This window comes from Styela clava, chromosome 4, assembly GCF_964204865.1.
Source record: "Styela clava chromosome 4, kaStyClav1.hap1.2, whole genome shotgun sequence".
Lineage (NCBI taxonomy): Eukaryota > Metazoa > Chordata > Ascidiacea > Stolidobranchia > Styelidae > Styela > Styela clava.
In genome coordinates, this window is record NC_135253.1 from 6,995,944 (window position 1) to 7,054,458 (window position 58,515).

A 58,515-nucleotide genomic window follows, 5' to 3' on the forward strand; every position below is an offset into this window, starting at 1 on the left:
TAGACCAAGTTGCGTTTTTTGCAATGATTTATTTGTTATTTTTGGCAATTAGTATTGCCCTTCGCAAGAAATTTCGACATTGACACTATTAATTAAACCTTTTCTTTGGATTGAATGATTAAGGTTTAATCATACCAAGATCCCACAGTTTGCTAAACTATTTGTCAACGCTTCAGAATCTACATAGATATAAGAGAATTGAATGAATGAAATGATAAACAGATGGCTATTGTACATTTTATTTCATCTACTCTATTCACCCCATATAGTCTAATTACAATCGAAAGATTTCTAAAATTGCACGTCAAAAGCGGTGGGTGTCGTTTTAAATAATAATGAAAAGATCCGCTGTGTGAATAGAGTTGGTATTTCCTTGTATGAATAAATATACGATTTATACCTGTATGCAATTAGAACTCTTGTATTCACTTCATTCATTTAACATAGTCATTGAGTTTTTCAGATTGCGTGAGTTTTCAAGTGTTTTATTTGAACAAATAAATTCAATTCAACTGAACTCTCCAATTTCCATATTACAACACGAATTTTTTTAATGTGACATCACAATATAATATTTAAAACCCTAGTTTAGGTCAACAAAGGAATTATAAATGATTATAAATTATATTAAATTCTTACATGTACTAATATTGTTTATTTCATGCAAGCCTGAAGTCATGTCAAGCAATAAATATATATTCGTATTTGTGAGGTTTCTATTTCCAAAATCTACGTCATTGATTGACGCAATCGAACAGCATAAAGCGTTTGTAGGATAAGAAAGTGAGAATGTAAAATTGGTCCGTTTGTATGCACGCATCACATGATATAAACAAGGTAAGATAATCAGTGACATAATTGGGACAAAATTAGGCATTTGATTAGAAAGAGAATCTGCTTCCACACTTGTATCAATAGAGAGGGTGCTTCCACAGACTTTCAAGGAGACTCGTAATTACGATCAATTTCATGCATAGTTACAAGGTTATCAAAATACAAGGTTGCTGCACTTCTTTTTTTTAGAGAAAAGAGCTGACTTTTTTTGAGCAAATTAATAGTTTTTCTGACATTGGTAACTTACCCTTGTGGTGGTACAAATAACAAATTAAAGAAAAGTAGATCGTAAAACGACTCCCCTCCTCGTCTCGATTTGCTCACACTTTATATATGTGTGTTTATTTGTTTCAAAATCCAACATCGTCTGTATATTAAATAAGCAGCGAAATGTAGATGATTTATACATGTTCAAGACCTTATTTGACTAAGACACAGTTGTGCGCTATATGCCCATTTGAATCGTACAAAGCGACTATAACTGTTACGTATAAATAGGACAATACATGTGAATAGAATACCGCATATGACGCTGTTGTATCATTATAGAATAAGTATAAATAAACGCAAGTTTTCGCATTCTTATCAACATTTTCTAATTGCGTAATGGATCAATACAATAAACCCAAATTTAAGAAATGAACACTCTCCTGTAATGATATTTTAGACCCGTGGTTTGCAACATTTTTGTCGGTGGGTCATATAACCAACTTGAGCGCTCTGCAATTATTCAAGCCAAGATGACGCACAGCCTGAATAATTCTAACTTGGTACACATACTATGTTCAGGTTGTGCGCCATCTTGATACGAATACTTCTGGAGCACCAAATATTGTTTATTTTTTCTCACAATTTACACAATGCAGAGTTTTATTTTCTAACATTTTAGTGGGACAATTGAAATTTTGAGTTCTTACATAGTTGTTAACATCAGCTTTGACAGAAGTTGTAGCAACCATTTGCTGACTGGCCAAATTGTCATCAGTCAGCTGCCAAGTGAAGAGAATGTGATATCGCTTTGCCTTATAGCAATAAAAAAAAACGGGCAGAATGGCAAAAGATTTAACAAGCGACAAGGGAAGAAGTAATATTATGTATTTTTTGCTCATTTGAGCAGCGCCTTTTTAAACATAATGAATCAGCTTGGGATTTTATGCTTGGTGGGGAAAATATGTGTGTTGACAAGGGCCACACTAAATGCCTTGGCTGGCCGGGTTGCGGCCCGTGGCCCGCCTGTTGCAAATCCCTGATTTAAAAAAAATAATATATCAAGCTTATCAGCAAAACTAATAGATTTATGTAACGTTTGGTGAGTTATGTATTAAAAATACTATACGTAAATTAACTTCACGCAATTAAACGCTCTGTTGTGCAAAGAATATCTAAAAATTGATAACCATGAGGTTACAGCAAATATGTCCAACATTTTATCGGGCGCGACAAGGCACGGCGTTGTTCTTATTTCCTGGTTTTAGAATATTATTTCAAATCTAGCTTAAAATTGTATCTATAAATACCCAAGATCATTATCAACTCGATTTGATTTTTCGTGGTTCTGGATAGTGGAGTAAATTAATTTTTCTAAGACAAATCGGGCCCCTAGTGTTGCGTTTGCGCATTGTTGTATATAGGTGCTATTGCTAATTACATATATATATCAATACTTAACAGAGCTATTATAGTGCAATGGATAAAAATATCTTTAACCAGATCTTATTCCACCTTGAATTTATGCCCGTATAGCAAATAAAAACAAGGCCACATGGAAATACATTGCCTTTTGCCTATTTAATAAGATAATAAAAGATCAGAAGAATTCGTGTTTATTGAAACACACAATTTTGGTGCTATTTTTTTTTTCGATGACACAAATTAAGTTTAATGCTATCTAAATTTAGATTTACCGGAATTTTTTAGATTTTATCCCCTATTATTCATTAAAAACACACGTTTGAACGTAGTTATGTCGTTTTGGTTATATACGATACTTCTCATGTATCGCGATTATTTTCCTCCAATATAGCGTTGTAGTTTTTACAGGAGAATTTACTAGTCGTGTATTACAAATCCACCATGTAATTAATCCAGTTTTGATAATTCATTTGCAATTTAAAATCCCTTCAGCATATCGCAAATGGGAAATTTCCATGTTTTTTGTTTGATATGCGTTTGTACCTAATCCAAGTCACGTTTATTGTGATTGATGTGAGATAGCAATGGCTCAAATTTTAATTACAGTTTGTGTTACATAGCGATGTATATCATATCGTGCATTCAACAAATTAGGTTTATATATCAATCTTGTTCGACAGCTATCTCAATTTATCGTCATCGAATGCCAACAAATCTTTTGCTAAGCTGCCAATCTGTAAGTTTGTGCCGTCCCACTTTCTATTTTTATATTTAAAATTCTAAACTGTCATTGCAGCTCATTATTGAAATTCTATAATGAGCAATTACGATAGGCCAAAACATAATATTTCAGTTTTTTCGTACTGTCAGTCGACATACATTACTTAGGATTTATATGACCAATGACTGCGATGTGATTAAATTTAAATTAAACACATTCAAGATAGCTTAGCAAATGCTAACGCATCGTCAAGCTTCCATTTGTCACATTGAACCAACAATCGACCAGACTAGATGTCAGATTACTCCAAAACTTTTACGTTATACCAAAGTATAAACAATGTTTTGATAATAATATTTTTCAAATATTCGTGATAGGGTATATTGACACTTTGAAGGCGAATAATTTCATTCTACGTTTCATTATTGAAAAATAACTACCGAATTTTTATATGAATTGAGACGAATTAGTCCTTTTACAATTTTATATTCATCTTACTTCATCTATCCCATAAAATATTTCTAACTTCGTAAAAATTGCTCTTCAGTCTCATTTAGTCAAATTGTATTTTGAGCATGAGTACTATTTAATCAGAGGAGTCGTAATTTGATATAAAGTCTTGTGAACTTTTAATAAACATTCCATATTTTTGCTATGCACAATTCTCTTATATAAGTAAATAACGAAGTATATTAAAAAAGACTTTTCAGCAGGTAATAATTATTCTTGTTTTTATCTTCACTTTATCTGAAATCACTCCTTTAACACCAGAACCACCAGTGTCCACCTAGTGTAAAATAAAATATTAATTCATAAGTAAGTAATTACAATAACAAAGGCACAAATTCTCGTCAAATGACTGGTTGAGTTACCAACGATAAAAAATTACTTTTATGTAGTACTATGATACCTATTTGTAATCCATATATAACTAGTCAAAATATATTGAACCAATGCCGCTAATTCGAGAATGTTTATTTTTTTTATTCTATACTGTTTCTTTTGGTCAAGTTTTGAATTAAACTTTTTCTGTAAGCATGAATGATATTATCGAATGCTTTGGTCTTTAGGTGTATTCTTTTAAGCAAATCGAGATTAGAACTGCATTTTTATTGATGGATAATTTAATGCTGTTTTTTGTAAAAACTAATTTATTTACTGACAATTTACTACCAAAGGAGTCAGGCAGTACATATATTTATCTGTTTTAATCTATATATCTATATATACTTACAAGTTGCGTAGCATTCATGGTAGTTGTCAAATCTGTTATCATTTCCTTGGCAGCCACCATAGATGAATAATTCACACCTACCAGTGCGTATGTTATAGTAGTACTTTCGAAAGAAGGCTCTACAAGGACCGGTTTCGGATTCCGAGTAGCAATCTAAATTCAAAAATTGTTATTAAAATCAATACTTTAAAATCAATCTAATTATACTTTGTTCAAAATTTGATAAAGCTAAATTAAAATAAGAGCGGGATTCCATTTAAAGATTTGTGGGTAGATGGATTCATTATATTAGCGGCGACTTGAAACTTTTTTAGGGTGTGGTCTTGTTCCAGTCATAAATTAGACTTATTATCATATTATCATAAAAATCGTATTGTTACTGTAAAAACTATATAGTTTTTAAATCAGGTATTCTTTCGTTGTTTGTTTTTAAGGTTTGTCGTTGGACGAACTCGTCAGATTTATTTGTATCAATGACTATTCTCATATTTTGACCGATTAAAACTTAATTATGGAAAGCACAAAAATATCTTTTATATTACAAAGAAATAACATAAAAACAAAAAGAAATAAAAATTAAAAATACGATTACACGTACAGTATGGACGTGGACATATGCGGGCTCTTCCTCTGCGTTTTGCCAAGGTATTCGACGTAAGTAGAACCACAAGAAGAAATATTAAATGACAACGGAGAGCCATTGTATACTTGTAGCAAATACTTGCAGAATAACAAAAATGAAATTTTCTTTCCCTTTATAGCAGTCGTTATCTATTTCCAGCGAATTTTGCCTTTTTCATTGTTGCATAAAATGTCCTGCTATACGAAATTTCAGAACTATTAGTAACTAGTCCAAATTTTATGAGATTGCGTTTGTCTCGTGACGTAAACCATATGTATTTGTAATAATACAAATTATATCGGGGGAAATTCACGAATTTTGAGGATCGCCTAAATATTCACTTAAAGTTTTATCATGAGACATGACATTTTTTTTCTGTATAAGAAATTGCGTGCGTTACATTAAAGTTAAATTGAATGCACATTTTAGGAATTGCAAAGAAATCAATGTCTACGTATATATGTTTTCTCCGAATAGATGATTAATTAAGATAATATTCAGACAATGATTAAGCGTTATGAAATAAATTGCAGGATGGAATAGTATTTGACTACTTGGTGTGTTATTATAATGATACAGGTTTTGCGATAGCGGTGATATGAGTATCAAATGGATGATAATAACACTTAGTTTGATTTATAAAGCAAAAAATGTTGCAAAATCACTCCTCGTATTTGTTTGATAAGTTAAATTTGTAGAAGTAAATACAATTTTCGCTAAGATAATAAACATAATTTAATAAATTTGAGTTATAAAGAGCATATTTTTTAAAAACTCAAAATATATTTTTCACAACCTTAGATTTCGAATTCATAGTAATGACAAATTTGAGAAAACATCACAATGCAAACACTACCATTGACAATTCAGATCGCAGATCAACATTCTTAGACGAATCTACTATTATATTGGTTGCAATCATAACCAAATGTATGATGTCGTTCATTTCTTATTTGACACATTATATAATATGTAACTATTTATGTTTTATTTTGCATATTCTAAAACTGTACATATTAAAAGTCATTTTTGTTGTTGCTGCAAATATTCCTACCACCAACCACCGTAGCCATTTGTCAATGGTATTTTAAAACTAATAAGAGTTTTCACGAAATTTTATATTCTGTTTGTGCTTTTCACGAGATAGACATGGAAAGATTAAATTATTTTATTAATTGTTATATATTATAGCCAGGTTTGTCCATGGGACATATTTTTCTGTCCCATTCCATAGTAATTTATGCCTGTCCCATCCCATCCCATGAGATTCCCATTGGAATACAATTGTTCAATTTAGTTTAAGCGTCTACTAAATAAGACTCCATGTACAAAGAGACATGCAAAACGACAAAATTTATTGACTTTGTTAACTTTAAAAATTTAGAACTAATATATAACTAATAAGAGAGCTATTCTCAAATATATGGACGGTAATGGTACGCCGACCGTCTTGACTTTTCCAGGTCCTGTAAAGGTGATCTATGCTACATGATTCATGATCTATGTTCATGAGTAAATAATAATACAGCAGAATTTTAGACGAAATATCAGATGTCATAGGTTTCATAGAAAATTTAGGAATAAAATTAAAGTAATAGCATTCTGGTGTAAAATACAATCTTTAACCACTGAAAATTTCAAAGCAATTGGTTCAGTATGTGAAGACACAAGCAAGAAATTATTTTCATAACGATAAGAAAAAAAATTCCAACAATAACAACAACATACTTCAGCCAAGCAGTAGTCTGTCTTACCTTAATCACTACCGGTAACGTGAAAAAACTTCGAACTTTTGCGTAACAAAATTTTGCCTAATCAAACGCTAGACCACAGCGAAGTTACACAGCAAAATTTTGGATGAAATATCAGATCTCATAGTATTTATAAAATTCGGGAATAAATAAAAGTAATAGCCTTTCAGCAAAAAATACAATTCATAACCACTGAAAATTTCAAAGAAATTGGTCGAGTAATTAAAGAGAAAAGAAATTTTTTCATAACGATCTTCTTCTTCAAACACATAGTCTCAAACCACTAAAAGCAAAGTTGTGACGTAACAATAGTTCCTTCACACATAATGTACCATCCAACTTAGACTTTCGTTTTTTCAGCCCACTCAAGCGCACTAACGTGATACCGCGTTACCTGACCATCATGTTAAAACCGCACCGGTAAAGACATAATAATAATTTTGTTGACGCACAAAACGTAATATTACATAAAAAAGGGTGTCTCAAAACATTTCGAGTCTCATGTGTTCCATGGGAAATACAAATGTGTGCTGTCCCATTTCATTTTCACGAACAAGCCTGAGTATAATAGCTCGGCCTAATCCTTTAAAATTGTGTTTTATGTTCATTCAAAACATTAACTTTATGAATTTTTATTGAAATTTTTCATTAGAATTATTTAAAAATATAGTTTTTATGGAAGTTCAAATCTTTCCAACCGATATATTTACTATTCTTTCAGGAATATTGTTATGTGTTTCAATCACCTATTATTTTAAGTTCAAACTAGTTCCAACGAATTTTGTCCTTAAATTTTAAAAGCACAATTGATAATAATTTTTTTTTCAATTAGAAACTATTATGATGTAATTTCGATGTTCCTCTATCATGCTGTCAATTGGCTCATACTCGTATTTTATTTGTTACGTTTAAGTACATTCATTCAGGGGAATACAGACAAATTAATCTATGTGTTTTGTGTTAACATATTATATTAAATTAACCAGAAAATGTCGATATATGAACTTTCACGTTAACGATGAAAACGTGTTGAACCAACGTACAAAACCTGCAATTATTCAAGTTTGGAGCATTTAAAAAAAAATTGAAATCAAAAAGTAAAAAGACAAAAATACTCATCAAATGTCACGTAATTATGAAAACAAATCAAAGCATTTTCTGTGGATCAAGAAACCCTAATTATCAATCCATCAAAATGACATTATACTCTATACTTTTGTCAACTACGTTATTAATTTAATAAACTATAAAACTAATTGTTTCGTTAACTTTGAACAAATGCAGACAGATGCGTGCTTTACATCAGAATAGGAGTTCGTAATAATAATTACTTTATATTATACATGCGTTGAGCAATATCGAATAATGTCTCACTCAATTCTTAAACTTTGTTTTAAGTACTCTTTTCCGATTACGATTAATTGCTGTCGGTCGTTGTCTCAAAAATGTCGTGTCCCACTTGTCCCACATGTGTCACGTATCATACTTGTCCTACTTGTCCCACATGTCCACTACATTTTTGAGACACCCCAGATTCTGTAGATATTTATTACACACATAATCAAAATATTTTTAGAATGAATATATGTACTTATGAACATTGTACTTATATTGGGCAGTTTTGCGGGTCTAATGTGAGGCGCTTTTACAGTTAAACTGACGCCTGATCATTACCTAATAAAGATATTCCAAATAGAAATAGTTTTATGGAACTCTTTGATAACGAGTAGAAAATTCAATCAGAATGATTCCAAGTTAAGTAGAAAGTAGAATCGCATTATAGAAATGGAGAAAAATCAGTAAAAAGTTAGGACTGCATTGCTATCTCCCAGGTCGAATTTTATCGGGTATTACACACGTCGTTGATTGGTATACGGGTTCCGGAAAATAATGTACCGAGCGATTATTTTAAACCAGGCGTCGGCAATCAAATTTATTTGCCACCGCCCTTCAAAAACACTTTTTTCATTCAACTTGGAAGTTCAACTCAACTGTATAACGCGAGCGAGTTCTAATGTTAGATATTGATTAACGATCAGTTTTTTTTTTTGACTATTATTTTACGTAAGCTTATATCATTTCATCATACCGTGTTCAAGTTAAGACAAGCAAATACTGAAACATGGTCATATTGCCTCATGCGGTTTGACATTGCACTGCTTCCCGATGGTTGGCGACCCCTGTTTCAAACTACGTACAACACTTGAAATACTTTTTAACTGAATTTCCATCTTATTGTTATTAGTATCTTGAAAGATTATGAAATTAGAATTTGATGCATTACGCCAGTATGCCTGAACATCGATATTCTTCGACTGAGATATTATAAAACGATTATTAAAATTTTTGATATGAACAAATATGAAAACGGTCGATAACAAGAATCCCTTATTATATGGATATAAATTTGTATAAGAGAACAGGCTTTCTATGCCACCCTTATGCACGCAGGATACAGGAGGCTTCTCCGATTTTCTGTATTTTTTTACACCATAAGAATAAAAATTGGCAAAAACAAAACATTTGATTTAAATAGCGTTAACGAATAGATTCATTATTTACGATGATAAAATAATATTATCTCATCAACGCCAATCAGTCAGGTCTAAATTTATTTGATACAAAAAGCAAAAGCAAACCGCCTGGTACTGGATTATTAGTACGTTCTATAATCTATTTCGATCCAAATGTATCTCAAGCAGCGGTTCCCAAACTATGAATCGCGACCCACTGGTGGGTCGCAAAAGAAATCTTAGTGGGTCGGGAAAAGATGTAGAAAGCTTTGATTAATTATACGAATCGGTGGCGACTCGAATACGTAAATCTTGAAAAAAAAATTAAACTGAATTTGAATTCTAATCTTTCAAAGTTTCCTTTTTACGATCTTCTCAAAGAAACAAAAATTTGCTACACCAAGAATGATCATGTGACTTTTTTACGCATAGCAGTTTTGTACACTGTACAGCACTTCTTACCGTGTTTTCCCGAAATTTAGACAGGATTTAGATTCATATTCTCTTGCAGAATAACACTATGGTTTTTTTGGAAGAGGTCTTTTGAATTCATCTATCAAGAATAAAATTACATTGTAGAAAATCACGAGATTTTTTAATAAACATTATATAAAAACCGACATCCATTGTTTTTATTTGTATTTCCTATACAAAAATCAAGTGACAAATATCATAATTGTGATTGTGACATCACACAATCTTGAATAGTGGTGTGATCTTCAACTTATCTCTGGTCATTGAAACTGTCCTCTCCCACACATTTTAAATATATTTTAAGGGTAGGGTTTAATTGAAATCATTTTTAAAATTCAAATTAGGTCTTATTTTCAGGTCAGGTCTTATTTTCGAGGAAACACGGTAGTTTTACGATGATCAGCCATTGCTGTATTCTGTGTTATGTCATAAAAAGTTAAATGGGTTGCCATAAGCTGTGGTGATAAATAGTGGGTCGCAACTCTAAAAAGTTTGGGAACCACTGATCTAAAGTCAAAGCATGGTTTTTGATAAAACTAAAGGCTGGCGAAAATTCCAGGGCATGCAAAATTACTCATGATAAACATTTTTTGACTTCGAAACGAAAGCACGTCTATAATAACGATAAAATGAAAACAAGTAGAACAAGTGGGACATGTTTGGCAATTGGGACACGTAAGACAGGCGGGACACGACATTTTTGAAACACTCGCCTTCGGTCTAAATTTGAAAACACATGTATTTTCTAAATATCTTTCCAGTCCATACACGTAACTTCTGGCATACTTCTGGAGCCCCAAATATTTTCTATAGAAGTTACTCTTCAACTCTATCCAACCGATGTTTTTACTGCTCTTTCAGAAAAATTTTCATGCATTTTAAGTACCTGTTACAAGCTCCAACCCATTATTCAAAGCAAGACTAAAAAAACTTTTTCTGTTTGTGTGAAATATATTTTTATTATTACTGGGTATTGTAAAACATTGTGTGAAATACTAAGCAATTCCAAATGATGTATTTTATACAAATAGTTCACTTCTTGAGTAGGTGTTTTTTCGTAATGACCCATCGTAATTGCAGTAATCAGCATCTTTCTGAAAATGATAAATTGAAAAAATATAAAGTAATCTTTATTTTATTAGCACTTCAGATAGTATGAATACATTTCATGTTTTTTTTTTTTTTTATATATTCCAAAACAAACAAATATTCAGTATATATGACTGTTAAACGAAAGCCTCAACACCAGACGATTATTTAAGTATATTGGAGTAAAATACTCGTTCAATCCTATTCAAACAGAAGAAACTTACTGCAGGCTTTTCTACATTTTCTTCTATTACTGAATCGATTATCATTTCCCTGACAGCCACCGTAGATGAATTTCTTACATCTGCCTGAAGTGCTGTCGAAATAATAACTGGGAATGTAGGCTCTGCATGGTCCGGATTCAAAAGGTTGATGGCAAACTGCAAATTAAAGTGACTGATAAGAAATAGGAAATAATTTATACTCCAATAAGCGTGCTTTAGAAATGAACAATAAGGAGCATTTCGAATTTGTAACAAAAAGTGCTAAGTTTTGAAAACAATTTGCAAAAATACCAAGATCCAACCAAATATTTTCATAGTGATGTAGTGCTAATAAATGTAAACCACAAAATCACTTATTCAATGTTGTAAGTATTTAAACGTTTTTATCAACTCTGATTTATTTAGAATGCAGAAATATTTGCCATTAAGGTTAGGAATCGCACATGAACGATAGATTCATTTAGACAAAAAAAGAAACAATGAAGCGGGATTATTTACTTAACTTTATTGTGTTATGTATTCGCCACATAGTGAGAATGTCAATACTTACTGGAGCAATCATTCGCTTTCGAGGGCTCGATCGAACTTGATAGTAGCAAAATTACAACAGAAATTGCAGTACACCAATGGACATCCATCGTTTCGCTAGTTAATCACTTTTAAAATGTTGAAAGATATTCAAAGTCCAGGTTTTTAAAGGGCAGATTTCAACGCATTTTTTCATAAATTTTAAAAGCACAATTGATAATATTTTTTTTTTCCTATCAACTATAATATGTAATTTCGATGTTCGATCACGCTGTCCATTGGTGCATTCCCGTATTTTAATTGTTACTTTTACATGCATTCATTCAAGTTAATACAGACAAATTAATTCATGTGTTTAGTGTCAACATATATTAAATTATCAAAAAAGTGTCGATATATGAACTTTCACGTTAACGAGGAAAACGTGATGAACTTTAACGTACAAAACCGACAATTGTTAAAGTCAATTTATCAGCTAGAACTATTATGAAAAACGATATCATAAAAGTAAAAAGACACAGTAAGTGTTTAAGCTATACTGTGTTTAAAAATACTCATCAAATGCCACGTTATTATAAAACAAATCGGGGCAGTTTCTGTGGATCAAGAAACGCCAATTATCAATTCATCAGAATGACATTATACTCGGTACTTTTCTCGATAAACTTATTAATTTAATAAACTGCAAAACTAATTGTTTCGTTAAATTTGAACAAATGCAGACAGATGCATGCTTTACATCATATTTCTTCTGTATGAGACGGATCAAGCCATAAATAAAATACCGGATGCAGAATAGAAGTTCAAAATAATCTTTTTTAATAATATACATGCGTTGAGCAATAGCGAATGATGTCTCACTCAATTCTCAAACTTTGATTAGAGTACGCTTTTCCGATTACGATTTATTGTCGTCGGGCCTAACTTTATAACACATCTGTTTTATGAATATTTTTTCATCCCAACAGATGAAACTGTATGTTATACCTGTCTCACATACTAACATTGATGCGGACAAACTACGCAAATCATTGCAAGATGGTATTTATGACGTCAATATTAATGCGCTATATTATGTCGCTTGATATCACTGCTGAGCTCTCTATTACTTGATGTACTGCACGCTGTGCTAGGATTTATAATGTAGAATCTACATTGTAGATGATATACTCGTGCATCCTAAAGAGTTGTGAGTTTACTAACAAACACAAATGCCATATCGTTAGAGGCAATATGATCATGATATTTGCTCATCTTAAATTTGAACACGGTATGATGAAATGATATAAGTTTAAGCAAAATAATAGGCAACAAAGAAAATTTATCGTTAAATAAATATCGAACATTAGAATTCGCTTGCGTTATACAGTTAACTTAGACCTTCAAGTTAAGTAAAAGAAGTGTTTTTGAAGGGCAGTGCGAAAACAAATTTAAATTCAAACTAGCCCGTCGATTGGCGACTAAAAAGAATCGATCGGTACATTACTTTCTGCAACCGGCTTTAACCCGTATACTTATCAACGACGTGTGTATTACCCGATAAAAACTCGGCTTGATAGCAATGTAGTCCTAACATTTCTATATTGGAAATAACAACAAAAGTTTCAACACATCTAACTGCAAAAGTGATTAAAAAATAGCAAACCGCTCACATCTAAAATATATTCCATGACGAATTTTTTTTGACGTATTTTCAGGGTACTTTCAACAAATTTTTTACGATTTTCATAATGCCATTGTACTTTCTCGAAGTTGGAATCATCTAGATCAGGGGTGTCAAACTCGTGGGTTTTCAAGGGCCGCATTGCATTTTGGGATTTGTGCAAAGGCCCGCAAACAGTTTTTGATATATTTTGATAATGCATGCTTGAAGCATATTTTTAGATAAGTGTAGTTTGTGACATAAATTGTGATGCATTTAAACAGCCGAATGAAGTTTTGGTATTTTTTTAAATTTTAAATGCCATTTACATATTAATTTTTGCATTTCAGTATTGTTTCAATTTAATGTATTTATTACAAAAAATCATAAATTTTTATGTACAACTATCCAAAACATTTTTGAACAAAGTTTTGATAAGGAAAGAATATTACATACACTAAAAATGACTTAATCAAAATATATAGGCCTAAAGTACTACAGAATAAAATCAATGTTTTTTTACTACATATGCCCTGACGCTTGGCATCTCTTTTGTGCCACCAGCTTACTAATATCAGGCAGAAATTATTTTACAGTACCAACTCTAATTAACGAGGTCACATGATCAACGGTTAAGCTGGATCATTGAGAATGTTTGATTAATTTCAGTAATGCAAAAATATTATTTTTATCATTTCATGTATAGATCAGTAAACAAACAAATGACTGACTTTTCGGACCAGACATTTCTCGCCACATTTCTTACCATTACGTGGCATGGGACCGCTTGAGTTATGATTGATATTAATTTTTAGTAACTAGGCAATCTTATAATTATGACAATATACAAACACGTATAATAATATACAAACACATAAAAAAAATTTGTTTGAAGTTGATCTTTAAAATAGTCATATTGACTGCTGAGCTTATTCTAATAATGTCTACTTATATTGTATTCTTTCTCTGTACTGATGAAAAGGTGACAAATTAAACAATGTGCTTTAGAATTTTGAGAAAAGTAGAAATATTGCAACTCCCATTTTTCTTCAAAAATGCCTCATTCGTCATGTACTTTGCGTTTTATTTTATCCTGAAATTTTTTTTCAAGTATTCTTTTGCTAGCTTGGGGTGTATTCATAATTGGGTCAAATTGCAAACAAAAAAATTTTAATTTTCCAAAACTACTTTCAGTAATTATTTGGTTTCTGCGAGACTAACTACTTATCCTTCTTCTATGCTTTGTGCGGGTGGATCCGTATGCATATATTGCAAGGATGCTGTAGCAAGAGTAGAGATAACAATCCTAAGTGATTCAAGAGTCTTGCTGCACACTACACAAATATATTTCTGTAACGTTTCGTCTGACCAAGGTCTGACTTCTTCATACATACATAGTTCAACTATGTTGAACTATGTATGTCTGAAGAAGTTTGAACTTATCGAAGCTCCTATCGAAGTTTGAACTTATCGAAGCTCCTTCAATCGACGTTTTTACTACTCTTCGGGAAAATTGGTATTTGTTTCAAGTACCTATTTCAAGTTCCAACCAGCCATTATCCAAAGCAAGATCGAAAAAAACCTTTTCTGTTTGTGTGAACTATATTTTTTATTACTGGATATTGTAAAACATTGTGTTTAATACTAAACAATTTCAAATGATGTATCTTATACAATAAGTTCACTTTCTGAATAATACTTTTCTGATATTTTTCTTCGTAATGATTCGTCATGATGCATTATCAGCAGTTTCCTGAAAATGACAAATTGAAGGAATATAAAAGAATCGGACCTCCCGAAGTATGCGCACCAAGATGGCGCACAACCTGAACTCAGGTTGTGTGTACCAGGTTAGGGTTCAGGTTATGCGACATCTTGGTGCGCATACTTCAGGAGTACCAAATAATCTTTATTTTATTAGCCCTTTAAAAAGTATGAATGCATTTTATTGTTTTCTATGTATTCTATGTAAAAAAGTGTTCAACTATCTATGGTTGTTAAACAGTTATCAAAAGCTCCAACAGTAGATGACTTTTAGGTATATTAAAGTTAAATAGTTTCGCTATCCTATTCAAAATAGATAGATAAACTTACCGCACGCTATTTCACATTCTTCACTAGTACTGAATCGATTAGCATTTCCCAGACAGCCGCCGTAGATAAATGTCTTACAAGTGTTTTCAAAATAATAGCTTAGCATGTAGCCAGTGCATGGTCCGGTATCAGCAGATAAAGAGCAAACTGCAAATTAAAGTGACAAATAAAAACTGGAAAACAATTTATACTCTTATAAGCTTTAAAATTAACATAAATGGCATTTTGAATCTGTTACAAAAACAGCCGAGTTTTCGAAATAATATCCAAAAATCAAATATGTTCATATTGATATAGCACTATTGAATGTAGACTATTAAACTATTTATTTGTTGATATAAAATTTTAAACGTTTTTACAACCATTACTAATATCTCTGATTTATTTAGAATACAGAAATATTTGTTTATGAGGTCCGGAAAGGCGCATGAGCATTTACGATAGATTTAGTTGGACAAAACAGGGAACAATAAAGCGGATCGTTTATCTTAAAGTTGTTGTATTATTAATTCGATACATAGTGAGAATATTAATACTTACTGGAGCAATCACTCGCTTTTGTCCACTCAATCGAAACAAATAGTAGCAGAATTGTAAACAAACGAACATACATCGTTTCGATAGTTTATCACTTGTAAAATATTTTTATACACTTTAAAAGATCAAAAGGGTAAATTTTTAACGCATTTTAGTCTTAAATTTTAAACGTACAATCGACAATAATTTTTTTTCAATTATAAACTATAATATGTAATTTCGACGTTTCTCTATTATGCTGTCGATTGATTCAAAGCCGCATTTAAATTGCAAAATTCAGAAACATTTATTCAAGGGAATACACACAAATTAATCTTGTGTTTTGCGTCAACATCTCCTAAATTTTCCAGACAATGTCGATATGAACCTTCACGTTCACGACGAGAACGTGATGAACTTGAACGTGCGAAATCTACAATTGTTCAAGTTCATTCATTAGCTAGATCAGTATTTTTCAGGGGGTCGTGGGACAAAATAACTTTATGTACGGCTTTTTGTTGTAACATCTTTCCTAATCAGTGGCGGAAAAATAATTTTTTTTGTAGGGGAAAAAATTAAAAACGAGAAACAATGGAAACGATTTTAGAGCTTAGGATTGAACAATCCTAGAATCAAACTAAGGTCTCCCGTATCGGAACACTCACTTTAATATAAACTACTCACTTTAATATAAAAAACTAAATTGATATTTGTGCTGTTCAATATGTACTCAAATCGAGGTACTTCTGATATAAAAAAGTAAAATTCCTCTCTTGTGCGGAATCCTGCCCCGATTGGGAAGCGTTATCATTAGTGTATAATTTTACCACTGATGTGTTGGATATTTATTTGACGAGAAACTTGCGGTCGCGGCAATAAATTTTTGTAGCCGTGGCAGCTTCAAAATGTCATCTAATATGTTCTTGGATTTTCCTTTCTGATTTCGAGTGTTGTCTGTAAATTTCGAGACTTCAGAGGCCCGCGTGTTCATCTTCTAATGTCGAACTAATTGGTAATCTGGATATTTAAAGTCTACAAAAAACAAACTTATTTTGAAATGAGTAACATGAAAGTACGAGTTATGCATTTCCATTACCGTATATTCCGATACCGGCCAGACCGATTTTGACCAATACCGGTACCAAATAAATGGTAGTGATGGTGCACTCAAAGATAATTACCTGTATAGAAAATTTCATTTGGGGATAACGGGATAATTGATAGTATTTGCCTTGATTCAAGATAACTATTCAGAAGAAAACACGTTAAAGCTTAACTACAATAATATCCTTTCTTATGTAGGATATGCTGATCCAAATTCTACATATATATATCCTGAAGGGGGTCGCGCATGTTGGACAATATCCAAGGGGGTCGCGAGGGGAAAAGGTTGATAACCACTGAGCAAGATCCTCCTAAAAAAAAACTATCTTAAAAAGTAGAAAGACATATTATACTAAAAGTTTAAGCTACTTTATATTTTAAAACGCATATCAAATGCCTTGTAATTGTAAAACAACTCCAAGCATTTTCTGTTGATCAAGAAAACTCTAACTATCATTTCTTCAAAACGACATTATACTCTGTATTTTTCTCGATTATATCAATATTTTAATAAACCGTAAAACCAATTGTTTCGTTGAACTTGTGCAAACGAATGCAAACAGATTTTTGTTTCACACCATATTTTAGCACAAGTCGTATGAAGCTATAAACTAAATAACAGATGTATACAAAAAAAGATCGTAATAATCACTATTAAAAATAGATGTTGAGCGATATCGAATGATGTCTAACCCAATTCTTAAACTCTGATAAAATTATGCCTTTCTGATTTCTATTTATTGTCGTCGGGCCTAATTTTATAACACATATGTTTGATAAATATATTCCCAGCAAATATAGATAACTTTATGTGATACCTGTTTCACGTACAAACATTTATGCTGAAAAACAGTCCTAGTCATTGTAAGATGGTACTTATGCTCTCATTATTGATGCTTTATTTATGTCGCTTGAAGTTCTTGCTGAGCTCTCTCTATTGCTTGCTGTACTGCTATGATTTATGATTTCTATGTTATATTCATAATGAACTTTGTGTGTTCACCCACAAACAACCAACCATACCCCATGTCACGATTTACTAAACAAAAATTGTGCATTGTGCATAATCAAATTTCCTTCTTAGTTTCAAAATTGATATTATCCTGAAAAGATCAAAAAGATCTGATTTTGGAAGGGTAGAGTGCAACACTTTTTTTTATTAAATATCGAAAGTACAATTAATAATGATTTTTTTTTTTCAATTAAGAACTGTACTATGTAATTTCGATGTTCATCTATTAGGCTGCCGATTGATGCAAAGCCCTATTCAAAATGCTACATTTTGAAACATTTATTCGAAAGAATACAATCAAATCAATCTTTTGTTTTGTGTCAACATCTTCTAAATTATCCAGACAGTGTCGACATATGAACCTTCACGTTCACGTCGAGAACGTGATGACCTTTAACTTGCAAAACCTACAATTGTTCAAGTTCATTCCTAAGCTATAGATCCTTCTAAAAAAACTATATCACAAAATCAAAAGACATACCAAGTGTTTGAGCTATAATTTTTTTAAAACACCTATCAAATGTCTTGTAATTGTAAAAAAAAAAAATTATCATTCCACCAAATGTCATTATAGTATGTACTTTTCTTGATTACATCAATAATTTGATAAACTGTAGAACCATTTTTTTTTTCAATTAGGTACTGTACTATGTAATTTCGATGTTCCTCTATTATGCCGTCGATTGGTGCAAAGCCGTATTCACAGGCTTTCCCATGGAAAACGTACCATATGTGGTGGGATGGGAGGGGACAGCACACATTTTATTTCCCATGTGACACGTGGGACACGAAAACCGTATGATTTTCGATGAAATGATAGTAAAACATTTCGTTATGAATTTCGTGTCCATATTTTGAGCATAGCTCTCTTGTTAGTTATGAGGAGCAAAATATATTAAGCATTAACAATATAGTTCGTGAAGGGACTGATGAACACATATATAATATAGTCCCATTTAGTAGGCGCTAAACCTAAATTTAACAATTTTTATTGAATTGTATTTAAATGGAAATCTCATGGGATGGGATGGGACAGGCAGAACTGCTTTGGGTTGGGATGGGAATGGGACAAAAAAGTATGTCTCATGGACAAACCTGCGTATTTAAATAGCTACGTTTAGAAACATTTATTCAAGGGAATACAAAAAAAATCAATCTTGTGTTTTGCGTCAACATCTCCCAAATGATCCAGACAATGTCTACATATGAATATTCACGTTCACGACGAGATCGTGATGAACTTGAACGTGCGAAATCTGCAATTGTTCAAGTTCATTCATTAGCTAGATCAGCACTTTTCAGGGGGTCGCGGAACAAAATAATTTTATGTACGGCTTTTTGCTGTCAGATCTAATGCTAATCAGCGGTGAAAAAATGAATTTGTTTATATGAGAAAACATTAAAAACAAGAAACAATGGGAACGATTTTAGGGCTTAGGATTGACCAATCCTAGAACCAAACTAAGGTCTCTCGTATCAGAACACTCTTACCACCATGACGTCTTATCTGTTGACAGCACCCAATTTAATTTGACAATAAGTATGAGATTCCTCCTCTTGTTTATTGTTTCCCCCCTCTAAACCCTTCCCTTCCCTCTCTTAATAAAACTTCTTGAATTTTTCAAGTTTTAATGAACTACTTGGACTTTGCTGATGTAATGCGCAAGCCGCATTTCTGTTTCTATACAGTTTAATATAAAAAACTAAATTAATATTTGTGCTGTTCAATATGTACTCAAATCGAGGTACTTCTGATATAAAAAAGCAAAATTCCTCTCCTGTGCGGAATCCTGCCCCGATTGGGAAGCGTTATCATTAGTGTATAATTTTACCACTGATGTGTTGGATATTTATTTGACGAGAAACTTGCGGTCGCGGCAATAAATTTTTGTAGCCGTGGCAGCTTCAAAATGTCATCTAATATGTTCTTGGATTTTCCTTTCTGATTTCGAGTGTTGTCTGTAAATTTCGAGACTTCAGAGGCCCGCGTGTTCAACTTCTAATGTCGAATTAATTGGTAATCTGGATATTTAAAGTCTACAAAAAACAAACTTATTTTGAAATGAGTAACATGAAAGTACGAGTTATGCATTTCCATTACCGTATATTCCGATACCGGCCAGACCGATTTTGACCAATACCGGTACCAAATAAATGGTAGTGATGGTGCACTCAAAGATAATTACCTGTATAGAAAATTTCATTTGGGGATAACGGGATAATAAAATAATTGATAGTATTTGACTTGATTCAAGATAACTTTTCAGAAGAAAACACGTTAAAGCTTATCCTTATGTAGGATATACTGATCTAAATTCTACATATATCATGAAGGGGGTCGCGCATGTTGGAAAATATCCAAGGGGGTCGCGAGGGGAAAAGGTTGATAACCACTGAGCTAGATCCTCCTAAAAAAAACTATCTTAAAAAAGTAGAAAGACATATTATATTAAAAGTTTAAAACACATATCAAATGCCTTGTAATTGTAAAACAACTCTAAGCATTTTCTGTGGATCAAGAAACTCTAACTATCATTCCTTCAAAACGACATTATACTCTGTACTTTTCTCGATTATATCAATATTTTAATAAATCGTAAAACCAATTGTTTTGTTGAACTTGAACAAATGCAAACCGATTCTTGTTTCACACCATATTTTTTCATAAGTCGCATGAAGCTATAAATTAAATAACAGATGTATACAAACAAAGATCGTAATAATCACTATTAAAAATAGGTGTTGAGCGATATCGAATGATGTCTAACCCAATTCTTAAACTATGATAAAATTATGCCTTTCTTATTTCTATTTATTGTCGTCGGGTCTAATTTTAAAACACATATGTTTGATTAATATATTCCCAGCAAATATAGATAACTATATGTGATACCTGTTTCACGTACAAACATTTATGCTGAAAAACAGTCCTAGTCATCGTAAGATGGTACTTATGCCGTCATTATTGATGCTTTATTTATGTCGCTTGAAGTCCTTGCTGAGCTCTCTCTATTGCTTGCTGTACTGCATGATCCCCACTGCTATGATTTATGATTTCTATGTTATATTCATAATGAACTTTGTGTGTTCAGCCACAAACAAACAACCATACCCCCTGTCACGATTTACTAAACTAAAATTGTGCATAACCAAATTTCCTTCTTAGTTTCAAAATTGATATTATCCTGGAAAGATCAAAAAGATCTGATTTTGGAAGGGTAGAGTGCAACACTTTTTTTTTATTAAATATTGAAAGTACAATTGATAATGATTTTTTTTTTCCATTAAGAACTGTACTATGTAATTTGGATGTTCATCTATTAGGCTGCCGATTGATGCAAAGCCGTATTCAAAATTCTACATTTTGAAATTTTTTTCAAAGGAATACAGACAAATCAATTTTTTGTTTCGTGTCAACATCTTCTAAATTATCCAGACAGTGTCAACATATGAACCCTTACGTTCACGTCGAGAACGTGATGAACTTTAACGTGCAAGACCTACAATTGTTCAAGTTCAGTCCTTAGCTATAGATCCCTCTAAAAGACTATATCACAAAATCAAAAGACATACCAAGTGTTTAAGCTATACTATGTTATATGTTATAAAAAAACCTATCAAATGTCTTGTAATTGTAAAAAAATCCAAGTATCATTCCATCAAAATGACATTTTAATCTGTACTTTTCTCGATTACATCAATAATTTGATAAACTGTTAAACCAATTTTTTTTCATTAATAACTGTACTATGTAATTTTGATGTTCCTCTATTATGCCGCCGATTGATGTAAAGCCGTATTCACAGGCTTGCCCGCATGGAAAACGTACCATATGGGGTGGGATGGGAGGAATCAGCACACATTTGTATTTCCCATGGGACACGTAGGACACGAAACCCGTATGATTTTCAGGGAAATGATGGTAAAACATTTCGTTATGAATTTTGTGTCCATATTTTGAGCATAGCTCTCTTGTTAGTTATGAGGAGCAAAATATATTCAGCATTAACAATATACTCCGTGAAGGGGCTGATGGACAGACACATATATAATATAGTCCTATTTAGTAGACGCTAAACTTAAATTTAACAATTTTTATTGAATTGTATTAAATGGAAATCCCATGGGATGGGATGGGACAGGCAAAATTGCTATGGCATGGGATGGTAATGAGACAGAAAAATATGTCCCATGGACAAGCCTGCGTATTCTAATTGCTACCTTTAGAAACATTTATTCAAGGGCATACAGACAAATCAATCTTGTGTTTTGCGTCAACATACGAGTTATCCAGACAATGTCGACATATGAACCTTCACGTTCACGACGAGAACGTGATGAACTTGAACGTGCAAAATCTGCAATTGTTGAAGTTCATTCATTAGCTAGGTCAGTATTTTTCAGGGGGTCGCGAGACAAAATTACTTTATGTACGGCTTTTTGTTGTAACATCTTTCCTAATCAGTGGCGGAAAAATCGTCACCCATTCCACTGTTTTCCATAAAAAACTTCTCATAGAGCTCATTGAAATATTTGAAATAAGTAAAAGTAAATCATTCTAACAAAAAATTCAATATTTAACCACTGGAAATTTCAAAGCAATTGATCCAGTAATCAAAGAGAAAAACAACATAATAACAAAACGACCCATAAGTCCACTATGTGTCCAATAACGGATGTAGAAAGGAATATCGTAATAATCATTATTGAAAATATATACATGTGATGACCAATATCGTATGATGCCTCTCCCAATTCTTAAACTTTAGGTAAGTGATTTAAGTACGTCTTTCTGATCACAATTCATTGTTGTCGGGCTTAATTTTATGACACATCTTTCTTATAAATATCTTATCAGCACATATATTTATAGAATACCGTCATACATACCATAGATATACATAGATATACCGTCTCACATACAAATATTTATGCTGAAAAACTGCGCTAATCATTGTAAGATGGCATTTATGACGTCATTATCAATGCTTTATTTATGTCGCTTGATGTCCCTGCTGAGCTCTCTATTTCTTGCTGTAGGTATTTTTGGTTATATCCATAATATACCTTATCATCCTGAATAGTTGTGTATTCACACACAAACGAACAACCAACCACTGTTTCCAAGATTTACTAAAAAAATCGTGCAGAACTAAATTTCCTTTTTAGTTTCAATATTGATATAAGTCCCCGATAACCTACAAAAATTTCCAACGCTACATTATTATTATTTCAATGGGGCTTATCACTGGCTTAGTATTGTGCACCAGCTATCGCCACATGGATATCGCGTATGAAGCACCCGGTATAACCATAATGTTTGATTAATCTCAAAAACCCAATATTACAATAGTTATTATATAATATTATCAATATTATTATAGTTTACCAATGAACTAAACCATAAATAAGCATTGTACTCTGGTATTCGGAAGTTTCCTGTGAAGACCAATGTTTACGCAAATATCGTGGTGATGAAGTACATGATGTCCAAAGTGTATATTTATAATTTATTACTAAATTTTTTAAATTTTATTCCCAAGCGATATTTTTTATATTTCAAAATTGTAAATTATCAGAACAAATGTCAAATATTGCTTATGAAAACTATTTCGAGTAATATATCGAGAAAAATTGCGGAAATTTAGGTTCATCAAAAAATTTTTTATATGCGGATATATTATAGTATGCGGAGACTAGTTATGCTTCTGATTTCAGGTAAGCTGAAAGTTGTATATAATAGTATTTGTTAACATTTTTTTAATTAAGAATTTTTTAAACAAAGACTTTTGTAATACCAAATTAATGAAAATAAAATTTTAATTCAATAATAGCTGATTGCAATTATTCAATTATTTTCGGGTCGTACAAGAAGACACGAACAAGACTTGCATTTAAATCCGAATTCAATGATTCTTTTACATGTTTTATAAAACGGTATTTATCAAATATATAGAACGATGAGATGGAATTTGCTTTGTGTCATGGCGCCTTCATTGTTTTGGTCAAAGATAGTAATGAAATTAGTAATTACCAGTCAGTCATCTTTCGTGCGCTAGTATTTCGCGTTATCTCTTTCCTGTCCTTAAATAAATTAATATAAAAGGGTATTTTATTTGACGGTTACTAATATCATTCATTGGATTGATGTATGCTTCGTGTATGTGTTCATATGCATGTTTATATATTTTCTTATTAGTTTTTCATGACGTAGAATATGACCAAATCCAAAAGAAGTATTGTGACGAAAAATATATCCTGGATGTGAAAATATAGTTATGCAGAACGTTGATGTGCTCATGTACTATTAGATTAAAGTAGCAACTTGATTTTTATAGGTAATGTTCCATTTTTAATGAAATATTCCCTTTCAGATATTTTTAAATCGAAAAATGCTTAAGACGAAAGTGGTGCATTCTGAAGATATAGACCCTTATAAATCATTAAAGGTCATAGTATATTTATACGCTGTAATCCTATTCTATATTTAAGTTAAAACTTTTATTAGACTTTTCTTCATTTCCTTTTTTGTCTTTGCGTTAACTAGTCGTTTCCCAGTTAATTGAATTTTTGTATTTATACGGCGAATGCAAGAAGCATAGCAGTTACTTGATCCCGTGCAACGAGTTACTTCCTGATTTCTTATATATACGAATCACGGTTAAATATCATATGTGGTATTTAATTACTTAATTACTCCTTTCTATTCCACATTGTTTTAGTAAGCGTGCTTCCGCCGTGTACTATTTTAATAACATCCGGTAAGTAACAAAATTAGTAAACAAAATTGAATTGTCGAGTTAATCTGAATCTAGATAACAACGATATTGAAACTGCGCCAGAAACCGAAATTTTTGTTCTGTATCATTTAATAGAGCTTATTTTTGCCAAAATCCCCATTCAGTTTCGCTGAAGTCAAAGAAATTTAAACGAGAATAACAAATGACAACAGATCCTACGTAACTATATATTATAACTACGTAACCATATTCATTTTTAAAATAATTAAATAAGAAGTAAACGTCACTCGGTAAACTAGAAGACAATTTTATAAAATAGAGATAACTCGTACTACATAGTTACATCATGCGTAATTGCATCATCGTTTCTAGCATCCGTTCGAATATTATTCAAGCGCCCCAGAGATTTCGTTTTGTCCAAGAATACTTTGAATAAATTATAATATTTCCCAATATATTTTACACTTCCGTTATACTCATGTGTCACTTCCTTGTGCTTTCGTCCTATTTCTGATTTTTATAATTAAAAATAACTTCCAAATATAGATTCGATACGTCATTGGTGTGGGGGAAACTTCTTTGTTCCGCTATAAAAGGGTCAAACAGTGCAGCTAAATCAAATATAATTTGTGCAATTGAGAAATAGAAAATATTGAACAAAACACTACAACGACAATGACTATGATGTTCTCTTCGCCTGTTGCTGTTTTAAGAAAACTAAAAATTTCTGTTGTATATTTGATGCTGTATGGATTTTTGTTAAATGGAATTGTTTGCCATCCCACTGAAGAATTTGATTATAATTTATCAGATGATATGATTGTCGCTTTAAATGAATATACAGAATGTGGAGTGCAAAATGAAGGTATGTATGAGATCGAAATAATACAATGAATTGTCACTGAGAAAATACATTCGATGGAGACAAAATCAATTGTAGGATAGCCCTCTTCCTGTTTTACCAATTTTAAAAAAGTTTATAAATTGGATCCAGACACGACTAATGACAACTTAAGGTCAAAATTTCAAAACCAACAAATGTTAATTGTGAATTAAATTGGTTTGAGTAAGGTATGTTGTAATATTCACCTAATATAACGATTATGACTTGTTTTAATTCAAAGTTTTATTTTTAGATTTTTTTTCTGCAAAGTTCCGCTCCACAGAACCATCAGGTAAAGTATAACAACATTATAAATTTATATAACGGGTCATAATGATTCAAATCTAATAATTTTTAATTTAAATTAGATAACAAAAGTGTGGGAAGATGGCCATGGATGGCGTATGTATATGAAAAACGTGACGATAAAATGTCTACGCAAATTTGTGGAGGGACTTTGATTGATTCTCAACACATTGTTACGGCAGCGCATTGCGTTGAATAGTAAGTTTAACACGTTAATTATTGTAAATTCATTCAAATCAAGTATTTTTGAGAATAAGTCTAGAACAAGATTTGTTGTGCAAAATAGCACCTTAAATTAAAGATAGAAAGTGAAATTTCACAGCAAAATGTTTTTATTTTTAATTTCAAATTTATAGGTTTTTCATGAATTAACTAACATATATATATGTATTTCGATTTTTAAAGCTACAATGAACCAGACAAGTACGGATTGATCTTGGGCGACAATACCACGATTATCTACTCTGAAAGTGAAAAATTGCTCGGAGTTTCTAGTGTTTTGCGACACGACAACTACAATGAAACAACACTTGACAATGACATTGCTTTATTACAGGTAAAAGCTTTATTACGTGATCAATAAAAATAAAATGGATTTATAACCCTTTTTTTTCCAAATTGTTAATGAAATATGGGCAGGAACTCGTGATAATTTATTCAATGACAAATAATATAAAAACAATTTTGTACTCATTACGTTTCCGAAAAAAAAATAAATGAAATACTACCGAACGTTGTATAAAAGTTGATAATACACCAAAGATAATTAAAATATTTATTGTATATTTATTCTATAACAAACTTCTTGAATATCTAATATTTTTCACATTTGTATACAGCTAAAAAACCGTGTCATTTTCTCCGAGAACGTCCGACCAGCTTGTTTACCGCCTCAAGGACTTCAAATTGATGAAACAGATTTGGCATTTTATTCTGAATCTCAAGCAGGAAAACAGTGCACTGTACTTGCTATGAAACAATCAGGTATTTTAGTGATTGTGTAAAGCACATGTTTCGTCATTAATCACAAATTCCTCACCTATTAATAAAATCTAAGCAAAATATTACGTTTAATACTATTCAATTAAACAACAGGTGATGACGAGTTCATTCATATCCGACTTATTTTATTATTTTGGTAGTTGCTATAATATTTGTATCCAAATGGTTTTACTGTTTACTTACCAAATACTTTAATTTTTATTAAATTTACTGTTTAATTAGATATTTTAATACATGGCCTACGCTGTGGTCGTGCGCATGCAAAAATTTCGTACTTTTATCTGGCAATTTTATTTATGATTGGGTGTGACTCTAAAATTAAAGTAAAGTGGTTGATTCTGTCATCTATCGTTTAACTAAATACGAATGAAATGCCGTGCAGCATTATGCATTGATTCATTGTGATAAAGTTTGTTTATTTATTTTTATAGAACAAATCTGGCCGGAAACCAACATCATTCATGAATTGCAAGTTCCTATTTTACCGCGTTTGCTTTGCACTTCGATTACTGGCGGGAAGAACGCCAGTGAGTACGCAAACAGAATGATTCATGAAAATTCGCGTAAATTTTGTGCTGGAGGAATCGCCGGCGAAGATTCTTGTTACGTAAGTGCAAGATTTTGGATTGTGTTTTGACAACCTGTTTTGATGATTTTTATTGAATATAGGCAATAAAAATTGCCACCAAAAAGCAATTTTACCAGCTTTCCAGCAAATACCACTAATTGCGTATTGATTCAAATACGTCATACTCCTGATGCTAAAATCATTTTTGAATATTTCCATTGTAATATCTATTCAGGGTGACGGCGGTGCGCCACTTTTATGTCGTGATGATACTGGAAAATATATTCTACACGGAATAACCTCATATGGACCAAGTCCATGTGGACAAGAAAATCTACCTGGTGTATACACTCAGGTAAATAAGAACCTCAAGTTATTTCATAGTACCAAATACGTTGAATAAATTAACAAAATGATAAGTTTGAGAGATATAAATTCATTTTTTACTTGCATATAATTCAATTTTCCTTTTTTACTATAGGTTTCTGAGTACCGGGAATGGATTGAAATGCATAGAAAATAATGATAATCACTTCACTGTTTTTTGGAAAATAATATTTATATCAACTGAATCGTGATTTGTTTTATATTTATTTAAATTAAATTTGTATAAAAATTAGTATTTATGATATCGTATTAACAAACCAGTACATGTATTTATTTATTTATTTATTTATTCAACTATTTAATATTTACCAATGATTTTAATATTTACCATATACTTTTACTTTTCTTTTGTACTGTAATATATTATTAGCTTCAAAATGTAATTATTGGTATATCATTTGAGATTCAATCATTTCAAATAAAAATTCACTGTTTTAAAACGGCACAAATGGTTTTTGACGAACGTGCCCACTGTTTTGCAATATTATCAGGTGTTATACTTAACATTATTGTAATTCTCTGTACTAATATTTATATATCATCTACATTTGAGATATTTGTATTATAAAGAATAAAATTCATTCACAAGCTATTCTTTTGTGTTATTATTTAAGATGGGGCAATAAATAAAAAGTTTTCAATGCAAGTTCGTGTTTTTAACCACTCAGATTTAATATGCTGTAAAATTATTTGACTACATGATAAATATAGATACATATATAATGTAGAATCAGATAATTTGTAATAACATGTAATAAGTATGAAATTAAAGTTTATATATGCATTGAAGATATTTTAATATACAAAGAAAAAGATGATATTTTAATTTAATCGAAAAATACCATTCAGATAGGTAGCAAAGCTCTCAATATTCCAGTTCCCACTTGGGGGAATTTGATCATACATTTAGCAGCAGGAAAGCAGTTTAAAATAGTTTAAGGTAAATTATGGGACCCTCAAGTACAAATTATTTCAGCGATGCTGATTAAAAGTATAACCCTCGAAATTACCCTAAAAGTGAAACCCTCGTAAATTACCGGTATGTTTATAACAAATAACACATTATGTCAGTTCAGACCGTTTCAAATATAAGTCAAATATTTATACAAACAAGAGAGCGATGCTCAAATATATTGACACGAAGTCCAAAACGCTGTAGTATGCGTATGCAATCTGTCACAGTAGACCTGTTTTTCCCAACCTAACCAGCCGTGACGATGTCGTAAAAATGTGGAAGACGACCGTCACGATGGCATAAAACGTGTTCCCCTAATTAAAAAAATGGAACAGTGCATTTTAGATGAAATATCAGATATCACAGAAAATTTAGAAACAAATAAAAGTAAGAGCCTTCTAGCGAAACAATTTTTAACCAGTGAAAATAGAAGGAAGTTGGACAATTCGATGGTACTATTATAATAGCAGTTCGATAATTATTGAATAGATTTAAAAATATAATGATTGACATTATCAATACCGGCATACTGCGCTTTTAGTCAAAATATGCCATATTTGCCAGAAATTGACAATTACTGAATTAGCCAGTTTCAAATCTTTGTTCGAAGTTAAGCAATTCGATGGTACTTCTTAATGAAACAAATTTCACGACCAAGAATTTGATATGCTCGGCACTTACGGTATGCTATAGCTTTATCAGGTCCTGTGACAATGATTGGCAACGTGGATTGCTAAATCATTCGACTCACAAATGTAGTATCAATTAATTTAACGTACTTTACCTTTTACAGTAACTTACCTACAGCCTGATATAGGCTTACTGGGCGTCACTGGTACCGAAACAGGATTTTGCGCAACCAAAGCCCAAGAAAGCTGTCACGCTTGTCGGATTAAAAACCGTGTTCCCAAGAATAAGAATAATACGCGAAATTTTGTATGAAATATCAGATCTCGTGGTATTATTAGAAAATTTAGAAATAAATAAAAGTAATAGTCTTCTAGCGAAAAATATAGTCTTTAACCACTGAATAATTTAAAGCAATGGACCTTTCCCCGAGCATCGACTTCCTTGTTTACTTTGTGACATTGGTCAATCAGCAAATTGCAAAAAGTGACGTAACAATACTCCCTTTTCGCATCCGCTCAGACACTTTTCTCACTCAGACAGATTTTCAAGCGTGCTCGTAAACATTACCTCGTTTTCGCATTTTTGAACTCTATTCGTTAGTTTTCAGTTGTGTTTTGGAAACTTAAATGTAAATCAGATAATTCAATGGTCACCCTGTCTTCCTAGGAGTTCTAATTTAATTGCAGTAATAAAAATTAGTGTAGAAATAGCTGTGATAGACTAGGCTAAAATTCTTTAACGGTACTTTTAAAAAACAGTTTGTTGTATGCGATGAATCATAATGATGGTTTGAAACACATACCCCATTTCACAGGCGCCAACTCGCAAAAGTGCACTTAAAATAGACCCGAAAATTTTGCAATGGTAAGTATAGAAGGAATTTTTCGGGGGTCAAAGGTCGGGGAAAGGTCCATTGGTCTAGTGCAGTGGTTCCCAAACTAGGGTCCGCGGACCTTTTGGGGTCCGTGAAGTACTTTCCGCGGGTCCGCGAGAGAAATCTGTTGGATGGCTCAAAGTTTGATAATGCAAAAATTAACTGCTTAAATTTGGAAAGACACATTTATCGCATTATGATGCTTTACAATCTCTGCTGAGGACACTGATTCTTCACTTTCTGTTTCGATTAGGCTTTCCCAATTGTGACGTCACAAAGCTATGACAGCTCCTGCCACGAACAAACCGCGGCGTCTCATGCCATGGTTTAATGGCGCTATAATTTAGTAATCAGTATTATCGGCATATTAACAAAGTCATGTGCCGTGTTTTTGTTTAATATACAGAATTATATCTACTTAAATCTGGAACCAAACCTCAAATCCATTAAAACTGTATTGATAAAAAAAGTACTAACCTACTCATTGTTTGTCACCAGCAGGGGCAGCCCTGCCAATACATCCGACATGCCTCGGTTACGGCATCAAAATTTTATCCGACATGATTTTTTAATTTGCTGCCGTGGTACCGGTTTGGGACAGCTAAAAAGTCAGTCGCCGTGGTTTGACCGGAGCTCCAGAAGTAATCTATGTGCACCAAGATGGCGCACAACCTGAACATGGTATTGTGTACCGGTTTGGGTTCAGGTCGTGCGACATCTTGGTACATATGCTTCCGGAGCGCCGTTTAGCCATAGCGGCCATTGTTTGAAAATCCTGCTAAATACTTAAAACTGCACTTGGAGGTGTAGATTGCGCTGCCTTTTTGCATGCTTGTTGTTATAGGAGAGAATTACAGTAGGTAGTTGATAAAGTATGCCACTCCGTTTCTAAATGCTGTTTTACGCTTTTGTTTTGAAAGGTAGATAGCGTTAAATATAGCGCAGTCAAAAAAGCACTACGTTTTAGTTTTTAGATGTCAAATTTAGTCTTTGACGGTAGGCATATATTTTTACGTTTTCAACTCTGTATTATCGGTTTCAAAATGTCTTCTAAAATTAAAATTGAGATAATCGTATGTAATTTTATCGTGATAAACGCAGGTGAAGATGTGTTTTGCACTACACCGTGTGGAGCATTTATTTTTGTTGTGATCTTGTTTTATGTGATATCTTTCTGTCTTTCTTTGATAATGTTTTATTTTAGTCAATTAGTGCACAGGGCCGCGAAACAAAAACAAAATTGCAAGGGGTCCGTCAGACAATTTTTTTGAAAAAGTTTGGGAACCACTGGTCTAGTGTTAATGAAAAAGTGATTATCAAACCCAACACAATGAGAAGAAAGGGTATATTAATTAACAAAATGATCAACAGCAACAACAACATAATTGCAAAACGATCCATACTTCTATTTCGTGTCCAATAATTCTATCAGCCCATGGAAGGATTAGAGTCGGTTACGTGTCGTAGCTACGTATACAGATAAAAGACGCATACATAACCAACTCATTTGTATATAGACAGTCACTGTGATGATTTACATGCATAGGCAATCGATTTTGTATATGTATGTATGATTGTGTGTCATGTATGGGGAAAATACCAATAACACAAGTTAAAGCTTCCAAGCTTTCAAACGAAAAGTAATCAAGTTGGCTGAGTATATTCATTTTTGGCATGTCGTTACAACAAACATGTACAGCTCATATTGACGTACTCATCATGTCACCTGCGGCGATACGTGGACATTGACATTAGATGTTTTCGATTTGTTGTATAATATTGCTGAAATTAAATTTGTATGTCATATGTTGTTTATCTGGTTGTTTTACAACTTGTATGAGCTATATATCCCAAAATTTCTAAGGCGCCATTAATTGTCATCTATATAGAAAGTATTTCAGAGTGTTCATTTCTATATCAAGCAAGTACATACATTTAATTACTTTATTAACCAGAACTTTCGTAAAAGAATAAACTTCAAGCTAAAAAAATCCAACATTCAAAAAAGTGCCGATGCCGATATCTTTGTTGTCATCAGATTCTTGGCTGAAATATAATATTACAAAATGAAAGCGAAGTGAAAACGTATATATTTAATGATCTCTATATATAGTATGTATTTATTAATACTTTTTTGCATTTTATCATAAATTTTATGTGAATGAAAACGCTTATCTGGCATAGCCTGGTAAGAAACTATATTGGCTAAACACTTCCTGAGGTTTAATTTGGGCAAAAGTACGATGTTGAATATCGTTTATATGAAAAGTTGAAAATATCATTTGCTAATAATTTAGGTACTCACCGATTAAGAGGATAGTAGCATTGATTCAAACAGTCAGATTCTGTTAGGAAATTATTTTCACTTGGAACGCATTCGGTCCACCACCAAGCTCGTTTGCATTTGCACTCTTCTGCGTCATAGTACCATCTGTTTCTAATGTATGAGCATGGCCTGGATGGTTTAGGTTGGAAACATTTTGCTGAATAGAAAATTGCATGAACTTATCGAAGCTATTGAAATTCAGTAATTGCAAAACAAATCTGCAATATAAAACTGTCGCTATCGCGGTGTTTTATTGATTTATTCTGTAAATATTTTTTTAAAAATATATATTTCAATCGTAATGAATATGCCTATGACAATACAATAAAAAATCTATATAAAAATCACCTCATCCTGGACGGTTACGTCTTGATCAACAATTTGATATTTTGGAATATATGTATAGGATTTTTATGTCGATCTGCAGGAATTTTACTAAACTTTTTCCCATGTGAAATACCCCGAAATCAGGATCAGTTTCACCAACGCTGTCGTCTGATGAAGCTGGGTAGTCGGCAGCAAAACGACGTTCCGATTTTCTAGTAGCTGTGATTTTTTATTATAATTTTAAGGTAAAATTGGCAAAATAAATTCGATATTTTTTCAGATTTCTACCTCTTTTAGTCGTACAAATTACTCTTAACAAACTTGACCCCAAGTTTCCGCGTCACTTTTCTGTGGGCCTATAAAATACGTATTATTCCAGTCTTGAAATATTTATTACGTTTACTAAATTCAGTTTTCTTCGAGTCTAACAGTGAATCGCCTAATGTAACACTTACCCCACATTTCGTTTGCAAATGGACCTTCGTTGGATTTATGTAATAATACTGTTCCTAAATCCGGTAAAGTTTTTAGAGCTGATTTCATATCTTGTTCGCTAAGGGATGTAAATTTCATTCTTCCATCCATAGCATTTGCAAAACTTGTCATTAGTTGCATTACGTCCAGCCTAAAATAATGAAAAATCGATTAGTGTCATATCCTTATGGCCCGGAACATATTCATATATATAATTCTTTAGACGGATGTTAATAGCACACTATCCATTCAACGAGAAATTAACTATATTTTGTGCAGAAATGTGATTACTAATAACAGGTGCATAAAATTTAATTAACAATGGTAAATAAACACCATACCCTCGCCTCAACATGCCTAAAGAAATATGCTAGATAGTGGAATGTATATAATTGTTCAGATAAAGGTCAGATAAAATATTTTCAATATTAACTATATAGACTAGATTGTATAAATTTGCAATGAATTGACACAATCGAAATTTTCTACTACCTTAACTTCGTAATGATGCTAACCTGGTTGACAATAGATTGTAACTTCTGCTGTCTAAATTGGTCTCTGATTGAGCGAATTAGATAAGTATCTGACTCCAAAAACAGAATATATAGTAGGTTACGTGTTCAATTTGAGATATCTGTTAATTTTATATAACAGTAAGGATCTGACCCATTTGCCTGTAAAGATTTTTATTTCCACAGATAATATATCACAATAAATTGACTTACAATAAAACACACTCACAATCGTGAAAACCAAGTCGGTGATGAATTAGCATTGTTGCATCGAAATTGAAATAGAAAAGCCGGTTGCTGTATCGAACGAATAGAAAAGCCGGTTGCTGTATCGAACGAATAGAAAAGCCGGTTGCTGTATCGAACGAATTGAAATAGAAAAGCCGGGCAAACCACGATCAAAATGTCTATTTAAACGGTAACATCTTTTTCATCTCGCTCGCCAAAAACGGTACCTTTCTTTATTATCCAAAAATCTCGTTTCCCACGGAGCAATTTTTGCTCATATCTAGAATGTTCGGTACCCTTCTTACAATAATTACACTTGTTTATAGGTTACCTGACATGGGAAATATCCATTTTCTCATACACGAGAAAGATCTAGACTCAATATTTCGAATGATCTAGAAAGATCTCTTCAATATTTCGGTTGTTTATGGGTCACCCGACATGGGAAAATATCCATTTTCTCATACACGAGAAAGACTAGAAAGATCTCTTCAATATTTCGATTACGTCAATTATTATATAGAATTTGACTTCCATTATCCAAATTATTGGTTAATTTGTTACACATTCCTGGCACCACAAGTGAAATATTTTAAAAGCACATATTAAAAATTAACCGATAATTGTAGAAATATAAGAATGAAATCGAAATTATCATGACAGTAATCAAATCTCGTAACTTTTGAAGATGGCAATTGAAAGATTTATATACAAGAAGAAAAACATGAAATTTGAGCACTAATTATACATGCAAGAATTAAAAACATACAACTTAAGAACTCATTGTAGCCCCATTTATTATGATTCTGACTTGGGGTCTTTTTAAATTATACGGATGAGACATTTGTATTGTGAAAGGCATTTGAATTGTGCAATTCAGTGAAACAGTAATGGTATTATTATACCTTCTTCTCACCTACACGACTTTCAAAATTGTGAGCACTTGTTTAATGTACGATTTACTATTAGATAAATTAGGCGATAATGACTTTAAAAAATGAAGAAAAGATGGTTTATTGATTCCCAAAAACAAAAAAAATCTTACAATATGACTGTATTGTAGGTCTTTACGTTATCAGTGTTAAACCTTATTAAACATAAGGCTTTTTGGTAGGTCGTTACGTTTCAGTGATTGCAACTAGGTAGGTCTTTACGTTTCAGTGATTGCAACTAGGTAGGTCTTTACGTTTCAGTGATTGCAACTAGTATTGTTACTACTCATTCTACATTTAATTGTCTGTACCATTTGCAATAAAAATGGGGGGGGGGGGAAGATTTAGATGTAAAACACAATAATTTGTCATGAAATTTGAAAAATACAACAAATAGACGAGCGTTGTAAAACCAATAAAAGAATGCAACAATAAAATTAATTTTGAGACATCGGTACCGTGATATTTCCTATTAATCTCATAAATTCAATAAACTGCAGAAAGAATTAAGATAACTTTTGTGAAAACTTTGTGCACTTTATTTGGAGATAAAACTTGGTGGAGAAAACAAAAAAAATGATTGGAGTACTCCATTTGGGGAATCATTGGTTGAAAAAAAATGATTGAGGGAAAAAAAATAAGGCTTAAAAAACTTGTGAGCCTTTGGATCCAAAAAAAAAAAAATGTTAAAAAAAGGTATTTATTTCTTGATTATAATTTCTTGATTATGTAACCTGTCATTGTCTTTTATCAGGTCATAAGTTTTGTTTATCGCCGCGAGCGCTATAAATTTTTATTTATTCGCTTCCGCTATCCGACACGAGATTTAAGACCTCGACATTTCCACCATTGCTTCTGAGGTGTTGCATAGCATTGGCCCTCTCGTTTGCTGGGGGAGCTCTTTGCACCGGTGCCATAGGACGAGCTGTGGATGATTGGCCGATGGGGGTTCGGCTTCTGGCTCCGCCACGGGACGACCAGAGACGGTCCCATCTATCCCTTACTGGGGTACGCGTGACTCTCGGTTGGTGGTGGACATGCGTACCTCTGGAATGATTTCCGTTCGGTTCACGGGAGCGGGTACGTCGATATCTGGGGCCTTCCTGTTCTCTCGGAGTGCTTGTACGTCTGTCGGGAGGAGAGGGACGCCCCCCAAAGATTCTATCCCTTATTCTTCTCCCGACAGAACTTCGGATTCCACTTCCAGCCAAAGTTACAGTCCTGCCGTAAGCAAAAATAATAGACAGAATTAGCCCGATCAGTATTACAATGGCAAGGAATTTATTGCCTATTCCACTAAGAAAGGATATCAATATTTTTTTTATATGTTTAGCTAGTATTTTCAGGGGAAGTGCAGGATTAGCACTAGTTGTTTCCTGTTCGTCATTAAAAGAATTGGCATAGTCAATTAGACTTTTAGTAAATATGGAATTCTGGCTTATGGACATTAGCATTGAATCTATGTCGTTAGAACGCGGTACGTCGTTCTTGAAGAATTTTGACAATGAAGTAAGATAATTTGTATTGTAAGGATTTATTTTCTTAGTTGTTAGGTAAGGGTGAATTTTCTTTGGGTTTGTGGTTTTGTTTTGTAGAATTCCCTTTTGATAGCTATAATAAGTGTTATTCATTTTAAAGGTAACGAACTCCTGTGGTTCGGTACTATAAAAATTTATACCTGGAAGAATTCTTCCCGAAGACAAGTATTGGGCGATAACTGTAGTGTTAGTGTTATCAGTATAGTTAACTAAGGGACGAGTAGAACATAACTCGTTAGGTAATATTAGACTATTTAAGAGACTCGCTTTTATGGGTTGACACAAAAGGGTGCCCAGCACGTCGCCTCTGTTAACCGCAAAGAGATTATTTGTTCCCAAAATTTCGTTCAACACATCCGACGGGTACGTTTTCGCTAAAACTCTATAAATTTTAGATAATATTCGTTCGGTCTCACATTCCAATTTAAAGATTTGGCTCTGTAATTTCGCGGACAGAGCGGTTTGTGAGTCTGCGACATTTTGTATCATCAACGTTAATGCCGTCGAAATGTCTGCGTGATCAGCAAACTCACGTAACACGTTGACTTTCTTTAATAAACTACAATTCTTGACTTGAACCAAAAGTTCGTTTTCAAGGCAGAAAATACTGCCAAAGCAATCAGTCGTTAATTCGTTACACACTGAAAAGGAATGAAAGGTCATATGTAAATCGTTTAGTTCTACAGCATATATGTCATTAGTGTTGTTTACATGTGCAGTTAGCGAAGAGTTTATTTCCTCCGCTTTGTTTGGACATTTTTCGAATTTTGCATCGTCAAATAAAAGTGTATAACTACCAATTTGGCAGGAAGATTGATTTACAGAGCAATTTGCGCTGTCAGCTAGAGGAAAAATAATTTTTGAGTTTAGATGGTCATACATTACATAGGATGTTAATAGGGCAATATTTTCAGTTGTTCCGGAATCAGTTGTGGGCCATTTATAGTTGATAACCGGTTTATTCTCGGTTACCCATAGATCATTGGTTTTCTGAACAAACTTACCGAATTGATTCGATTCGTGAGTCTTAAACCAGTTTCTGCAATTTTGTTCGGACGAAGGTACTCCTGATTTTATTTTGGTAAAGTGAGTCTTAGCTCCAAAGAAATAAAAGTGACTTTTCCATTCAGTTATACTAGTTTGGCAAGCTCTAATTGGAATTTTAGTATGCAATTTAGGTGCGTGATAGACTTTAGCTTGACATTTCACTATGTGTTCGGATTTGTGTTGTTTGCAAGACTTATCATCCGATATGTCGTACTCTTGATTGATTTTGTCATTTTGGCAGATATAGCCATGAACCTCTGGATTTCCAAAACATAGCCATGGTAATTGCATAAAAACTAGAAGTAATAGTATAATGGATAAATACCTGAATTCTTGATAAAATTCTTGTCCCACCATCCTGCCACGTTTCAAATAAATGATTTCTCTATCGGATTTGTCGGTCCGGGTTATTTCGTCATTGTCCGAATTTTCTTCTTCCTTTTCCTCTAGACTTCCGTCTCTGCCTGTCCATACCGGTCTGGCGGACGTACTGTCCGGCCGTATCTGGTCTTGGGCTGGTTCTCCTTCTTCCATAGGATGTCCTCTGTCGTTGGACTCGTGAATTCTGAAATAAAAGGTTCATTGTTATTCTTGGGAGTAATTACTGTTTTTATTGGTGGTTTTTCAATTTCAGTGAGAAAATTTTGGTTTTCCACGTCATGTTTTTGTTCAGGACGTTCTTCCTTATCTGTTTCAAAAATAGTAATTTCAGCAGGTTTTAATTGGTTAATAGAAACTCGTTCTATACCCTTATTTTTTTTTATAGTGAAAGCAGTCTTATTTCGAAATATCACTTCATATGGCCCCTGATAGTTGGGTTGCAAAGACTTTTTTACGTGATCTATTCGTTGAAACACATGACTACAAGTGAACAACTTTGGTGGAATATATACATTAGACCTTAATTTCTTTCTTGTTGGAAGAGCTTTAAAATTTCCAAAAAAACGTTTTAATTTAGAAACATAACTGTAAGGGTCAAAATCTTGGGTTATGTCAGAACTTTCCACTAATTCTCCAGGGAGTCTCAGTGTTCTCCCATATGCAAGTTCGGACAATGAAAATCCGTTTAATTTCGGAATGGACCTCAAACCTAAAAGGACGTATCCCAAGTTTGATGACCATTCACTAGGGTTTTCCTGACACTTCAAACCAAGTTTTAATTCTCTATGAATTCGTTCTATTTGTCCGTTTCCCTGCGGCATATATGGCAATGAAAATTTATGTTTTATTCCTAAAAAATTCATAAATTGAGCCCAATTTTTACTTCTGAAAGAGGAGTAATTGTCACTCTTAAGGAGAGTTGGACACCCAAATCTGGCAACCCAATGCAATAAAAATGTATCTATAAGAGTTGAGGCGGTCAGATCACATATCGGGATCGCCTCTATCCAACGTGTGGTACGGTCAATCATCGTAAAAATATAAGTAAAACCTTTGCTTGGTACAAATGGTCCAACAATATCTATTTGAACCTCTGAAAATCTTTCATTAGGAATAGGAATAGATGACAGTTGAGATACAGTGTGTCTAAAGATCCTGTTTTTCTGACATTTCAAACAAGATTTCACATAATTTGTAATATCTGCATGCATTTGTGGCCATACGTAACGTTCTGAAATTAAATTATTGGTGCTTTTAATACCTGGATGACAAAGGTCATGTATTTTGTCGAAAATTCTCCTACGTAAAATCTTGGGTATTATAGGTCTAGCTTTCTTATGTTCCAAGGATACGTCACATAGAATAACTCCACCCATGTTGTCTATGGCTATTTCTGCAAGCTTGAGTGAATGGCCAGAGTTTGCTTTTAAACTTTGTATTTCTTTACAGTTTTCTTGCTCTTTAGCTATTTCCGTTAAAGGAATGGCATCTTGTTGTTGATAAATAATATTTACAGTTTTATTTTCTAGAACATTTCCATTTTCTATCACAGATTTATTCTCTACTCCACACGTATTATCAGTTCCGCGGTTACGTTGCTCAGATGGCGTTATGTCAGACATCGCGTCAACGGTTTTACACGCTTCACCGGTTCCTTGCGTCTGCTGTCTGCTTGCGTCGGCTGACGTTACGTGCGTCATTGCGTCGACTGATTTATTCGCTTCACCGGTTTCGTGCGTCTGTGGTTCGGATGACGTTATACGCTTCGCTGCGTCGTTGTCCTTGACGACCGCTGTTTTTGCTTCGCGCGTCTCTATTTCGTCCATTGTATTAGCTTTTTCTGTATTAATTTTATCATTACTTTGGCTATCATTATTTACATAGCGAGAAATAAAATCGGCTACTGGATTACTTGACCCCGGTATGTGAGAAAACGAGTTTGTCATACTTGTGATGTAATCCAGTTGACGGTTTTCTCTGTCGCTGGGTCTATTTGTCGGATTATTTAGTGCCTGAATTAACGCTTTGTTATCGGATAATAATTGAAATTGTCGACCGATTAAAAGATTTTTAAAGTACTTAATGGTTAAGTAACAAGCCATTAGTTCTTTGGAGAAAATAGTATAGTTTTTCTCTCGCTTGTATAGAGTTTTTGAAAAGAACCCCAAGGGCTGGTTTATTCCGTCAACATATTGTGTTACGGCCCCTGCAATAGCAGACGAACTTGCATCACATATTACCGTTATTGGCACATCAATTCTTGGGTGTGCTATCATGCATGCGTTAACCAAACACTCTTTGATTTTATGAAAGGCAGCATCACATTCTGCTGTCCAAATTGGTTTTTGACGTTTGCGGTTTTTATCTGAGACTAATTGAGTAATCGGATAAATTATCTCAGAATATCTGGCTATATGTTTCCTATAAAAATTGCACATGCCTATGAATTTGCGACATTCTGTAATTGTTTGTGGTACTCGAAATTTTTTAATAACCTCGACTTTGTCTCTGATTGGTTTTATTCCCTTTTCATCAAGTTCGTAGCCTAGATAAGAAAGATTTGACTTTCCAAACTCGCATTTTTTTAGGTTTAGTGTTAAACCATAGTGGTTTAGTCGTTTAAATACTTGATCGGTTACTTTCAAGTTTTCCTCTTTTGTTTTAGTGTAAATTAGTAAATCATCAAGATAGACAAAAACATTTTTCAACCCAAACAAAACTTTACTCATGAAGTTAGAGAAGGAACTGGGTGCGGAAGCAATGCCAAATGGCATCATAATGGGAATATACTGAGCATTCGCGACGCTAAATGCACACTTATGTCTATGTAACGGATTAAGTTTGATATTTGAGTAAGCCGATTCAAGGTCGAGTTTAGTAAAGATTGTACATCCGGCGAGTTCCGACGTAAAATCTTCAAGTCTCGGCAATGGGAATCTTGGGATTCTTGTAATCAGATTCAAACGTCTATAATCAAAAGTCAAACGAATTGAATTGTCCTTTTTAGGAACTACGTTCAGCGGGCTACAATACGGGCTAACTCCGCGGATTATATCTCCGTTTTCTAATAATTTATTTATCTCGTTGTCTACTTGCTTCTTATATTTGAACGGAACCGGTCGGTCTTTTGTATAAACTGGAGGTCCAAAAGTTATAATATCGTGTTGATAATTATGATTAATTCCTCGAAATTTTGCATGTTTCCGGATTAAAATTTCTGGATATTTTTGCAATAATAATTGGTAGTCCTTATCTATTGTTTCCGGTATTAAGGTTAATATTGGCGCACCACTTAACGTATTATGACACGGAATTGAAAAATCGTCTGCTCTATTAGTTAAACAATTGTTTGCTAAGTCTATTACCAGTTTATTTTTAACAAGAAAGTCTATTCCAAGTATACCATCAAATTCTATGTTTGCTAACACCCAATTATGTGTATATTTCACCTTATCTGCCAAGCAAATTTCAATTTCGGTATTGCCCACTACGGTTAATTTTGTGCCATTTGCCGTAATCAGAGGTTCATATTTTCGGTCACGAATAATATGTGTACCGGGATTATCTTCGGAAAGATTTTTTATGGTTTTAAATTGATGTAACTTTTTGGCATTTAAAATACTATAAGTTGATCCAGTATCAACTAAAAGTCGATTTTTAGAAAGGGAATCATATACAAAAAATAATTTATTGTTGCTTGACAGAGACGGTAAATTATTTTTATTTAAATTTTCACAATTCTTAAATTTATGTACAGCATTTGTTTTACGAGAGGGTAGACCTTCCGGGCTGTTAAAACCAGAAAAGTCTACCCTTCGGCTAAAAAATTCTTCTTTCTAGGAAAGCTGCAAGGGGCATTACATTTGACTGCGTTTTCTCCAAATTTATTATGGAAATAGCAGAAATTTACATCACAATTCCGTCTCCAGTTATAATTGTTCGAATTGAAAGTATTCCTAGGATAACCTCCAGCAAACTTCCTCGTTTCAAATTGACGCCTATCTTGAGAATTGTACTGTCTCGCTTGATGCTGCGGAGGGGCATTATATCGATGAACCGGGTTAAATTTTGCTTCGAATCTTGGGCTGTTTATTGCTTTGATTTGGGTATTCAAATTATCAACATTTTTAGCCAGAGACGTTACCAGATCTGTTAATTGCTCGTGTTTATTTTGTCCAGAATTGTCTTTTTGATAGGAACTTGTAACATGGTTCGAATTATTATCTGAGGAATCATAAATTTGCATCGCGCGAGCCAGCAATTTCTCGCATGAATATTTTGCTATATCTGAGTATAAGACGTTGGCTATGTAAGCTGGTAACAATGCTACAAACACTTTCTTTATTAGATTTTGAACTTCTATACTGTTTCTATGTCCCCCAATAAAGGAATCTTTCAAATATTTAAGAATAATATCTGGCCTTTCATTTTGTAATTGCCCAGAAAATATTTTCTGTAATTTTTCTCGAGAATCCGGTGCAAAAATGTCCAACAAAATTTGTTTCAGTTTTTCATAATTATTATTATGTTCATCGAGCGGCATCCTTGCCCTGACAAGATCCAGTTGTGGAGAATTTAAACACCTTAGTATATAGTTTTTCTTTTGCGAATCGCTGACTATTTGATTTTCAGCGAATTCGTTTTCCGTTAAAAAGATCCAATTTTTCACCGAATTTTCCCAAAGTGGTCTCGTGGGAATTCTATGCTTTTCATACAATATTGTTCTAGGTTCAGTTATCTGAGAGATTCTGGAATTTATGCCGTAATTCGGTCCGGAATCTTCTACTCTATCTTTATTGGTCAAAAATGGGTTGTTTGTGTCATTAAATTTCCTAACCGACGGCAATTGAAAAGTTATTCTCTGTCCAGAATCACCTCCCAAATCCTCGCACTGCGTAAGCTCCATATCAACAACAGGTTTTGTTTCCTTTGGGGACGAACTTTGCCAATTACAATTGTCATCTTCACGTTCAATTAAATTTGATTCAGGAATATTCAAATTTTCAAGTCCAAATTCTGTTTCGTCTTCAATATCTCGACGTTTTGGTATTTCAGGCGTAATATGTGTTAATTGATATGGATTCACGCCTGATTGTTCTGATTTACGAGCTTTGCTTCGCGTAAACATTTTTTGTAATTTGGACATTTATTTACCGAATAATCAATATACCATACAACCTTATACACACTTAAGTAAAACCAGGTACAATATTGTAAGAAGATATTACAAACCAGGTCAAACAGTTGATAAATCACACAGAATAGTTAATAGAATAAAATGACTTACGATTGTTGACGATCCATAATAATCCCGACGTTCGGGGTCACCAATGTAACTTCTGCTGTCTAAATTGGTCTCTGATTGAGCGAATTAGATAAGTATCTGACTCCAAAAACAGAATATATAGTAGGTTACGTGTTCAATTTGAGATATCTGTTAATTTTATATAACAGTAAGGATCTGACCCATTTGCCTGTAAAGATTTTTATTTCCACAGATAATATATCACAATAAATTGACTTACAATAAAACACACTCACAATCGTGAAAACCAAGTCGGTGATGAATTAGCATTGTTGCATCGAAATTGAAATAGAAAAGCCGGTTGCTGTATCGAACGAATAGAAAAGCCGGTTGCTGTATCGAACGAATAGAAAAGCCGGTTGCTGTATCGAACGAATTGAAATAGAAAAGCCGGGCAAACCACGATCAAAATGTCTATTTAAACGGTAACATCTTTTTCATCTCGCTCGCCAAAAACGGTACCTTTCTTTATTATCCAAAAATCTCGTTTCCCACGGAGCAATTTTTGCTCATATCTAGAATGTTCGGTACCCTTCTTACAATAATTACACTTGTTTATAGGTTACCTGACATGGGAAATATCCATTTTCTCATACACGAGAAAGATCTAGACTCAATATTTCGAATGATCTAGAAAGATCTCTTCAATATTTCGGTTGTTTATGGGTCACCCGACATGGGAAAATATCCATTTTCTCATACACGAGAAAGACTAGAAAGATCTCTTCAATATTTCGATTACGTCAATTATTATATAGAATTTGACTTCCATTATCCAAATTATTGGTTAATTTGTTACAAGATATAACATTCCATTAAAGACCCGAATCTGTTTGAATTTCCAAGACATCCACCGTATATAAATTTTTTGCAAGTTTGGTCCAATCCATTGAAGTAATAGCGAGGCATATACGCTTTGCATGGACCTGGGTCTTTTGGTGATTGACAAGCTGACAATAATTTGATCATGAATGGTTGATTAAATTTTAATAATTATAATACTTCATTAGATTGAGTAGTCTATTCATTTGTAGTTAATTCTTAATTTGTTTACAAACAAATGTCCGAAAATATTCAGCCAATGTAAATATGTGGCAAACACATTTCATTTAACATAAAATACCGATATTTTAATTTTCACAATTTTCTTCACAATGAAAAATTGGCACAACAAGACAAATCGAAATCCGAGATAAACAGAAAAGATAATTACAACTAAATAGAATGTTAGCAACACTACTATATAGTTTATTATTATTATTTCAAGATTCATAACTACATTAGAGACTACATTTTTTCAAGATTCATAAACATTAAAAAAACATTACTTCTACTTTCACACTTTCCCGCCGCCACATCTTGATCTTGATATATTGATGCTATACCTTCTGAAAACAGTGTGATAAAAACACAGAACGCAACCAGAAAATTTTTACAAAACATATCTGCCGATTTTGTATACCAGTACATGTGTTGGCTGCCAAAATATGCGTGAGTGGTATTCAATGGGATTAATTTATACCAGCAAAGAGCGTGCAAAATAGAACGATTATTTGACTCCGTAGCGATTGGAACACGATGACACCGTTGTAAAGTAAATAAATCATAGAAGTCACTGAATATTCTTGAGTTCAGTTCGTTTTTAGCAAACACTGAGTAAAAAATTATTTCCGGACAAATCATAAATTACAATCAATAAATATTCTAATTTAAAACTTCTAAATTTAAATTAAATCAACGCGTATTTTACAGTGGATTATAGAAGTAGAACATAGTCACAAAAGTGCACAATTCCATCATATTTGAGGTCTTATCCGCTGGACTACTACTAATTTTAACAAATACTATAAAACTGAATGAAAAAATTTAAAATAAATGTGCCGACGAAGTGTAATTGCACTTTCCTATTTAAAGGCGTATAGCGGCTATAGTTGCCAAACGTATGCTCCAAAATATGATCAGATACCTAAAAACATAATTCGCCTCGAGCAAAAGGAATGTTGTGATTAGTTAAAGATGCTACATTTAACTATTTTAGCTAGATGTATGTAATCGCGCTAGAACATTGATTTACCTCATGATATATTTAGAATTTGTTGAACACGCGCTATTTTAATGCACGCAGACAATCTAATTAGACTCTAATATTTGTGATTTTTCATATGTACGGTTTGTAAACTATTGCAATCTCAAATTTTATTCAAGCTCATGTTATGGTCGAATTTTTCATTCTATATATTCAATTATTTTTATTTTTAGGATTTACTGAAATTCAAAACAATGCAATGGATACTAATTGATACATATTGTTTCAGTTTATTGCAACGTTTTATAGAAAAGATACGTATTTGTTCAACCGTCGGTGGCTGATGAAGTGCGAAACAAATTAAACGAAAATGGTTGGTCAAGTATATGAGCATTGCGTTCAAATATTGATATACGAAGGACGAAAGTCCTATAAAATTGTTCTCATGCATTGAAAGAAAACAGAAATTTCGGGTCGCATAGGACTCGGAGGTAATTTGAAAAGAGTGGGCAGTAATTTTAACCATTCAGCATTTCCTTCCTTCTTAAATCGCTGTGAAAAGCACTTTTTCTCAGAAACAACAACATTCTTAAAAATGATGCATATATATATCCAATGAACATAATTAAATTGAAAATGTTTTTGAATATTTCCCGTACTTTGTGGTGTTTTCAAAAAATTCCCATTCAAAAAATCGTAAAATTGCCGGCGTTTCCGTAGTATGTGCATCAAGATGGCGGACACCGGAACGTAGTATATGTACCAGGTTAGGGCTGGGGCATAATTTTATTCTAATTGTTCTTATTTTAGTTCTATTACAAGTTCGGCGACTAGTCAAGTGACTCCCGTATCATATGTACCTGAAATTATGGCCTAACCCTAACCTGGTACACATACTACGTTCCGGTGTCCGCCATATTGGTTCACATACTAGATGAGTGCCAAATTGCCTAGTGGCGCAATTCACAGCAGTATAAAACACATGCTATTTATATCCTGTTTTCTTGCAATAAGATTTTAAAAACCAGATTCAAATATAGCAAGTAGGCGTTATCAATTATGATGCAAAAATTTCGCTAAGGTGAAAATTTGATTCAATTTTTGAAAAATACAAAAAAGCATACGCCCATTCTTTGTCTATAAAAGTTGTTCAATTTTTATCACATTTCATCATTCGTGTCTGGTTAGTCTGAGAATACAAAAGGAACAACGTTTTAATAAAATTTCCAAAAGTTAACACATTCTTCAATCAGAATGAATATTGGATATTTTAAAATACTGGTCTTATTTTCGGCAGTTTTTCTTGCTGAAACACTTGCTCTTTCTTTCATGGCTAAACCTGCCAATCAAGAAGGAAAATGTGAAGGTAAGATTGCAATATAAGTATTTCAATTTACAAATATCATAGAACAAAAAACGTTGATAAACAATATATAATTTTTTTCTGGCATTTGCACCTATTTTTACATTATTTCAATTTGTTTTAGTTTGCAAGTCACCAGCTGCACCGGGAGGTTGCAGAGCTCTGAAACGTCGTTACTATTTTGATGCTCAAGAACAAACTTGCAAATTATTTGCTTATGGTGGCTGTGGGGGGAATGAAAATAGATTTATGTCAAAAGAAGAATGTATGAATTATTGCACTCCAGGTATGATATTTTTCATTAATTTTTTACATTGAATAATAATCGGATAAACTTGGAAAATAAATAGTAAGAATGTTTACAATAAATTACTTGTATTATATAGTACAGGTTCGGCCAAACTTTTTGGCCGACGGGCCACATTTTGTTCACTAATAATTGCGCGGGCCACTTAACATAGTAATTTTGTTCTAGTTTTGCTACACTGACTAAAAGTTAATAGAAAAATAAAAAATAAATCGCACCAAACTTTCTCAGTAATAAGAACAATAAAAAAACGAAGATACAGTAAAGTCAACAAAGCTTTTCTACACGTAGATATTTTAGTGTGAAGTTTGGCACTGTTTTTCGCTAACAAGTTTGTCAATATTTGCTGAAATGGACGATGTAGCAATGCGAAGCGAATTTTCCACATGAATGTCAGAAATTAGTGATCTCACATGGGATTAGACATAGTCCATCTGTAAAAAAACTTGCTTGTACAAGTAAGTGCTGCCACATGATAAGGTCATTAAAACTGCCATTCTGTCCAAGTGTATAAGCTACTATTTATGTATCGATATCTTCCAGTTGGTTTCGAATCCAAATGGCACTCATGGCTCGTTTGAAAGGGCTAGCAGAGCGAATTTCAAAAAAATGAACAAATTGTTTGTATCAAAACTTTATATTACCTACATCACTCGGAAAATAGAGGTTTTACTCAATTTTTTCTCATTTAATTCCGAAAATACAGCGCGGGCCACTCAAAACTTTTCGGCGGGCCACATGTGGCCCGTGGGTCACGGGTTGGACGACCCTGATATAGTATTTTCTAGACTGTGTCATATAAAAACAAAATTTTGAAGGTTTGTAATATGAAATCCCTTTCAGCCATGTAAAACTGTGAATAACAAAATTCACACTCACTTATAAAGCGACTGGACTTTCTATCTATACCAACATGAATTCTGTGTAAACAAATTGTGCACACAAAGAACACGAAGTGCTTTCAGAAATCCTTCAACATGATTTTGTTTATTTTCAGCAATATGTTTTCAACCAAAGCTTCCTGGTCCATGCAATTTCTATCGACCAAAATGGTATTACGATTCGAACGAATTCAAATGCAAGAAGTTCATATGGGGTGGATGTTTACCTAATTCTAATAATTTCAATACTGAACAAGAATGTAGAAATAGATGTAGTAGTCAACTTGGAGATAACAGGTGAACATGAACTTTTTGCATACCACCAAACTTTTTATTCTTTCTATGATGAATTCAGTTTTAACCAGTTGTTCCCTTTCCTAAAGTGGAGATCATGTTCCGCTCGTTTTCTAAAAACTAATATCTGACGTCGAAAAGTTTCCAAGTTGCTACTTTTACTAGATTCTCAGCACATTAGTGAGGGTAATCACGATCACATCATAATATATATATATATTGTTTCTATTTAATTAAGTAACTTAGAAATAATGTTTTTCATAATTTTATCATGTTTATAATATATATATATATATGCATTTTACAGTGATGAAACAGAGAAAACCCAAGTTGCTTCTCAAGTACATCGTCTGAGGTATAACAAAATATCACTAACTTATTATAATTTAAATAAACTTAAAATGTGTATTTTTGCAAAATAGTTTTTTACATATTTTCATTTTATTTCGCTGCTTTAAGATAATTAATTTTGCGTTGCCTTTGAGAATTACACAAAATATTTTAACAATATAATTAACATTTATAGGCAATTTTGAATTGTCACAAAATATAGAGGATACAAAATACTTGCAGCAAGATTTCAAAAACAAATGAAATATAACAAATTTAAAAAATTAAATCCTAATAAATCTTATTGTTTTTGCATCGCGAAAATGGCGCTGATACCAGTTGAGAACGTTTAATTTAAAAAATTGAATCCATTGAAAAAGATGAAAAAGGTTTTTTACGCTGAGTTCCGGGTGTATAAATGAATATCAAACGTAATTTATTGTGATAATGAATAATTTTATTTTTAGTGAACCTGATGTAATAGTTGAATATCCTTCTACGGATTATAATTTGCATCGGTAAATACATTATTTGTTTCTGAATTATAATGTCTCGCAGTAAAATTTTATTAAAAATACATTATGCATTTGTCGTGATTTTTTTTTATTTCTTTTAGATATGATAATTTTTGAACAACTATTCATTCTGAAATTGTGTAATATATTTCCGGTTTTTAATAATTTACACTTTTGTGTTTGAATTTCCAAATTTGCGTTCAAAAATATTAAATATGAAAAAATGTAACATAATGTATTTTTAATTTTCAGAAGACCACAAAGACCAACAAACAAATTTTTCAATTATTATAGGCAAAGATATCAACAAGATTTCTGGAATCAATTTTATTAAAATTGTATTATTAATTTTGAACTATAATCTGAATAAAAAAAAAATATATATTTGAAAAATTTGAAAATGTTCTGAGAATTAGCATACGTAGTTTAAATTTATATTGTAAACATTAAGAATTAATTTAAACAATCTTTTCAGTTATTCTATACAGCTATAAACAAAATTTAGCAAAGATTTTTCGTTTTGGAAACGTTGAATATTTCATTGATTAACTATATCTCATAGGAAGATTTTTAATGCATATTCTGATATCTGTCTAGCTTGTGCATTATATGTTGAATTGAAAGTACTGTCTTGAGAGCTTTTATTTATCTGTGTGTTAAATACGTTTCTGATTTGAATTTTCAACTATCAGTCACGCAGAAGTTGTTATTGAGTTACACATAGGAGATTTTGTGTGTTAGAATAAGAATCTAATTCCGAAAAACGGAATAGTCAGTGTAAAACATTCCATCTATTTGGGGGAAGACGTTTATAATCCCCAGCTGGAAACACAGACAGAACTACTCAGAGTAAGGGTCGCTGAGACCGGAGATCCAATAATACAAATTGAAAATATAGTTGAACGTATAATTTTTATTCTGTCTATAAGCTATAATTACTCAAATTAAATTAAATTTTTCCTATAATAAGCACACAAAATTAACCAAAAATGGAACAGTCATATCATGCAGAATCTAACCAGTTGAATCAAGAATCACTTTTTTTACTACTAATTAGATTTTTACAAAAAAGCTTGATATATTCAATACACTGACTGTTTTCGTCCAATATTCGACAATAAATTTAATGTCAAGGCCTTACAACTATTTCAATTTTTACGGAAATTCACACATGTGATAAAAGTATAATGCACTTATTATAATATGTAATAAACAGAATGTAACATAGTGTAACATTCATTGCAAACTAACATATATTAATCAAGTCAACTTTTCATTGCGTTTGTGGAAATTCTGCAACAACTATTTTATATTCATATAAGTGATATGTATGTGAAGAAAAATAAACAATGTTAATTAAAAGTGGCGTAGTGATTAAAACTTTTAGTATCAAAGTATCAGAACTTTGTCGTATAAGTTTTAGGTACGCCAAGTTCCATCCGGAAGTTGGTGCTTTGAAACAGTCACTGCAAAAAGATGTTTAAAATTATATAATTTTGTGGTAGATGTTTGCTCTCTTTTTTAAATTACACCAACGTTGTGTTTTATATTTTTTACTCCAAACTACATAATGGATTTGTTTTTAAATGACTGTGAACTGTATAGTTTCACAACGTCAAATGATGAAATCGTATGGTAGGGTTAAAATGGAGTACATATTATATGCAAGTACCGAACTAGTTGTGATAACCCTATTCAGAAAAACATGTAACATGTGCACAACTAATGTTTTTGCGATATGGCCTGTAACTTGATATACAATTACAGTCCAAAATATGCACATACACCCAACTCAAATTCATATAGCGACATAGCCGTGTACATATGCAGTCAGTGTCACATGCTTAAACAGTCAAAACAATGGAATATGCATATACAGTCAATGCCATAAATGAGCATATGCAGTCGAAATCATTGGCATATGCCACCACTGCCATATGCACATACTGTCAAAGACATATGTATATGCTGCCAACTCATATGGCATTGGATGTACGTGTATATGACACTGGTTGTATTTGCATATGATTTGGCTGGTTTGGCTATATCATTGGTTATCATTGGTTCGTTACATATGTGTAAGTTGGCTACTTATACATATAATGTTGATTTTTGTGTGCGATGTACATTACTTGAATGGCTCGTAATTTTTTCAAAATGGCTGTATATGTGTATTACATTGGGTGTATATGTTTGTCAACTAAATGTCAGTATATTCATTAGACATTGACTGAATATGCATATGGCATTAGGGCTATGGATATTTATGCATAATTTTGATTTTATTTGTATGTCACCAACCCCACTTCATTTTAGGCAGCCAAACAAACCATATCCTACTATTGAGTTTATGATCCTACAATGCAATCCAAATCATTTCATGTTTTAATGCAAAATAAAATAATTCAAACAACAAATATATACATACTAGCATAGTTGGTATTGGTGAATTCATGTCCATATTCGGATATTTTTGGCGAAGCTTGACTTAAACTAATTAAAAAAAAAATTCAGCATTGAGAGCGGTAAAAGAGGCAAAACTTCATAGTTAGATGTATATTCAGCATAATAAAATACGGGGAGAATTTGCAAATTGTTATCAACTTATAACTACAGAAAAAAATATAACGGATGTGATTGGTGTCTTTCTCCAAACTTGTAAACAATAATGCCAACTAGCTTCATCTGAGTCTTTAAGATAAGCCTGAATTTAGTTTTGTCTTTCCTGAATAATTCAAAAATGTATTTGGCTTATAAAGCGCTTGAATAATTATGAAAATATTTTAATATTATAAAATGTTTCTAAAACAGCAAGAATAGGGTTATTTGTAAAATGCCAACGATTATTGTGGATACTAATGAATACGTTTAGTTTAGTTCACTGTGTTAATAGAAAGTCAAAATCTATGTTTTTTTTTAATAGACGTGAATTCGAAATACATAGATATACTGAAATAACTTTGTTATCATTTACCTTCTGCAGGTGACGACGAACAGCAAAATCAAAATCAGAACGTTGAATCCAAAAATAGTTGGCAGCATCCACGAATTCGTGTTGGTCTCTAAACATACCAAAAGACATTACTTTAAAAATACTTATCCGATACCAAATTGTTTATGCAATATGTGATTATAAACATGTGGTCAATTTTGTCATCAACAATATCATGATTATTGATCCCTTATGCAAAATGCATCTCCAGTTACGATTGCTGACCACATGTGATATGGTGGCAAATATAACGTCAGCTGGTTGTATAAGCAAATTCTTTGAATATTTTGAATATTAATAAACAAACTTGAAACATTTCTGGTTTACCAATTGATCGGCATACGTTGTCAAAATTTGATGAAGATTGTAGAACGGTTTTAACAATACGCACACAATGTATAAATTTGAGAAGTCTTAAAATAAGCAGTACTCTCTCACCTTGACAAGAAGAAGGTTGATCAAGTGCAAGGTCAGTGCTGTAAAATAGATTTTCATTACAAAATTTATTTGTGCTTTTAGCATCAATAAACGCGTCCAAGAAATAGAACGGCGGTGGCAAATATTTTTCACTACGGTTGACAAATCTGACCTCACCTGAGTCACTGTAATTTATCTTTGATGTAATCATTGTAATGTAATCTTTTTTGTGTTTGATTGTATTAAAAATGTCATATATTTACAAAAAAAAAATTATTTTATGTCTCATTTAAACATCCACTTGTAGTTGCAAATGTAAAAGAATATATTCAATATATTGTTATTCGTGTATTATTATATTAGTTTTTGTACCCCGTTTGGCATAGGGGGCAGAAAATCGAGTCCTCGAGAATATTTTTTAAAAAAATCCCAAACTTAAAACAAAAACTTGACATAAGATGAAATTGGCGAGTAATTCATTTATTTAAAAATTTATATGAAAACAAGTACCTCAAGATTGATTCTTCTTGTATATTTGCAGACTTGAGTTTGTTTCCTGATCTGGTCAATGTTTGTGGGTGTACTAAATGCCAGAAGACAATTGGTTGTACTAATTGCTTATGTTTTGCAAATACAATTTTTGCTATTTTCAAATTACACAACAAAAATTGAATCTTCAAGTGAATCTTGATTAACTAATGCTTGAACTACTTTATATAAAGATACCCCTCTCAAAGAAGTGTAAAATAGGTAGAATAAATGTTAAATTATATATTCTTATATTTTCTTACATATTATATTGTAGTAATATATATATTATAATCAAAATGTAGCGACGTGCCACGATAGGCTCTTTAGTTTCATAATCTTCTTCAGATTTTAAAACAGTCAAACTATCTTATTTTTCAATATTATATCAAATCAATTTTGAGTAGTCTTTGAATAACTATGAATGTAATAATGATGCAAATGCATAAAAAACGACCTCTTATGTCTAAGTATCCTTTTATTCTTTTGACAGTATCGCCAACTTTGTTTTCAGCAAAGCATCTGTAACGTGAAGTATCTGTAGGTTGAGCTTTCTTGATAATCAGGGTTGATTTTCCTTTTCTTGAAGTCTGATATATATCTTCATCTGAGGATTCCGGGACAAGGGCATATCCCCTATGCCAGGTGACATTAGGGAGCGGAATTCCGGATGCGGTGCAATCGATCTCAATTTCGTCCAATTCCATGTAATCTTCTTGTACGGTCGATATTTTTAAATTGTAGGAGTGAACTGTCAAATTTTGAGACTTAAAGTATGTTTACATGAGAACATAAATAAAGCATAAAAATGGCGATGGGAATCTAATCATAAGAAATGCTCATCAATAATTGTTATTCGAAAGTTACACTTATAGTCAAGGCAAAGTATATCACACCAAAAGAACTTTTTATACGGGCAAATTAAATATTATCAACTAAGGACCTATAAATATTCCATCTTTCACCTATTTGAATGTTAATGATTGTTTGATTTGATTTTTTCATAAGTATTAAAATTGAGCTCATTTTGTGTACATTTGGAATTGGTGTAAGCTCATTTATACCCGCAAAACTTTTGACTTCGGTCGTTCCATTAATTTTCAACTTCAAAGCGACGAAGTGAAATTACATATTTGTTTTAAAATTTAGTAATGCTCTTACTCGCTTCACAAACAGAAGATAACGTTTGGTCACAGATTTGTCTTTTAAATCCATTTCTTCCCATAACAAGACATTCTCGCTGATACTTCGTACGTAAATCTCTAAGGTTTCTTGAGAAAAGGTGAAAAAACGATAAGTAGCATAAATACATCAAATCATTACTTCCTGCATTGGGATGCTGAAAATATAACTAAAATTTCGTGAGAGTCATATTGTCTGGAAATATTTACCAAGAATAAACAACAAATAAATATCCTAATGTTTGTTTGTTAGTAAGTGATTCAATATACGAGTTGCAGCTAAACGTAAATGTCAATCATAAAGTACAATGTTCATTTCTGTATAGTCAATATTTATGTAAAACTATAAATTCAATTTTAACTGCTAATAATGAACATTAAGAATCATTAAAAATTAATTTACGGTGGTAAATTTACAGGAACGCTTCCGTATTTCTTTGTTTCCACAATGTGGTAGCCAAGAGCCGAACATCTCTGTTTTAGTACTGATTTTTCGATAGAATTTGTTTTGACATAAACCACTTCGGTGTAGTCACGGGCGGTACTTGTTGATGTTTCTGGACATTATAATATTTGTGAATTATGTAAATCTGAACAACCAATGAGGGTTAAATTGGTTATGCATAGCACATGGTGGCACAGTGAATATACCGCCTCATTCTGTAGTGACAGACTATAAAAAATAAAATGACGCGATATTTTTTTTATTTTCAAAATTTCATTGATTAACAGAGTCGAGAAAAAATGATGTTTCTGATATAAATGGCTTTTTTGGTTATATAAAAGTTGATTGACACATTCAACATATCATGTTCACGAAAGAAATATGCCTTTTGGAATATTAATTTCATACGTATTTGAATTATTATTCAACAAATATTCTTGCGTAATATTTACCTTTTTGGCAAATAAAACCATATTTGTGTCCGCAGTCTTCATCGTTCCAGTAGTTATTTGGTGACACAAAATCCGCACAATCCTCGCCAAAATGATCATTAGGTTCTCCACTACCCCTGTTTTTATTCAATCGTATTTTTGGATAAGTATTGCGATGATGAAAGAAGAACAAACGACAAGTTTCAATGATAAATAATAATATGAACTTCCAGTGATCATATAGTTCCAACGCAGTATCCATACACCATACGTGTATTTTCATTTCAATACAAAAATCATCTCAATTAAAATCATTCAACATCCAACTTGAATACCCTCATCGCTTCCCATCAGATTTATAACGTTATCTACAACTGATTGTATCGAAGTTTATGCTTTTTAATTATTATATCTTACTATTAATACTTGAAATATTTATATTCATTTTTTTCCATTTTAATTTTATTTTTATTTTTTCTTCTGCTTATGTTGAAAATCAAATTGTGAAATAATTTTTTTACGAAGGCTCATAGTATGTAATAATCGATACTCCTGATATAGACATATACAGACGCATCTATTAACTTGCACAAGATGAGCAAATAAGTAAAAACGAAACTGAGAAAAAATGAAACATTTACGTGGCGTTTCTTGTTGTAATTTACTTCTTTTTCTTATTATAGCAACACTATATTTTGAAACGAATATCACTATACAATATTTGTTTTCTAAGTTGAAAAACTTGCGAAATACTGCAGCTACTCACCAATTTTGGTATCCCTCACTCAGTTTTGTCCCATCATTCCAGTACATATATCCTTCGGTATATTTATCATGTGCCCCTATCCAAGATTCACGATTACCCCTATATGTATAAGTTATAAGTTTACCGTTGTACAAAAAAGTGGAGAAATGAAACAATAAGATTGTGCATCTCGCTTTTTATACGGTGACAGTGATTTAGAATAAATTAATGTTAATAAATAAATTATTAGATTAGTTTGTATGAAGCTGGATATTGTTATTTTGTATTAAGACTAACTGGATTACTGTAGATGTTTGATAGTGCTTGTCCAGTTTGAATGTCGCCAATCATTTTAGTACTCAAGAAAATGCTTCTACTAAATAACGTGAATGATAAAAACTATTTGAAACGAAAATTCTGTAAATAAATAAAACTTTGACAAAATATAAACTTTAACTTGCCATGAATCGGTAGCTTCATAAACGGCTTGGTTCATATCCCATGATTTTATGTAAACAAGATGTCCCGAACCGTGCCAAGCACATCTGAAATCAGCCTCATCCCATGGAACGTCGTCGCTGTCATCAGCATAAAAGGTGTAAATGTGAGAAGGTCGATAGACTGTCTCCTTGTAATCTAGGAGAAATATATTGTTAAATGCATATCCTTGCATGTAGTTCACAATACATATCGAAACGATAATTTGCGAACTGATTATCCGGTTTTTGATAACTCTGTCAAATGTATAACATCCGATGTTTTTGATGGAGTACTTGTTTATCTGTACCGCAATTTGTTTATCTGAACAAAATTTTAGACAAAAAACACAGTTTTCTTAAATAAAAGAATATGTACTAAAATTTCAAGCATTTACCTAATAGTTAATACTAATGTTGTAACAAGAATAAATAAAATATTTTGGTCATTTGTGGGCAACCTCGACTTCTAATAATCTATTTTATTGCAGACGCACAAAAAAATTTGGCATGTTGTTGGGTAAATAATATGGGTTCTATTTTTATAAGAAACTGTCAGAGTAACAACGTAGCAAAGGCAATGCGATAAAACTGAAACACTTTTATCAAAAGTAAGTATTTTTGCAAGAAAATGGCTAATAAGACTTTTTTCATTATCAAAACAAGGTCATATTCCAAGTTTAAGGTATCAATATAGCGATTGAAATGTGGATTTCAGGTACTCCTGAAGTATGCGTACCAAGATGGCGGACACCGGGAGGTAGTATGTGTACCAGGTTAGGGTTAGGCGATAATTTTAGGTACAAATACTACGAGAGTCACTTGGCTAGTCCCCGACTCGTAAGAAACTAACTTAGGGAAAATTGGAATAAAATTATGGCCTAACCCCAACCTGGTACACACACTACGTTTCGGTGTCTGCCAGCTTGGTACTCATACTTCAGGAGCGCCAGATTTTAATCATCCTTAGAAAGTGGAATTGTTTTTTAAAATACAAACCTTATACGGCTAACACAAATTCGGCAACAGACTATTAGAGCAAAAAAAAGATAAACTACTGTCAGCAGATAGGACTGTAACGTATCATATATCTGGCAACTTACGCGCTTGTCCCAATGATATCACGGAGAACAGAAACAAAAACAAAGAAAGTCTATCCATATTTCCCTGAAGATGCTATTAAATGCTTTGCAATAAAATGAAGTTATCTAGTTGTCAAAAGCAATTTTTTTTTAAACATGGAACGACCTAAAATACAGATTATCTATCAAAAGTATGTGTAATTCTTCTTGAACACTAAATTACAATTTACAATTAATAAGAGTACAAGTACAATTAATATAACAAAGTACGAGCGCATCACACAACATGCTCTATGTCATATATTGCACAAATGATGAAAAATTGAGACATTGATCTATGCTCCAGCTATGAGTTTATGCTAAACACAATATTACTCAACATAATGAAAACATGTTTACTGCACAAGATATATGTCTTCGTAAATACAGGGGGCGCAACCAACATAAATCACGAATTACAAATTTAGTTTGGGCCACTGCAGATTTGCAGAAAGCGAAGTACCTCAAACATCGATGAAGGTTAAGCAAACTGTGTATGGTTTCTATAGAGTTATTAAACAAATCAATGAAAACTTTTCATGATCAATTTTCGTCATACCCTTTTCTTGTAACAAAGAAAACAATTAAGGTAAATATATTTGTTTTATTCGATGAAATGTATGAATAAAATAGGCAAATCATTTTGATCTCGGTGGGCTCAGTTAAAACAAAGTATAATAATTAATGAAATAATACAAAGACAAACATCGACGAAGGTTAAGCTAACATATACAGTTTCTATACAGTTGTTAAACAAATCATGTTGCATAAACTTGCCCCGGTTGCATTCGTTTGATCAATTGAGTTTCGTGTGATTTTATCATCATTTCATTTCCTAAATGTTAATATGTTCTAAATTTTTACCCATCTATCATAATAGTTCAATACCAATTCTAGATTCTAGAAAACTACAATTTCTACTAAAGTACATTAAAGTAAGACTTATTATTGTGACTATAAAATTATAACAAATGAGATGGTCTCCTCCGTCTCTCCCAGATGAAAGATAGTTTAATCCTCAGAGCTGTTCAGTTTCCAAGTGCAGTTAAATACGACCA

General features: G+C 32.5%; 5 protein-coding genes and 1 long non-coding RNA gene across 7 annotated transcripts; 2 read left to right on the top strand and 4 right to left on the bottom strand.

The window, feature by feature from the left end:
• Nucleotides 1-3,894: 3,894 nt before the first annotated feature.
• On the bottom strand, nucleotides 3,895-16,025 carry LOC120327261 (carboxypeptidase inhibitor SmCI-like). Its single transcript, XM_078111585.1, has 6 exons — nucleotides 15,899-16,025; nucleotides 15,359-15,505; nucleotides 11,082-11,250; nucleotides 5,020-5,174; nucleotides 4,422-4,574; nucleotides 3,895-3,974 (listed from the first exon to the last, which is right to left on the bottom strand). The coding sequence occupies exons 1-6, from the start codon at nucleotides 15,969-15,971 to the stop codon at nucleotides 3,949-3,951; spliced, it is 723 nt and encodes a 240-aa protein (XP_077967711.1). The 5' UTR covers nucleotides 15,972-16,025; the 3' UTR covers nucleotides 3,895-3,948.
• Nucleotides 16,026-24,800: 8,775 nt separating this feature from the next.
• Nucleotides 24,801-28,432, top strand: LOC120325863 (serine protease 33-like). The gene is made up of 8 exons (XM_039392031.2): nucleotides 24,801-25,595; nucleotides 25,867-25,905; nucleotides 25,982-26,117; nucleotides 26,325-26,475; nucleotides 26,759-26,903; nucleotides 27,353-27,528; nucleotides 27,725-27,844; nucleotides 27,971-28,432. Exons 1-8 carry the CDS (start codon nucleotides 25,406-25,408, stop codon nucleotides 28,010-28,012), a joined length of 999 nt encoding a protein of 332 aa, XP_039247965.2. The 5' UTR covers nucleotides 24,801-25,405; the 3' UTR covers nucleotides 28,013-28,432.
• A 3,833-nt stretch (nucleotides 28,433-32,265) lies between these two features.
• Nucleotides 32,266-33,993, bottom strand: LOC120341760 (uncharacterized). 2 transcript variants are annotated; one of them, XM_078111475.1, is made up of 4 exons: nucleotides 33,444-33,609; nucleotides 33,010-33,207; nucleotides 32,641-32,818; nucleotides 32,266-32,381 (listed from the first exon to the last, which is right to left on the bottom strand). In XM_078111475.1, the coding sequence occupies exons 1-2, from the start codon at nucleotides 33,601-33,603 to the stop codon at nucleotides 33,035-33,037; spliced, it is 333 nt and encodes a 110-aa protein (XP_077967601.1). In that variant the 5' UTR covers nucleotides 33,604-33,609; the 3' UTR covers nucleotides 32,266-32,381; nucleotides 32,641-32,818; nucleotides 33,010-33,034. The 2 variants fall into 2 exon arrangements, 1 of the variants encoding a protein (XP_077967601.1); XR_013475028.1 differs by lacking the exons at nucleotides 33,010-33,207; nucleotides 33,444-33,609 and adding an exon at nucleotides 33,955-33,993.
• Nucleotides 33,994-34,131: 138 nt separating this feature from the next.
• Nucleotides 34,132-44,211, bottom strand: LOC144421913 (uncharacterized). Its single transcript, XR_013475029.1, has 2 exons — nucleotides 43,626-44,211; nucleotides 34,132-34,329 (listed from the first exon to the last, which is right to left on the bottom strand). It is a non-coding gene; the product is annotated as an uncharacterized LOC144421913 (long non-coding RNA).
• Nucleotides 44,212-46,685: 2,474 nt separating this feature from the next.
• On the top strand, nucleotides 46,686-49,455 carry LOC120325864 (BPTI/Kunitz domain-containing protein-like). The gene is made up of 5 exons (XM_078111586.1): nucleotides 46,686-46,797; nucleotides 46,919-47,080; nucleotides 48,099-48,279; nucleotides 49,074-49,124; nucleotides 49,374-49,455. The coding sequence occupies exons 1-5, from the start codon at nucleotides 46,686-46,688 to the stop codon at nucleotides 49,453-49,455; spliced, it is 588 nt and encodes a 195-aa protein (XP_077967712.1).
• A 641-nt stretch (nucleotides 49,456-50,096) lies between these two features.
• On the bottom strand, nucleotides 50,097-57,583 carry LOC120325865 (uncharacterized). The gene is made up of 12 exons (XM_078111587.1): nucleotides 57,440-57,583; nucleotides 56,322-56,496; nucleotides 55,882-55,980; nucleotides 55,137-55,252; nucleotides 54,643-54,796; nucleotides 54,220-54,329; nucleotides 53,516-53,809; nucleotides 53,041-53,113; nucleotides 52,552-52,589; nucleotides 52,096-52,183; nucleotides 51,550-51,614; nucleotides 50,097-50,587 (listed from the first exon to the last, which is right to left on the bottom strand). The coding sequence occupies exons 1-12, from the start codon at nucleotides 57,495-57,497 to the stop codon at nucleotides 50,541-50,543; spliced, it is 1,317 nt and encodes a 438-aa protein (XP_077967713.1). The 5' UTR covers nucleotides 57,498-57,583; the 3' UTR covers nucleotides 50,097-50,540.
• Nucleotides 57,584-58,515: the final 932 nt, after the last annotated feature.

Excerpts from the sequence above, each read along its gene's own strand:
- LOC120327261 (XM_078111585.1), bottom strand. The coding sequence starts at position 15,971 with ATGTATGTTCGTTTGTTTACAATTCTGCTACTATTTGTTTCGATTGAG. Across the intron at positions 15,506-15,898 it reads AAAAGCGAGTGATTGCTCCA|TTTGCTCTTTATCTGCTGAT; the intron begins GTAAGTATTAAT and ends TTTAATTTGCAG. Across the intron at positions 5,175-11,081 it reads GCCTGCAGTAAGTTTCTTCT|GGAAAGAAAATTTCATTTTT; the intron begins GTTTGAATAGGA and ends ACTGCTATAAAG.
- LOC120325863 (XM_039392031.2), top strand. The coding sequence starts at position 25,406 with ATGACTATGATGTTCTCTTCGCCTGTTGCTGTTTTAAGAAAACTAAAA. Across the intron at positions 25,596-25,866 it reads ATGTGGAGTGCAAAATGAAG|ATTTTTTTTCTGCAAAGTTC; the intron begins GTATGTATGAGA and ends TTTTATTTTTAG. Across the intron at positions 27,845-27,970 it reads TACCTGGTGTATACACTCAG|GTTTCTGAGTACCGGGAATG; the intron begins GTAAATAAGAAC and ends TTTTTACTATAG.
- LOC120341760 (XM_078111475.1), bottom strand. The coding sequence starts at position 33,603 with ATGCAACTAATGACAAGTTTTGCAAATGCTATGGATGGAAGAATGAAA. Across the intron at positions 33,208-33,443 it reads ATTTGCAAACGAAATGTGGG|CTACTAGAAAATCGGAACGT; the intron begins GTAAGTGTTACA and ends AAAAAATCACAG.
- LOC120325864 (XM_078111586.1), top strand. The coding sequence starts at position 46,686 with ATGAATATTGGATATTTTAAAATACTGGTCTTATTTTCGGCAGTTTTT. Across the intron at positions 48,280-49,073 it reads AGTCAACTTGGAGATAACAG|TGAACCTGATGTAATAGTTG; the intron begins GTGAACATGAAC and ends TTTTATTTTTAG. Across the intron at positions 49,125-49,373 it reads ACGGATTATAATTTGCATCG|AAGACCACAAAGACCAACAA; the intron begins GTAAATACATTA and ends TTTAATTTTCAG.
- LOC120325865 (XM_078111587.1), bottom strand. The coding sequence starts at position 57,497 with ATGGATAGACTTTCTTTGTTTTTGTTTCTGTTCTCCGTGATATCATTG. Across the intron at positions 55,981-56,321 it reads TATGAAGCTACCGATTCATG|GGGTAATCGTGAATCTTGGA; the intron begins GCAAGTTAAAGT and ends TTATACATATAG. Across the intron at positions 50,588-51,549 it reads CACCAATACCAACTATGCTA|TGACTGTTTCAAAGCACCAA; the intron begins GTATGTATATAT and ends ATCTTTTTGCAG.